The following is a 72089-nucleotide window of genomic DNA, read 5'->3' on the forward strand; positions in this document are numbered from 1 at the left end:
AATGAAAATCAGGAACGAAAGAAAATTCCAAGCAAATGACGGTTTGGTGGTCAGAGGTGCCATGTAGTCAGCAAACATCCAGAGTCTTGGGGAGTCACTCTCTTTGAGATATCATCTGATTAAGGGCCTGCTTGAAGTGGACCGTGAGGCCCTCACCAGGTTTGGTAGTCCACTGGGGGGACTGGAGTCTTCTTCAGATAATCCAAGAGTCCGCTCCCTTAAATTTGGCGGCTGTGGGAGTAGCCACAAGGATCTGGCAGGGACCCCTAGATTGAGGGGATAATGAACATCTACAATTCCCTGAACTCAGAAAAGGTTATATCCCATGCCCCAAATATCTGTAAAAAAAATATGGAAACAATAGCTGATTGATCACTACAGGGCCAGTTTTCAGATAAGATATATAGGTTGCTTGACATGTACAATTGTGAGAAAACTCCTTGCATTAGCTTTGGGTCTGAGTTTCTGGTCAGCATAATCTAGGTCCTTCGTTAGGAATCTCTGAACACTTAGAGATGGTTCAGTTTCCCAGCTACACAGGGCTAGGTTCAAACAATGCAATACGGTTCTCCTCCAATTCCCACAACTGAATAAAGTTTTATCATAAGACAAAAGTTGGACTAGACCCATAATTGAATAAAGGAAACTGAGCTAGTTCCAGAATTGAGCCCCAAGATAGACTCAGTATGGTTCACCCAATTCTCACAATTAACCACTTGCTATCCTAATCTCCCAATTCACTCAGTTTTCCCTTTCTGCTTTATAGTGTGGGGTGGGGGTGGGCAACCCATTCCTCCCATGGATCCCTTATAAGACAAAGCCATAAGGATTTTCATAAATTCATAATCATAATTACATGTCTGGTTACAGATCAAACTACTTAGAGGGCTCACAGTGGACTAATTTTGAGAACGGAGATTCACATGTCACCAAGGTAGCCGAGAAAACTTGAACATAAACATCATGAAACAAAAGACCAAAACAATACAATAATTATGATCAATGTTAACTAATGTCAGGTCTCCTTGTGTCCTAGTAATCCAATCCCACTGTCCATTTAATCAACACATTTTGAGTCCCAGATGTCTCATGTAATCATCTAGTCCCTGGATATCTTCTCTTACACATTCTGAAATAGGCCTCATTCTCAGGACAGCTATAAAGGGGCTCTGTTTTTCTGGTTCCATTGCCAGTACATAATGAAACAGGAATATTTTAAAGAAACAGTTTAGTATATTGATCAAATATTTAAGGAAGTAACTGACTATTCCCACATGAGGAGTGAGGGATAGGATATTTGTTAAGAACTTCTGGAACCAAGACAAAGAAAAAATAAAACCAGAGATACATATATCTCAGGATATGTATATTAGAAAAGCAAGACAGGAGAGAGGGAGAAATAAAGGCCACTGGATCTATAGAACCATATTTAGTTCTTCCTCTAGAGCCCAGAACTTAGAAATAGTATTCAGTGCTTCACTGGACAAAACAGGTTCGCAAGGACACTACTCAGCATGTCCCTCTCTAGTTTTCAGATTCTTGGAGAGGACCAAATCCAACAACAAAGAACTTTAAGTGGTTCAGTGAGGGGTACGGTTCTCTAGCTCATGAGATGAGGATTTTCACATAACTATCCCCTTACAGCTTGCTCTTAAGACTACTTACTATGTTACCATTCTAAAAATTTGTTATACTGGTAACAACTATAACTATCCCAATAAAGGTCAATTCAGTCTCTTTTTCTCAAGTAATCAAGCAAATTTTGTGTTTGAGCATTCATCTCTGTTTGACACAAATACTTATATACTCGTATGATTTCTTTAACAACAACCCAGAGCATCAAAGATCTCCTCCAAAAAGTTCCTGTAGGTTACTCAGACTACATGGCTCTAGTTTAGCTTTGACAATGCTCCCCCATGGGGACATCTCTGATAAAGTTGCTAAAATAGAGGATTATAGTCTATAAGATTATAGTCTACACTTACAAACTTTCCATGGAAAATTGTAACCATTTCTGCCCAGCGAAATAGCCATCTAGAGCAACAGCTCTCACCCTTCCTGGCCTGCAGCATGTGTGGTCTCAGTGGTCAGTGTCAGCCACAGAGTGGTCCCTCTTCATAGTTTCAGGCCACTCTAGCAAGCAGCAAGCATCTAGGAAAAAGTAGATACTACCAAAAGCCCCACCTGTGGACCACAGATTAAAAAAAAAAAAAAAGAAAACAAAGCCATCCCCATAGAATGATGCATAAAAAGCAGAAGGCTCTACACTCCCCCTGGTGCTGGTTGACTAACAGCTCTAGTTTCCTAGTTTGTAGGAAACTAACTCATATCATGAGCATTTCCTTCACATCTAGGGATATCATTGCCTAAATCATGGGAATGAAAGAGCCTGTGAAAGTGTTGGGTGTTGGACTAAGTGATGACAACTGACAATCTAAATGAAATTGACTTTCCAATGATATTTTCAATCCCTATACCCCATTAGTTTTTCTTGGGAAAGAATGATTAGGTATATACAAATATATAGAAGTATGCTAGAGAATAAGGTGAGACTTTTCCCCCAGTCTACTGAATGTCATGCCTATCCTTACTGTTTGCTATGAAAATAAAAGACATGACCCCTTACAGGCAGTGCATGACCCATATTCCTATAATCTTTCGTAGGCTCATATACCAACCAACCACAATTGGGGGCACCTTTATCTGAATAGTAATAATTGTAGTAACATCTAAGAAAAGTTAGTCAGAAAAAATATTGTGTGTGGGAGTGAAGGGGTGAAGAACAGTAATTAGACATCCCAGGAAGCACTTCAATAAACCCAAATGACTAATATGGGATGGAGATATATTGGTAAGAACTCTCTTAATAACAATGCCAGGCTTAATTGGAATCAAGCTGCTAACTTCAGGAAGAAATGACAACACAGAAGCTATAAAGGTATGTAGAGCTATCCCCAAAGAAAGTGAAATCACAATTTCTCCACTTGGTAGCAGCATTGGTTGCTGTGTGGGACCAGGATTGTTCATAAGAACTCAGTAGGTCCATGTTCCAGTGCTGCAGGTTCTGGATGGAAAAAAGCCAACAAGGCCCTTGAAGAGGCCAGGGGGGGTAGGAATACCAACTTAGGAGTCAGAGGTTCTTTTACTCTATCTCTCCACAACTTGCTCCTCAGCTGAGTTTCCCTCCTTTAGCCCGTAATAGTGATTGTAAGATACAAATTGAACTTATGTTTCCACAGAAAATACGTAATATGTAATACTTGTATTTGCTGCCAAATGCAGGAAAATAGGTTAGAGGAGGAATGTTGAGTGAGGAATGTTGATTTACCCTTTACTCCACAGGATGTGGGGCCTGCTCATCAACATATCTGAGCGTGAGCTCCTTTGAACAATTTGAATGAAAATCCAGGAATTGTCTCATCTATGTCCACCCCAAACCCCAAAGACCAGAGGAAAACTTCATTCCACAACCTTATCTTGTATATTCTCTTATTATATCCTCTTGTATATTCTCTGTGTAGACTCTTCTTAGATTAATGATGAAGGAAACTTTGACAGCCTGGGTACATCAATTGAGGAAATTCCTTTAAAAGGGTTATGACTTATCAAAATAGAAAGGAGATGAGAATGGGAGGGTGCCTGAAATGTGAAATGAAATCAGAGGTGGAGACCCACGTGGGTGGGTTTCAGGAGTCTTTGGATAGACTGTGAACCCTACAACTCTTGACCAATGGGAGCAGGGGAGGGAAATGCGAATCGGGACAGGGTATAAAGGATTGTGTATTTGCCTTGAACAAGAGTGCCTTTGTAATTTAGGTTACCCACTCTTGCAAGAATGTGCATAAATGCCTTCCTGGATTTATTAGTTAATGTCCTATTCTTTCGCAAGCACATTTCTCACAGTGATAGATATAATCAAACCTATGATGACAAATTTAGCCCCTCCTGGCCCTACAAATCTGCATTGCAGCATCAGAAACAAGCAGATGCTACATCCAACTAGCCAAGCCATAAGAGCACATGTACTTGTCAGTGTTACTGACTGTTAGACATGTAAGACACAGGTAACACCGACTATGCCAATGTAAGACGGGTGGCGATACTAGCAGATTCATTTTAAACTGGGCAGGCAAGAAGACAGGATTGGAGACATAAGGGGTTAAATAAGCTTGCTTTATTCTAGACTAGTCTTCTCAATGGGTTCCTGATAATGGGGAGCACCAAATCTTACAGGATCCCCTGATCACCCTTCTTGCAGGGGTGGGCAAGAAGGGGACAAGAAAGGACCAATAACCCCTACATCTCGATGGGGGTTAGTTGAGACAGGCTCAGCATTCTAGTTTGTGCACTCCTTTAAATCCTCCCAAGCCTCAGCAGGGGCTGGTTCAGGCAGGTACATGCATTCCTCTACGCATTACCCAAATCCCAAATCCCTATGGGTTCCCCACTTACTGACCCAAGCCCACTTAATTTATAGGGCAACAGACAAAGAAGGCATATTGCCAGCAACAGCGTCAGATTAACTTTAGCAATATCATCATTCAGTGTAAGCATAGTAAAAATCACATTATGTCACCCCCATATCTCACTGTGCAGTCACAGTAGAGATGTTTACAAGTCATGAGGCTGGGAAATATCATCTCTAACTTCTGGGAACTGGAGATTGTTATGGCCATGGATCCTGAGAACTAAACTCTAAGAATAACAAAAATTCACCCTACATAAACTGACTGCAACTCAAACCAGGGCAAAGACTTTCCCTAAATATTACCTGAATAGTGACTCGGAGACGTCTTCTACCACTGACGTCCTCAATTGAGCAAGGCTGTTATCTGAGGACACAGTGACACCTTAAAGGTCACCAGAATGCTGGAAACTACCCTGGGTCACGTAAATTTGATTGTCCCAGGTTTGGAAGAGGTACTTCAACTGTATTTAATTCCTAACCAAAAGCGTCATGCTACCACTGATGCTAGTATATCTTTTGAAAATAGATATTCTGCTTTCCAATTGGACAGTGGGCAAAATGGAAGAATATCAAATAGTGTATAAGCACATGGCTCAGGAAGGGTTAGGGGTGGGGGGACTCAGAGCCCGGGATCTGCCTAAAGACTCAGTACTAACAAAACTAGCTGGGCAGCTAGGTCACACAGCAGATTGAACACAGATCTTCCTGACCTCAAGGTCACCACTCAATCTGGCCTCAGACACTACCTATTGGACCCTGGGCAAGTCACTTAGCCCTGTTTGCCATTTCCTTCTCCAGCTCATTTTACATTAAACCACTCCAGTATCTTTGTCAAGAAAACCCCAGATGAAGTCCCTGAGAGTCAGACAGACTGATTTTCAGTTTTGACACAGTAGTAGTTGTTCAGTTATGAGGTATACAAATATCATTGTTGAGGGAAAAATGAACCCAGGGATGTAGAAATCCCAAACCAAAGTTCCCAAGGCAAGGCTGCCTGGAATGAATTTGTGGATCCAAGCATTCTTTAAGTCAAGGAGGCAAAGATTTATTATGCGTTTTCAGTGGGCAAGAGTTCTTAGGGAACCTGCAACCATACAGGGCTACAGGGAAAGTTTAAGTACAAGATTTAAGAATGAAAACTGTCAATTAGGTGTTCTGGGGTGGGATTAGGGAGTGGTTCAGGCATGAACAAGGGGTGGTCAGTTCTTAAAGGAACATGTACTATTTGTATCTACTGTGCAGGTATCTTACCCAGAGTTCATTGGGAAATAGCCCAAGGGGGGCGGGGCTACCTGTTGGTGTGTTTTTTATTGTGAAATATCACTAAATCACCAAAAGTTCATGGCTGACTGGGAATATCCAGGTGGACCCCATCACGTGTCTTGTTAGACAAGATTAATGTAAGGGAGTATACATTTGACTATGTCTAGGATGTGTGTTAGACTCAGTGTATAGTCAGTTATCAGCATCCTGAATCAATCTATAATTGGGCATAGCTGCTTATTGAGGAAGAAACAGAGATAATTAGTTGGGGCACTCTGCCCTTTAGCTAGAAAGAGAGACTCTAGGGCCAATACTTTGAAGCTAGAGAGAGATATGATTTTAGAACTGGAGTTCAGGCACAGGCACCCAAGCAGAGGCTAAGGGGAAATGTGATGTTAGAATTAGAGTCCAAGCACAAGCACCCCATCATCATGAGGAAATTGATGATGTAGAATTTAATTAGATGGATATACGCACATATATCTAAATATTTGTATATATAATTTTTCTCAACTATACCCAAGATGAGACAGTTTGTAGTTTAATAGTATAAATAAATATCTATCATTTTAGCAAGGCATAAATTTTTACCTTCCACTAATTCAAAGAATAGCTTGCCCTAAATAGAATTGCTGCCTAAATTATTTCTTTTCTTGTTTTCATTTTTATTTATTATTTACATGTGCATATGTATGGGTTTTATACTTGTGCTGCTATTTTATTGCCACCAGATACGGAAGAATTCAGAAGGACAACTCAAATGAGCTATATTTGTATGATTATAATACCTGTATTTTATATATTTTAAAACATTAATTGAATAAAAGAAAAATATTTGCCTGGTCCTTGTCTGGTTTCCATTGGTCAACACTATATACCCAGAGGGAAATTCATGATAAAAAGTAATGGAATAGATTCTAGATCTACATATGAGTCTTAAAGTTTTCTTCAGTATTGCCCAGAACTCTTTAAGAGCTACTACTCGGGGAGATGCCCACTGGGTATGATCTCTTACCATTGCTTGGGGTGCAATATTTGTGCTCTCATAGAATGGATACGCCCCCACCAGATTCAGAGCACTATGGCAGGCAACCAAACATTCAGATGTAAAGCAGACACTTACAACTTACAAAGCTTTGACTACAGATCTCAGGCTAAGATCCATGTCAATTATCTAAGCATCATTTTGCAGAAAGTGAAGAAAAGGGATACAAAAGGTCCATTGTTGCTCACTGGGATGGGATGGGGAGGGATTACCTACCCAGAAAATTTGGGTCCCTTTTAAGGGAAACTGACTCATTATCACCAACCATATCTAGTTCCTACCCAATCATTTCCAAGCCATGCTGCCTTCTCCCCTACCTCCTACAAGACCTCAAGCTCCAGCAAGTATTCACCTTATCTTGTCTGAATGCTTCACACAGTATCTGTAACATAATAGGTGCTTAATAAATCTATATTGACTGACAAGTTGACTACAACACTTCCTAGCCATTACCAGGCCATACCAATGGGCAGGGAATCCATTTGCCTGAAGGAAAGTCATTTGTGATGCAAATTAATGTCATGGCGCTAGCTCCATGTCCCCCAACCTCTGCAGACCTCCATGAGCAAGTGCTAGGACAGTCCTGACATTCCCATCTGGGAACATGCTGATCCCAACCCCTAAAACATGTAATTCTATTAAACTCTAATGGTGTTCTACTATGGCCCTAAACAGTTACATTTTAGAACACAACGGCTCCAAATTCTATGTGTATATTTGTCTCTGCTCATCCCTGCCCCAGGCAGACTTCACTTCAGAGGTCAGTATGGGGTTGAGAGATGACAAGGGTTGTTTTGTTTTCATTGGAGGTGAGAGGATGTTGTTACTTTGAAATCAAAGAAGGGAGGCATGTGTGTGTGTGTGTGTGTGTGTGTGTGTGTGTGTGTGTATAATAAGGTTGAATAGGACAAACCAAAAGTTAGGAGATATGACCTCTCTCTCAAATCAGAAATGTGCTAGAAAATTGAAGGATTTAGAAGGGAGTGTCCCATGGTTAGAGACAGCCTTGGTAATAGTTACCTTCTGCCAATAGCTCCTGCTCAGGGACATGCTTCTTTAGTGAGTCAATAAGCGTTTATTATTAGACACCTACTATTATTAAGCATAATAACTCTCACCATTTCCTAAGGTGCAGGATTTTTGTTCTAAGTGGTCAGTTTCCACCGCAACATATTATCAGTTTCAGGACACTATAGCAGTCAACTATACACTCCTAGAAATAAAGCAAACATTGCCAAAATCTTCCCCTAAAGACCTCTTCCACATAGGGAATCTGTCTGCCCAGAGACCTTCAGGGGCTTATTTTGGATAATTTGCTGCAGACCTGATAGCACTTTCCAGAGAAAAGTAGCATTCACCATAGACTTTGGGACTACAAGTGGGGTCTTCACACACTCTTTTGGGGGGGGGGTACAAATTTGAGTCCATCCTGTTTAGAGGGCAATGTGCCCGGAGTGGTCAAGAATCTCTGGAGTTTCTAGGGAATGAAGGATGGCATCATGGGGCATAGCCTTCTGGGATTGTTATTTACGGACTTTGGTTGTATATGTACAATGTGTGGTGAATACACACACTTGTGAGAGCCAGATAGAATGTCAATTCAGAGGAAACATCAGTTCAGAGCTCAACACTCAGGTAGCTGGGATCCCGGGATCTGTCGTGGAGTTCTGCCTGTCCCCAGACAAGTGGCCATAGATCCTGGGTTCCTAAGAGATGGATTTTGCTATTATTTTTACTAGACAGCTGGTGTGACCATGTTGTCACATGTGGAGACACTACTTGTTTCTTCTTTATAGCCTTCAGGGCTTTGCACAATACCTGGCACAAAGGAAACACTTAATAAATGCTTGTTGATTGACTACTATGAGGGGAAAAAGAAAAATACAAGCCCTCAGCCCTTGAGGGCTGAAGAAAACACATTGAGAAATGTGAGAAAAATTCTCTCATATGAGAATGTATTCCACTTAACAATTGCCAATGAAATCAGTTATTTCAATTATACCAGCACCCATTAATGGGCCTTTCCAGTGAAAAGGCTTCACATTCCTCCTTCTGTGTTAATAAGGTAAGCCCTATCTTCCCATTCTAGAGAATTTACAGATAGTCATAAAGATCCAATAGTCAGGAGTCAGTGATTGTAGTACAATCTATTGAGAAGATAGAAAATATTATAGATAAGCAACTTCTCAATAGAAACATTGATACCTATAGAAAAGAATGAAAAGTAAGTACCCCAGAACAAATTGAGAAGAGAGAAGAGAGGAGGAAAAAGAAAGATACAGTGATATTGATGACAAAACTACCATAACTGATGTTTAGCTACTGCTGAAATGACAGAAACAATAAAGGGGAAACCAGTAGTAACATACTAAATCATAGAGCACCACCTAATAACATTACCAATTCATGTTTGTCTCAATCTCAAAGGGAATGGATGGCAAAATTTTACACTAAAGTGAACCAAATTTTCTAAACTCTATCAGACTTCATTAGAACATGGCAGAAGGATTATAAATGCAACTCTGTCTGGTGTTGAACACCACTTAACAAATGTTAAACCTAAAGTAATGAATCCTGTGGAAGAAGCAGTCTAGTTGCAAAGACTACTATAGAACTGCCTTCATTCATGCTTTAGAGAAAGGACTTAAGAGACCTCACCAGTATGTCAGATATGGCAACTTTATGTAAATTTTTAGAGGGCGGGGGCTGAAGATTTAGACCCAGGTCTCTACCTTCCTACAAGATTATATAAACTAATGCATTGCTGATACAGGAAATCCATTCTTAGACCCATGTAACCTTCCTAAAATATAGGGCCATCTAAAATGTTGTCCTTTCCCATCTAATTGAATGGCTCTATGAAGTAAGAGTTTGGAAGTGAGGGTACAGAAACATTAGACCTTGGGTTCTGATTGTACATAGTCTCCCAGTTGTCTGCAAAAATTTCACCTTAATAGAAAAAATAATTGTGTGCCATTCCTTTCACCAAATGATAGGTCTTTGGCTTCAGAAGAGTAGAGAGGAGTTTAAAATAAGCGCCTAGCTGCAGTTTTTAAACAAGTAATTTGCAAATCTGACCAGGGTAAAGTATATTCCATTACCACCATGGCCTCTGCCTCTAACTTTTTTACAAGAAAGGGATCTGGTTTACAGATTGGCATTTTATCATAAAGCCAGACTGGCCTGTGTCCCAAGTAGTCCAGGAGATTTGGCTCTGGAGATAAGTGCTATCATTGGTGTGGGACAACAAATGAAAAACTCCCATACATTCTCTCCCACTGCACTTTACAACAGAGTGGGGCCAACCTTGCTGGCAGTTTAGAGTGCTGGAAACAACCCAAGGTATGGATCAATTTGATGGTTCCATGACTTGGTGAGGTACTACTACCAGACATAATTTGGGATAACAATAACTAAACTGCCATCTTCCATGGACATTACTGCAGAATAAATACTTTTTCTGCCTTCCCCTCATCCAAAGAAAACAAAATTGAGAAATGTCAGCAAGTTTGTCAGCATTTCACCAGTTCAGTCAGTATTTTTGGTTTTGCCACCACTGCCGCTGGCCCCACCCCTAACTGTCAATACTCCCTTTCCTTCTTCTTGCTCCCTCCAGACTTCTGATGTCTATGGGTTTTGTTTACAACCCTCTCACAGAGAGGTAGGCTTATTTTTACTTGTGCAGAAAACATTTTCCACATTCAATCACCTGGACTAATGTCTCCCTCCCTCCCTTAATGTGGTTTTTAAGGTAATTTAAATATCTAACACATTTTCTTTTAATAGACACTATTTTGCCAATGTTGCCCACTTTAGTGATACTTCATCTAGTTTTAAGAGAAATAAAAACACTTTAAGCGGAAACAAAAATATGTTGTGGTACACTAATAGCTGGGGTTTGGGGAGGATGGGACCCAGTCAATGACATGTTATCTAAATTTAAAGTTAGCCATAGAATGTGTGTGTATGTACATACTCCATCTAGGGGAGGTCCTGATCATCAGTTTCTTTGAGTCTGGGGCTATCTATCCATATTTATTTATAGAGAAGTAGATATCTATTTAGATATACAAAATACATAATCAGGATAATACCCAATGAATCAGAGAAGAGTATTTTTTTAAATCTTAACATAGATGAACTTGTCCTTATGATCCAAAAAGAAGCGATTTTATTTTTTATTATACATAGGATGTTGTACAATCTTTTTTCCCTTTGTCTTTTATTTGCAAATATTAATGTTAATATATATTTTTTATTTCATGTTTGTTTTACTATTCAAAGTAATTTTTTGAAAAATTCTGTACAGAATCATCGTATGACCAAAATACCTATAGGTTTGTGACCCCAAAGTTTGAGTAAAAGTAAAAATATCTAATGTATAGACATGATATCCACTTAACCCTCTAGTTTCCAAATGGTAATACTGAGATACGCCAGTTGCAACATCTCACATTCCCAGTATGTGAAGCATTACATTTCAGTTGGAACTCTCTAGGATACCATATTGCAATGTCACTACAGAACTATTGTACTTAGGTAACAGTCTTACAAAAAGACACTTAAAAGATATGCTCTGGAAAGTAAAAAGGATGTGGAAGACAGAGCCCCGATGATGCTCATGGCCCTCAGGCTTGACCTGGAGATCCTCTAGAGGAAATAACTTTATGTCTTCATCAACCATCCAGCAACATATGGGGGCAACATTACCTGAAGCATAATGACCCAAAAAAGAAACTCCAAAAAAGTTTAATGGCAGAAAAGGAAGGTGGGGGAGGATTCTGTGCATTAAACAATAAGCACTTGAGTCTTTCCTCACAAGTAGAGACTTGCAATAATAGTAACTAACATTCTTCTTGCTCATATAGGTCATTACTATGAAACAAGGGAAGAAGCTCCTTTTAAAATTCTATTCCATACATGGATATATATTTATCAATAGGATCATTTTCATATATCCACAAACAGAAACCTCTGGCGGTTCCTGTTTTTGGATGACGTGTTGATTACATCATTTCTTAAGATATCATAGGGCCTTCTAATAGACATGCAGTCACCCCAAGTATGTCTAGTCCACATAAATAGGAAACACCAAACTAATGAAGAATGTCTATTCATCAGATTTTAATTTGCATCTGAATGGATACCCTATAGAGCTTGTTCAACAGTATGCATATTTGAGACAGACAGCAGAAATGTACAGTGAGCTAGGACCAGAGCTACACTAGAGGAAGAGAGCAGGCTATATTGTTTTTGGGAAATGACAGCATTTTTACTGATCCTAAGATTCCTGTGAAAACCAAAGCCCATATCTTGAAAATAAACATTTTACTTTTATTTCTGCATGCCAGTGAGACTTGAAACACCACTGCCTCTAACGAAATAAAGATGAGCATCATAGGCCTCCCTAGGGCTGGCTGACTGATTCCTTCAGGCCAGTCCACCCCTGTCCCCACCTGACATGTGAAGGAAAGCTTGGAGGGGGGGAGCAAGCAAGAGAGTGCAAACAACAGGAAGGAGGCAACCCAGGCTGGCAGTGTGCATCCCACAGCCAGTTTTCAGAGAAACACTTTGCTATTGTTGGACATCCTGGTCAAAGGTCAGATGATGAAAGTCAAAGTAAAAGCAGTGGTAGTTTAGAAGATCAGAGGGATTCAGCAGCACCAGAGCCTGAAGAACAAGAAGAAAGAAAACCATCTGCCACGCAGCAGAAGAAAACACCCAACTATAGCAAAACCACTGCTAAGTTACCCACTAACACTAAAAGAATTCAGAAAGAGGTAGCTGAAATGACCCTTGAGCCACCTCCAAACTGCAAAGTTCTGGGACTAAAAGAGAAAATGAATGGAGATTAACTACACTTGGACCACCAAGTTCTGTATATGAAAGTGGTGTACTTTTTCTGGATATCACATTTTCATCAGATTATACATTTAAGCCACCAAAGGTTACTTTCCATACCAGAATTTCACTGCAACATCAACAGTCAGGGAGTCATCGGTCTGGATAGCCTTAAAGACTACTGGAGCCCTGCTCTGTTTATTTGCTCTTTATTCCTTCTTGACAGATTGCAATCCTGCTGATCCTCTGATTAACTGTTGGTCAAATACTGACCAACAGAGCAGAATATGACAGGATAGCCAGAGAGTGGAACAAGAGAGGCAACATAAATGGCATCTTTTTGTGCAGCATGAGGAAGCAGGAGGCCTCTTTATACTTTGCAGCACATCTTTATAGCCTTTACAATACAGACTTTTGTGTGTATGTTATACTGACTCTACTTTGCTTTTATCCTTTGAAGACTGGGAGACTTCCCAAAAAGGTAAATACTATGATAAGTAGCATTTTGTTCAATTAGTTATGTTTAAAAAATACCTACTTGTGAGTCTTGCTTCTTTGGGATATCAAAATGCATTTTGTCATATACTAAGTCTACCATATATTATAGTGCATTCTAGCCAAATCCATAATGTGTATGAAGTTATTAAAGTAACCTGTAGATGACTAGAAATCATGTCGTTTGTGTTAAACCCAGATCTGTTTCTAATTATGTGGTACATGCTGTTGTGGGAAATGTTTTACCTTTTACCTTTGTCAGTTTGTAATGAAAGGATTTTTTACCCTTTGTAACTCAGAGAGCAAGTGTCTAATGTATCATCTTGAACACAGTGAACATGTTCCGGGGGAGGGGGAGTATAACCAGAATGGCCTTTGTTTTCTTTGAGTGACTCAATTTACCTCAGTGAGCTTTACTAGTTGCTAAGCCCGGGCCCAAACTCCATTAGGTGTTAACGTAATCCATGTGGATGTGAACCTCCCAGGGACCTAAGGGGAGGAGCTAACTCAAGAGCCAATCATAGCAGCCTAAGTTCTGGTCATTCAGATGACGTTTGATGATGTCTGAAGCCCTATATGAAGAGAGGACAGAGCCATTTGCTCAAGGCTCTCACTTGTGGTGGTGCTGAGGCGGAGACTCCTGGCTAGGAGCCCTCCGGCTTGGAAACCGGATGCTGAGACTTTGTTAAACTCTGGTAACTATGTGGTAACTATGTGTTGGGATTGAATCAGACAAAGTCTGTTGATGTTTGAAATTTGTTTGCATTTTTGTTTTGAAGTTCAGGGTGCTGGCTTTTTCCCCTGAACTGAATGATATTTGAATGCTGAATTAAAAGTAAGTTTGTCAACCCCTTCACCTTGCTTCCCTTAATTAAGCAGATCAGAAGAACCTGTGCTGTTGGCAGCTTTCTGGGTGCTGGCTGTGGGTGAATCTTATACCCCCACAGAAGCTCCTAGCCAGATTGTTGAAACAAATGGTATAGTTGGCAGGATCTGGCTTTAACAAGGAAGCATGGCATGTTGGGGTACTGGGTTGGTTGAATGTTTCCTGGTTTTTGGATTGCTCTTTGTTGCTCCTGAGGCTGCACAGAACCATAGCCACTCCAAGTACAAAGTCCTGAAGGAAAACAGGCTGGTGGAAGTGCTGGGCATGGTTTCCCAGGGGCCCAGAGCAGGAGATAATCCCTTCTTCCCAGGGCTTAAGCTGATAAGCCTGGCCCCAGAGGACTGTGCTGAAAGTCCTTGAGATTATATTATATATGGAGTTTTGAAACAGGCGTGGAGAATGGCCTTCCTACAGATTTGGCAGGAGGGGCTGGTGAGGAGAAAGAAGCAGACAGCGGCTGCCAAAATATTGATCCAAGAGACTGCCTGCATGAGAATTTTGGAAAGGAGAGAGCAGTGAGCTGCTTTCCAGCTGACTTTGGTGAGGTGAGCACAAAGATGGGGAACCACCTACATTGGGATTCCAGAAGAAGCCAGGTGAGGCCAGCTGGAGTTGGAACCCAGGAGCCTGAAGTCCAGCCCTGGGGCAAGATAGAAACTTTACAGCAAGGCACTGAGTCTGCCTTTTTGGTCCCTTCAGCTTGGGCTGCTTGGGATCCAGGAGGGAGGCATGGATTTGTTTTTGCTGGTGTGGGGGAAGTGCCTTGGACCCCCAGGGACCCCACCCTGTTGGCTTTATTGCCCAGCGGACCCTCAGGACTTGGAACCGGGGACTGGAACTTAATGGGGAGAACAGACCCTAAAAGAACTTTGGACTCTTTGAAATTGGGACTTTGGGTGCCACGTGGAAGCCTGCATTGGCAGTTTGGGAGGAGACATCCCCAAGAGAACTCTGTTTGTCTGTTTGCTTTAGGACTTTCTAACTAAAGCATGCCTGTGCCTCAGGGTACTGGGAAAAAGCCTGCAATGGCAGTGTGCTGCTGAAGAAGCACTTTATTTGAACACTTTATGAGCTTAAGAGATTAACTTGCTTTGACCTAGGGGTGGACATTTGAATAGTTAACAATTATTTTGGGAATGATTGATTGAAGAAATTATCTTGCTGGGACCTAGCGGTGGGTCACATTTGAATTGTAAATCAATATTTGGGGAATGTCACTGAATGATATGTTTTGCTTTATTATGAATGATATGTTTTAGTTTTCTTTGTAATTGGATCACAATGTATGTTCTAGGATACATGGCTGATTAGATTATGTATCCTAGAACAAGGGGTGGAGTGTAACCAGAATGGCCTTTGTTTTCTTTGAGTGACTCAATTATTCTCAGTGAGCTTTACTAGGTACTAAGCCCCGGGCCCAAACCCCATTAGGTGTTAACATAATCCATGTGGATGTGAACCTCCCAGGGTCCTAAGGGGAGGGGCTAACTCAAGAGCCAATCATAGCAGCCTAAGTTCTGGTCATTCAGATGACATTTGATGATGTCTGAAGCCCTATATGAAGAGAGGACAGAGCCATTTGCTCAAGACTCTCACTTGTGGTGGTGCTGAGGTGGAGACTCCTGGCAGCTGTAGCTAGGAGCCTTCCAGCTTGGAAACCGGATGCTGAGACTTTGTTAAACTCTGGTAACTATGTGGTAACTATGTGTTGGGATTGAATCAGACAAAGTCTGTTGATGTTTGAAATTTGTTTGCATTTTTATTTTGAAGTTCAGGATGCTGGCTTTTCCCCCTGAACTGAATGATATTTGAATACTGAATTAAAAGTAAGTTTGTCAACCCCTTCACCTTGCTTCCCTTAATTAAGCAGATCAGAAGAACCTGTGCTGTTGGTAGCTTTCTGGGTGCTGGCTGTGGGTAAATCTTATACCCCCACAGAAGCTGCTAGCCATATTGTTGAAACAGGGAGAAGATGTGCATTACACAAAGGGCAATGACTAGATCATGGTGGGAGTAAGGAGGCTACAACATTTGACCAATGAAGAATTCTGAAGAACAGGAGTAATGAATATCATCAAAGAATTACATAATAGAAAGAAGTGGGCTGGTCATGTAGTGAGATCTAAGGATGATAGATATGACCAGAGTACTCTACAGGTACCCTAGTGATGAGAGAGAGAGGAAAAAAGAGAGAGCAAGGACTTCCTGAACATTGGATGGATGCCATATGGTGAGATTTTGAAGGGACATGGCTGAATCACGCAGGATGGGCAGGCAAGGATGGGTTTCAATATGCATTTCTAGAGGAAGCTGCCTTATTAGTGAGATAAGGATAAGGGATGCATTGAGTCATAGGATCCCCAAATTCTAGATCTAAATCTGGAAGGGACCTCAGAGACAATCTAGTCCAACTGCCTAGTTTTACACAGAACCAAACTCGGGGTACAGGGAGTTTGTGACTTTCTCCAGGTCACATAGCTAGTAAAAGCAGAGAAGGAATTTGAACCCAGGTCCTGACTCAAAATACCTGAGGCATCATCTACATGAATTGGAATAAAGTTATTAGAAAGACACTTCTTTCTAAGGAAAGTGATATCTAAAGGAAAGAGGAAGAGAGCTGACGTGAAAACAAAGGCAAGTTGTAGCATCTGCATCTTTCACTCAGCCTCATCCACCAGAACGTTTGCATTGAAAAGCTAGATGTTGGAAAATTTATCTGCCTAAAAACACTTTTGAATGGGATCAACCAATGGGAGGCTGGAGACGATCAGAAAAATAGGAGATACATCTGTCAGTTATAAATAAATCTCAAGATACGTATTGAAGGCAGACCAGACTGTTACACTTTGGGCTACAAATGCTGGAATTACTGCATTTCTTCCCACTCACCTCATCTGGAAAAACCAGAACTCTTAGGGTACTTGTAAAAATATAAAGGTTATATTAAAAAATTTTCAGGGAGAGAAGGTTGCTCAAAGAAGTACTTTTCAAAACAACTTTACCTAAGGAGGAGGAAGAGGGAAAGAAAGAAACTGAAACTATTAACAACTGATGATTTGGGGAGAGCCAGAGTCCCCCCACCCCTTTTTTGAAGTCCTGATTTTTAAAAGTTCATTCTCTTGAAGGACATTGATGATAATGAGACTGGACTAACTTTCTTGTTCCAGACTCTATCCAAGTGGAATAACCATTGTCTTCTGCTTGGGTGGGGCATACATTTTTTTTTTCATAGTTTGCCCATGGATGGGGGTTGTCTAGGTACAGAAATAGTCTCTGTCTATGAGTGATATGATGTAACTCCCAATCTCCCACTGTAATATTCTCTCTCCTTGTCTACCAGAGTTGATTGCTACTCCTCTTCCAAAAGAAGATATAATCCTGTGACCATGATTGCCTTTGGTCTAAGAAAGGCAGCCAAATGACTATCTTTTTATTTTAAGTGTGCTGGCCTTATTAATAAAATTATTAAATTACTCAGAAACTGTGTGTCTCAAACACTTTTACTCACCACAAGTTATCAAAGCAATTGAAGAAGAGAATGTCTCTCACCAGCAGGGAGACATAAGAACATACAAGAGAAGCCATGCTATTATGTAAACTATTCTAATATCTTTCTCAAATTAAGAAACTGCTGTTATCCTTTTCTACATAAACTCAAAACCTCAGAAGCTCAAAATATTTATATATCCTTCATGTGAATAGCCTATAAAGGCTAGAAGCCTAATAACCTTAATTTCCTTTTTGACACTGGAAAACATGTTTCATAAAAGAAATCTTATCTGTAGCTTTTCTGTAAGATGTGAATTATTGATAATGTGTATTATGTTTTTTTTTTTACATCTGTCAAATTTTCCTGCCATTTTTATTGCTGGATTTTTCCTGGTCTTTATTTTTCCTCACAAAAGCTTTCAAAAATAAACTACTATGTGTCTGGGGGTTATTTGGAGATTTCTCTGTCTAGACTATCATTGTGCTATTATTAGTAATTCTCTATTCTGTATAATGTTACTGAGAGGGAGGGGGAAAGATTTTCAATATTTGTCATTTTTGTGCTTTTTTTGATAATCAGGTTTACAGATTTAATAGAAAAAAGATGAAATTTTGCAAGAAAGTAATATTTCTGAGAGCCAAAATGGCAAAAAAGGCAGGAACTCACCTGAGTTCTCCCCCAGGCTCCTCCAAACACCTTTAAATAATGCCCCCAAACTAATTATAAAGTGGCAGAACCCACAAAAGGATAGGGTGAAACAGTTTTCCAGTCCAAGACAACTTAAAAGGTCAGCAAGAAAGGTCTGTTGCACCTGAGTGAGAGTGGAGCAAAGTGGAGTACAGGCTGGGCCCTAGAAAACCAGGAGCAGGCCTTGGGAATGACTAAATCAGCAGTAGTAGCAGTGGCAGCTGCTTCTGGAGCCCACAGATGTAAGGAGTACAACAATGGTCAGAAGGAGATTAGAGGATTTCCTTTGCTGGCACTGGGGGCAGGACTCTGTTGAATTCCTTATCATTCCTTAGTGGAGTCCCAGGAGGAGGAGGAGCACACAATTCCAGGGCAGAAAAAGAGTGCTTGTGGCTGCTCACAGACCAGAGCACAAGCCAGGAGAGTAGTAAACACACCTTCTCCTTAGATCATATCACCTTGGAAGAACTGAAAACTTACAGGTCCCTAGAGGAATCTCTGAAAACAGCAGCACAAAACCCCTGAAACTTGGGACAGTGCACCATCCACCCTGGAAGCAGAGCCTTGCTTTGGCAAAGAGTTAAAAGTCAAGAAATAGTCTGGAAAAATGAGCAAACAGAAAAGAATTCTGACATAGGTCCAACACAGAACCGAGGAGAGTAAGACTTAGATTCGTTGTCTCACTGTCTGTGCTTCTTATGGGAGATTGACTTATAGTTTTCTTCCCAAAGAACCAATTCCTTCTGCTCATGAGACAAAGCTTATGAGCTGCTGTCCAACAAAGCATACTTTGTAGGATCACCCCCACCCCCCAAAAAAACTTACAATGGTAAAACACAAGAAAAAAGGATCAGTGTCTTGGGAATGAAAAAGATATCCTTCTTAGGAATAGGACCAAATATCATGACAACGATGAAATTCTTAAAGATGACAATGAGACTGGGCCTGTAACTACATTGGCCTGTAGAATGAAGGGCCAAGTGAGGAAAATACTTCCATCAATGTCTAGCAACTACTTCTCTGAAACTTGTAGTACTGGAGAGTTGCCTGGAACATAAGGGTAAAGACCTTGCCCAGAATAACACAGCCACAGTGCGTTATAAGACATGAAGTTGGGTCCTTTCTTTGAACTTGACCTTCTATTACACCGCATTGCTTCCTGGAGATGAGGATAACCTAACAAATGGAAAGAATTGAGTTGTTTTTGTTTTGTAAAGAGGGTGGGTGGCACAGTGTTTCATGATCGTGCTGAATGAAATCTGACTTTAGAGCTTGCCGAGATGAAGATACTCAAAGATGAAGATTCTATTTCCTGACAGAAAGAACTATGAATTCACCTTCTTGCATCTCCTGCAGAAAGAAGCACCTAAGTCACCCAGACCTACCAAGTCTAAGTTATCTGGACCCAAATTACTTGGACTCTTAAAGTCAACCAAATCTCTATATTTCCATACCCCCAGCCACTGGGAGAAGCACCCCTCTGCCACCTTGGCCTGAGCCCTCAGTGCCATCTTGCCTCCCAAGCCTTCAGAAAAAAATATGAAACCGATTGAGAGCAAGGAAAACTTTGAATCAGAATTGAAAGATGCTGGAGAAAAAATCAGTAGTAGTTACTTCTCAGCCCCATCATTTGGACTGTGCAAAATGATCAAGGCTTTCTTTCATTGACTTGGTGAAAAGTGTCCAGATGTGATCCTCATAGAAGTGGATGTTCATGACTGTCAGGGTGTTGCTACAGAGCGTGAAGTGAAATGCATGCCAACATTTTAGTTCTATAAAAATGGAAAAAGGTGGGTGAATTTTCTGGAGCCAATATGGAAAAGCTCAAATCAACCATTAATTGTGGATCCTGTGAACAGTGTGAACAACTGTCGACTGTCTAAATTATATGGTTTATAATTTTTCTATTTCCAAAAAATATAAAGTGTAGCAAGAATATGTATCCAAATAATATTTGACTGTAAATGACAATAAAATGTAAATCCTACCCTTTTGACAAAAAAAAAAAAAAAACTATGAATTCTCTGACCGAATGTAAATACATAGTAAGAATAATGCATGGGGCAGCTAGGTGGTGCAGTGAGTAGAGCACCGGCCCTGGAGTCAGGAGGACCTGAGTTCAAATCCGGCCTCAGACACTTGACCCATGAACTAGCTGCGTGACCTTGGGCAAGCCACTTAACCCCAATTGCGCTGCCAAAAAAAAACCCTGAAAAAAAGAAAAGAATAATGCTGAGGAAAGAGTGAAGACTTGAAATCAGTCTTCTCTGAGCACAGTGTCAGGGCAAAGGAGGAGAAGAATTGAAGAAAAATAAACCAGCCATCAGGACAATTAAGCATTCTCAGTCTAAGATATTGTGATGATCTCTCCAAAGTATAACCAGAGATGACTGATCTGCTTTTGTCTTTAGACATGGAGGGTTGAATAGAAAACCATCAAACTAAAGCAGGTGATAAGAAAGGTGACAAAATTTAGAATTGATTTTTAGGGTTACTCTGGGTACCAAACCCAATGAAAAGGTAAATACAAAACCTCAAAATGGCTTCATTGCTAATATCAGGAATAACATCCCTATCAACAATGGTTAAACATTTATGTTCTGTGATTAGTGTTGGCTAGAAGTATAGGACTGATCTAGATTTCTAGCTTATGTATCACCTGGCCAACTTTCTAGACATCAATTTGGTCCTTTTAAGAGATCCAGCTACAGTCTTCAGACTTAGGCAAAAGTAGAAAAAAGGGGTGCTGAAGCTTCCAACTATGACTAGGAAAAAAAGGAAAGGACTAGGAATTCATACCAGATGCCACAGCATCAAAGGGTTCACCGACCAGCTCTTGAAATCTTAAAAATTTGCCTCAAGAGATAGAGATTAGAGAGTTCAGGGCCTGAACTTCAATGACGTTCTCAGAATTTTCTCAGGCACTAAACAGACATTTTCCTTTAACATATTTTTTAGATACCTATGGATTCCTCTGTGTCATTTTTTTCTGGTTGGATGAATGATTGATGTCTTTCAAGGCTTTAGTAGCTTCAGAGGAGAACAAAGTAAAAAGGGATGAAGTTTTTTAGAGCTTGCCATTGTAACCTGTTATTAGAATATCATTCCAATAATGAAGTGCCATGTTTACATTTATACTCTTATGGCAGAGAGGTAGATTAGTGAGCTGAGTTCACACTGAACCCATTCAAGTAACCTATGTGCCAAAGGACGTTTTCCCCTTAATTAATGTAAGCTAGATGGCATGAACTCTACAATCAGCAGAAAAAAAGGATAAAAATTATAGAAAGGGTGAGAAGTCAAGGAGGGACTCAGTCATGGTTTGAAATGCTGACATCTCCAAAAGCATTTTGGGTAAAGCTTTGGCAAAACATTGGAGTGTTGGTAAATCACAGAAAAAAGGGTAACTCACTATTAACACAAGAAAAATTAAATATTACATATTTCCTCCTTTCCTACCTCTGGTTGACAAGTTAAAAGGAGAAAAATGGAAGCTACCAGCCTTTGTGCATCAGGACATGAACTCTTGTCTTTGGCATATCCTGGGGTCAGTGCAAAACTTAGAACTATATTATAGAAGAGAGAAGATAGTCATCGGCTTGCTTCAGAGATACTTCCCAATTAGAAAGAGCACCTAGAAGAAGAAAAAAAGATAGGAATTTCCCTAGCCACTAAGCCAGAAATTATTCAGGGACCCATACAGTTAGTCCCTGCCATGTTGGATTTTTATCTCAGCAAGTTTGTTTGGGGATGTTGATAGTGAGACTTTCATAGGTTTTTATTTTTAAACTGCCACTTGCATTTCCAAGTTCAGAGAACTAATGACAACCACCTGGAGAATTAAAGAGCAATCCTACCACTAAAGGGATAGAGATAGGAAAGAAGACAGCCTAGACCTTCTGGGTGGTTTATAAAATGATTATTCAAGCAGATTGTGCAGTGTTCATATTCCTACTCCAAACATGCTCCATCATTCTTTTCTCTTTAGTCTGACCTTGTCTTATCCCAGTACAAATAAGAAAGATGTGCTTGCAGACATGAAAATTAATCATAGTACATCTCACAGAACTATGTGGTGCTGGGTTCTCCTGTAGTCCTAAGCCAACAATGGTGATGAGGTACAGGCCGTCACTTCTAACCAGCCACCATTATTAGTCTGCCTCTCCTAGCTGTAGGATGAGGCAAACCACTTCTGTGAGGACAGGTTTCTATGCAGGGACCCAATAAGGTAAAGCTTTGGGGGGACAACTATTGCCTCCTTGCTCAGTGAGATGTGACCTGTGAAATCTCTTTCAGGGTTGTCTCAAGACAACCATTGTCTTGAGAACATATATATTCCCTGCCCAGAATTTCATTTTGGAGCACGACAACTGGTAAGCCCTAGGTTCACACCTTTTAAAGTACATGCATTCAGGCTTTAGGACAAACTCCTCAGTCTCCATAGTAGTGACAGAGGTAAGATGTCTATTGCTCATCCTGCTCCCTCCTGCCATGTTTTCCTTCATCCTAAAGAATGAAGAAGAGGCCACAAATGAGAAGCTTTCAAAGCTGTCTAATGTCCTTGAGGATGAAAGAGAAGATTATGCCTTCCTTTTTTAAACTGGGACAAACTAAACTATACTCAACTCAGTGTTTTGTCCACCAAGTCATTGGTACTCTAGTCTTTACCTACAGTTTGAAAGTTATATTTACTAAAAGTATCATCTTTTTGCTTTAAGAGTATAAGGAAGATGATGGTGAAATTGTCTTAATTTATGACAGAGACAGAGACTTGGATTGGGAGAAAGGCTGAGGGATAAAGAAATGAAAAAGCACAGAAGACACTAAAACTGTCCTTAGTCCTGTTTGGAGTCTACAGAGGAATGATACTTTCACTACTTACTCCTTAGGCAAGCCCCAGAACTCCCTATGGTTTTTAGACAGACTCTCTCTCCTTGCTGATTGCCTCTCAAAGATTCCCTCTGAAAAATGGGGGGCGGGGCAGGGGGCACATTAGAATAAGCAAAGGAAACAAGTGATATCCTCTATTAAACTATAGACTTTTCCCCAGTGGCTTGCTCCCTGCTAAGATTTCACATCATTAACAAGAAATAAAGCTTTCCAGTTATTTAGAGGAATGCCAAACAAATTGGAGCAAAGCAACAACTCCCTGAAAGTATTCCCAACATTGAGATATTCAAGGCTGATATAAAAAAGATTAAGACTAGGCAAATGCTTGTGTGGTTCATTAAAATTAGTGATTGCAATTATGAATGCCTTTAGTAAGAAGACATATGTCTTGTATTAAGATAAATTAATTCTCATCCCCAAGCTTACAAAGGAAAACCATTCAAGACCAATACAACTTCCTAAGCACTTTCCTTGTCTGTCAAATGGGGTTAGTATTTGTAATACTTAGGTATTTGAATTCATATCTTCTAAGTATCTGTCCTAATCTCTGACCACAAAGCAGAATGCATCTCAATTCAAGGGGATGATCATTTCTCAGAATTGTGCAACATAGAAGAAAAGGGGAAATTTGTCTAGAATAGTTCACATTGGAGATAAACAAAGGCCTTGAGTTTCATGTGAGATCCAGAAAGCATAGAACTGATCCAGCCTGTCTAAAATATAATCATGTGCTACATTTTCCTTCCTGCTGGAGGCATTAAAGTGCTAAATTTATAAATGATCGCTGAGCTCTGCATTTACAAAGACTAAGAAACCACCTCTGAAACGGAGAGATGCTAGTGAAGATGCTTTGGATCGTATCAAGGACCAAAGGAAAGATAGATGTTGATGAAATATGAGACAGGGGTGAAAGCAGACCAAAGTAACTATGTCAGGGCTACTGGCGCTGGACTTCAATGACTCAGAGTTGTGGAGAATCAGCAGCCTTACTCTCTCTCCCTGTTTTCTACGAGGACTAATGATATCAAGGGGTGATAACTCCAATTCACAATCAAGTCAAGTGAAACAAACAACCACCACCATGTCAAGATATGGACTCAGGAAATTATTATTAATAGTAGTTAGTATTTATATAGAACTTTAAAGGTTTGCAACATACCTTTACAAATATCTCATCTTATCCTCACAAAAGCCCAGAGGCTGATACTCTTGTATCCATTTTGCAGATGGAGAAACTAAGCCTGAGGGAAGATAAGCAACGTACTCAGGGTGACCCAACTAGAAAATTTCTGAAGCTGGATTTTAACTGAGGATGTCTTGAATCCAAATCCAGTACTTTATCCATTTTGCCACCTAGCTGCCCTGAGGCCAGAGAGAAGAGGAAGACAAAAAAAAAAGAAAAGACAAACTGAGCCAGTGGAATTATCAACCCATATAGTTTTCTATAGAAGGTAGGCCCAGTCTGAACTTAACAGAAGTATGAAATGATGAATCGAACAAGGGAGATGCATAGCAACAAAAGGGTAATAATGAAAAAGTAGGAACAAAGGAGTCCCTCAACTCCTGCTCTCATGATAGAGGAATTCAACATAGGCATAGACTCCTTCAAACAACGTAACCACCCAGTTCCTCAACCTACTCACTTCTCATAAGCTACTCTTCTACCTCACCATACACAAAGATAGTCAAATCATTGACCTTGCCAACACACGCAAACATACCACCTCTAGATTCAAAAACTTCAAAATTCTCAGGTCTAAACATAACCTATTGGGTTTTCACCTCTCCCTCTGCTTTCCCTTACAAAACCCTACCCTACTCTTTATCCACACCATGACCTACAATCCCTTGACCCATCAGTTCTCTCCCAAATCATCTTCCCTGAACTAATCACTCTCTCCCTGCTTTTCCCTATCTTGACCCTTTGATGAGCCAATTCAACTCTATACTGAATCCCTAGTTCCCTTATCATATTGCCAATTATGTGCCCAGCCAAGCCTCAGCCTTGGATCACTTCTATCATCTGCCCCACTTACTTCTACACGCATGCCATTATTGAAATGAGATATTTGTTAAAGCCCTTAACACAATGCCTGGCACATAGTAGGTGCCAATCACTATTAACTCACGCCCCACTGCTTACACACATACCCATGTCTCCCACATCTTCCCCCCAAAAAAACCTTACATAATCTTCTCATCCCTATCATCCTACAGCTCTTTTGCCTTTTGTAGCTAGCCTCCTCAAAAAAAGGCCTTCTACAATAGATGTCTTCATTTTCTTTTCTCTCATTCTCTTCTTCAGCTCTGACAATTTGGCTTCCAACCTCATTCCACCAAAACTGCTTTCTGTAGTTGCCAAATCCAGTGACTTTTTGTCAATCCTCATTCTCCCTGACCTCTCTGTAGCCCTTAACAGTCTTGATCACTCTCTCCCCTTTGATGCTCTTATCTCTAGGTTTTGAAGACCACCACCCTCTCCTGGTCCTCATCCTGACTCCTCCTTCTATCTCCTTTCCTGGATCCTCATCCAGATCTCTAACCCCATAGGTGTCCTCAGAGTTCAGTCCTGGTCCTTCTTCTACCTCTATACTATTTCACTTGGTGATTTCATCTGCTCCTGTGGATTTAATTACTATCTCTATGCTGATGATTCTCAAATCTACCTATCCTGCCCCAAACACTTTGCTGAACACCACTCATCTCTAACTGCCTTTCAGACATCTCAAACTGGAAGTCCAGAAGTCATCTAAACTCAATATGTCCAAAATGGAACTTATCTTTCCCCCTAAACTCTCCCCCCCCCACTTTCTTATAACTGTAGAAGGTAAAACTCTTCTCCTAGTCCCTCAGGCTCATAACCTAAGAGTCATCCTTGACTCCTTATGCTTTATCACCCCACCTCATATAAAATCTATTGCTGAGGCTTATCGACTTTGCCTTTGCAATATTGCTTGAACACACCCTCTTCTTTCCTCTGACCCTGCTACCATTCTGGTGCAGGCCCTTATCACTTCATTCCTGGACTATTGTAATTGCCTGTCAAATCTACCCACCCCAAGTTTCTCTGTATTCCAGTCTAATCCTCCATTCATCCAACAAATTGGTTTTTCCTAAATCATAGGTCCAGTCATATTACCCTTCCTATTCAAATTCCAGTGACTCCCAATTGTCTCCAGGATCAAATGCAAAATGTTTTCTCTGGCATTCAAAGCCTTTTGTAACCCAGCCCCCCCCACTACCTTTCCAGTCTTCTTACATTTCACTCCCCATCAAGTAGCACTGGCTTCCTGGTGGTTCCACGAGCAAAACACTCAATCTCAACTACAGGTACTTTCTTTGGCTGTCTTCCATTCCCATGATGCTCTCTCTCTTCAATTCTTCCTACTGACTTCTCTGGTTTCTCTCAAGTCTCAACTAAAAGCTCATGTTTTACAGGAAGCCTTTCCCAAACTTTTATATGTTTGTATGTTATTTCCCCCACTAGATTGTAAGATTCTTGAGGGCAGTGACTGTCTTTTGCCCTTTTTGTTTCCAGCACTTAGCACAGTGTTTGACACATAGCAAGCAGTTAATGTTTACTGATTGACACCATGTAATGGCTGCTTCCCCTTTACATTCCCAGAACATCATTGTTTGTGGGAATAGACAATCCATTGTGGGTACTTACTGCATACACATCACCTTCTTTCCACCTTCACTGATAGATGCTTCTTATGCACAGCTTTCAAGGATAAGTCAACTGATGAAAGTTAGTCTAAGAAGAATGAACCCATATATTGGTAATTAAGGTGGGACTTTTTTTTTTTTAACCGTTTTCCCTTTTGGAGCACTCAAGTAATGAAGTATCTTTGTTTCTTTGATTAAATCCAGGAGTCTTTGATGACCTACTTAAACTAGAAAGCCTAGTTTACATAGGTTTGACTGGCATGGTTGTGACGCCCTTTGGTCCTGAACAGGGTATATAAACTCAGAGGCTGGTGTTTTGTTTGGGGCTCTCATTCACTGGAAAAGTGCTATGTGATTTGACTGGGTTGCCATTGTTAAGAGCCCCCTGGCTTTGGAAAACTCATATGTCGGCGCTTCTCTGGTAACTATGTATATTGTGATTTGGTTAGACAGACATGTTCATCTGTTTATATTGTCTCTGTTTGTAATTTCTGTTTGTATTTTCTCTGAAGTTCAGAGTGCTGGCTTTTCCCCTGAACTAAGCGAATGATATGCGTATGTTTGAGGAGCTTACAATCTCACTTTAATCAAAGTTTCTTTCCTCAAAGAATCTGTGCGAGCAGCCCTCCTGTGTGCTGGTCTTGTTGGGTCTTTCACCCCAACAGCAGCTGCTAGCAACATTGTTGTTACAACCCAATTCTTTGCTGTCCTCATAAAGCTAATCAAAATCACAATTGATAATGAAGCAATAAGAAGCCTAAGACCACCAGTTGGTTCATTATCTGTCACTAGTAGCCTTCTCATTTCATAACTCCCTGAAAGTATTCCCATCATCGAGATATTGAAGACTGATATAAAAAAGATTAAGACTAGGCAAATGCTTGTGTGGTTCATTAAAACTAGTGATTGCAATTATGAATGCCTTTAGTAAGAAGACATATGTCTTCTTAAATGCAGCATAACTTATATCAAGGTAAATTAATTCTCGTCCCCAAGCTTGCAAAGGAAAACCATTCAAGACCAATACAACTTCCTAAGCACTTTCCTTGTCTGTCAAATGGGGTTAGTATTTGTAATACTTAGGGATTTGAATTCATATCTTCTAATTATCTGTCCTAATCTCTGACCACAAAGCAGAACACATCTCAATTCAAGGGGCTGATAATTTCTTAGAATTGTGCAACATAGAAGAAATCCTAGCAATCGTGATAAGAAAAAGAAATAGGAGGAATGAGAATAGGAAATGAGGTAACAAAACTTTTTTTGCAGATAATGTGATTATATACTTGGAGAATCCTAAAGACTCAACTAAAAAAGTTAATTGAAATAATCAAAAATTTCAGTAAAGTAGCAGGATATGAAGGAAAACTACATAAAATCATCAGCATTCCTATATATATAACCAATAGGATCCTACAGATTGTAGGACCTGTTCCCATCACAGAACTCTGGTCCTGTGCATATAGATAACAGTTCTCTTTCTGGTGGCAAAGAACTGGAAATTGTGGCGATGCCCGTCAATTGGAGAATGGCTAATTGTGGTATATGTTCATGATGGAATATTACTGTGCTGTAAGAAATGATGAGCTCAATGATTTTAGAAAAGCATGGAGAGACCTCCATGAAATAATGAAGAGTGAAATGAGCAGAACCAAGAGACCACTGTATACAGCAATAACAGCATTAAGAACTTTGAGCAACCAAGTCATTCTGACTATTATAAATACCCAAATTAACTGCAAAGATCCTAAGAAGAAAGATGCTGTTTGGATCCAGAAAAAGAACACACAGATTTGTGTCTAATGATACCCATCTCAAAGTTGGGGAGGGGGGAGAAAGTTAAGTGATAACTTTGTTGTACATTTGAAAGGAATAGCAAGTTGTACATAATTAATCTGCAATTTCAGGTACAGTCCTGTTTGTCTGCTCCGCTTTATTTCTTAAGTTCAGAATACTTTTTTGAAAATGACAAAGAAAAATATGGAAAGATGTATATGAACTAATGCAAAATGAAATGAGAAGAACCAGGAGAAAAATTTATATAACAACAATATTTTAAAGACAAACATCTTTTAAAGACTAACTCTGTAGTAGAACTAATTACTGTGCTTAATGACTCATGAAAACTGGCTGCATATTAAAAATACTGTGTCCAGTAAAGCCAGTCTCAAGGCCAGGAAATCCCATGTCTGATAGATAGACAGATACTGGTTCTGCAACTCTGAGAAGGTCAGACTCTCAGTGCTCTAGGCAACTAAGAGAAGGTGCCAGCCTATATTAGCAGGATAAATTTCCTCACTTGGAATTTCCTGTTTCAGTAAACTTACTTTCCCATAAGGGCAGAGTCATGTGGGTACTAAAGAAACCTTGCTCTCTTCCAACCCAAGAACTCCAAATTGTAGGCAGGCAGTGCCCATCACTGTAGCCGCTACCAGAGGGTTGCAAAGGTTCCAGGTGACTGTACAGGTAAAAGGGGTTGAAGCTCCTTCCTCCTTGTCAGGGAAATGAGTCCTATCTCATGATGCTGGTTTAGTCTGGCGGGCTTTTAATTTTTTGGTCCTCAAGGTTACATGCAAGCTCCCACCATCCTTCCTCTGCACTAATATAATATTCAGCCCTGAAAAGTGTAGAAAGGCTGATCTAAAAAATAGAAAGATCACTGGCAAAATAACTCCTCCCCCACACTATCTATCTATCTATCTATATATATATATATATGTATACACACACATATGCATATATTATATATAATATACATACTATATATGGATGTGTGTTCAAGGGAAACACACGGAAGTGCTATATTAGAAGGCAAACAGAGCTTTCAGAATTGTTGGCCACTTTGCAATTAAATTAAGAAAGGTCCCTATTAGCACTGAAGATTCTGTGATACACACCTATACTCAGAGCCTAAGAACATAACATAGCTTGCTGGTGTTTTTGCTATAAGAGAAAAAAGCCAAGAAACAGTATCAAGAGAAAAAAAAAATCAAGACAACCTCCTCAGGTCTGAAAATAGATGAGACACACTTAGAGGACTAAAAAAAAAAAAAAATGTCATGCATTTTACAAGACTACTTCCTGGTGGTACCTGCACTTCTTTGATCTATTTCTTGGTGTCCAAGTCCTGGCTGGATCTCCAGAGAAGAGGCTACTTTATCTTCCCCCCCCCCCGAACCCCGTTAGAATGTGAGACTCTTTAAGGGTAGGAAATGGTGTTGTCATTCTTTGCATATCCCCAAGGTGTTTGACACACAGTAGGGGCTTAATAAAAGCTAATAGACTGATCTTTCAGATAACAATTATACAAAATAGAAAGAGGCTTCCATGAAAATGAATCAAAGCACTGCCTGCTAGAAAAGAAATATCAGCAATCAGTCCCATCACCAGCCTATTTAGAATGTGTACAAGAACCTGTGCAACCATACAGTTGGGACCAGTTTCCAAAGTTTACAAGGCAGAGTTCATTCCAAGAATTGATTGGTTTGAATGAAAATTCTTCCCTCTCTAAATGAAGGGTACTCTGTACTGCTCAAAGCATTGACTTCCCAGGCCCGGTCGGGGAAGCTTTCACAGACTATTTATATCTGCACAGTCACAAAGTTGACAAATGGTGAATTAGAGAGCAATTGCACCCTGCTGAAGGGATAGACTTGGTAAAGATTATCTTGAATTTCATTTTCCCCCCAACAATCATTAAGAAAAGCTGTCAGTGTTAGACTCTTAAACCGAAGAGCATATTCAGGACAGCATTTTCACAAGGAAGAAGGATGGTCTAATGATCTTAGGTGAATATGTTAAAGCTCAGGACCAGGACAGAGGCGTCAAATCATGGAATTCTGTGGGATGTCTTCCAAGACATGGCCTCAAACTATCAAGTCAGTTGTCACCTTTCCTAGTTGCAAAGCTCACCTAAAACAAAACAATTAGAGATAGACCTCTTCTAAGAATCTTCATTATGCATCCCCTTACATTCACATGTTTCTATGTGGATATAACGCACTCCAAGATGCTAAAACTTTCGGGGATTGAACCCAACGTAACAACGAGAAGCATCTTCTTCAGGCATTTGTGCATTTTCTGCTCAGACTGTCACTAAGGTCACATCCATTGTGCTTTATGTGTGGAGAGGCAAACTCAAAATGAAATTATGCAAAAGAAGAGTACGAAACTGAATTTTACAGAAAGGGAAACTGAAACCAAGGAGAATCAAATGACTTGCCCAGGTCACATAGCTAAATGACAGAGACAGGATTTTAAGCAGATGCTTTGGCTCCAAAGCTAGTACTTCTCCCATTCGAGTACATTGCCTCAGCAGTTTCAAGTAAAGTGTGCTCTCAGAAGTAATCTTACAGTCAAACGATGGATACAGGCAGGCCTTTAGTCCTAGAGCAAGGTCTGACAGAATTGGTACTGGAGCAAGGCATTATGAAGACAAAATAGAAGGAATATTGTGGCAACTGGGAAGGTAACATTTTCTCTAGACTCATCAATTATAATTAATCTAATGTTGTGGGAAGGAGGTGCCCAGGGTACTTGACAAGTAAGCAAGTGTTTCAACAGCTGCCTCAGGAAAGTAGACAAAGGCATGCTTCAGATATACCAAGTATTCTTAACCTGGGGTCCATGAACTTTATTTTTGCAACATTTTGATAATTATATTTCTACACAATTGGTACCCTTTGTAATCCTATTTTATTTTACTCATTTAATTTTAATGTTATGCAATATTCTGAGAAAGTTCACAGGCTAAAGACAAGAGTACTGAAGGAGTCCATGACAAACTAGGCGAAAAAAGGTTAAGAACCCTGATCTAGAAGGTTTTTCTTGAGTTTGAAATCTGCATCAAAGATCACAGCTTGGAATGAATTCCTTCTTGTGTTCATGACCTCTGTGAGGCTTCTCTTCCAAATGAATTATTAGAGAAAAATGAAGTTCTTTTGCATGTGATGTGTCAACTCATCAGCCAACACACAGGTTTCACTCCATTTTGAATATTGAGGGAGACATATGTTCTGGAAGAAGTCCTTCCTCCTCAGTCATGACATTCATGAAGTTTCACTCCAGTATGAATTCTGTGACTTTGAGTAACCTGTGCATTCATGCAGAATGCTCTCATCTGTTCATTATATTCATAAGGTATCTTAAAGTCCCCCTCCAAAGACATAAAAATTCAGTGCTTGAGGTAAAACTTCTAAATGTCCTACCCTCTAATGATCCATTATTCTTTCTTCTCTTTAACAATAAGCTTTTCTCTCATGCCCTTCTAGAAGGGGGTTAGAAAATAGACATCTGTAGACCTTGTTCCAATCCATGTTATACCTAAGTTTCTACCCTAGAGAGGCTTGTTCTGCTAACCCTATGGCTTTGGCTTCCACATGCTTGCCTCTCCTTCACAAGCGCATTGTCATGCTTACTGACCCTCCAGTATGGATTGCATACCTCACATTCTGGTCCTGTTCTTCATTCTCCCCTACGAGTCCCAAGAATCTCTGATAAAAGAAAAATCCAAATATCTTTTGGCAATTCTCTGATCAGAGACATAGCTCCTTGCTAAATCATAGGAAATGACCAACAAATTCCAAATCCTCTAACCCACAGTCCTCAGGTAAATGTGAAAGGAAAAGTTTAGTCTCCAGAAAGAAAAGGAGAATACTTGAGTATGTCTTTTCCACTCCCAGGTTCAAAGTGCTATAAGTACATATATGCTTGGAAAAGAAACCCTTCATGAACAACACCACTACAATTAACTCTAATGATTAATGGCAGAATAGATGATGGGCAGCACTTCTCCCCAAAGGTACCCATTTAAATTCTGATCTAGTATCAGAAAAAAATAAAACCCAAGATTCTTAGTGTTATGGGGATGCATAAATGAAGTAGACTAGGTTACGGGGGGCAGTAAACAAAGATGATGGTTTTCTATTTTTTGAGTGCTTTGAGTTCCAGTCCGTTAAGCCAAATGAGGCAAGATCCAATCTTTTTATTCTTTTCCCCTCTCCCAAGCTAATCTAGTTATGAACTTCCCTGTCATTCTAGTGAGCAGTTATCCGCTTTGTAGCCTATTAACAGATGAAGGTTTGACAAAAGACTAAGATTATAGGACACCTCTAACATCCGTGAATCTTTTATCCGAATATTCAGTAAGTTCAAAAAGGATCTCTTTTATCCAAATATTAAGTTCAAAAGGGGGCTTAGTTGTTCTAGAAACTTCCCCAATGTGATTGTCATTTTTCAGATGCCAAGCCACTGAAAGGTGGCCCGAGTAGAACTCAACCTCTATGCATCAGATTGGGTAACAACTCTGGCATAGAAAAAGCAAAACTTTCAATACAGGCTTTTCTGAGATATGACCAATCTAAGACATCCCAAATGGCTTCTCACAAGTCATTGTCAAAATTGGCTTCAAGTACATTTAGGAATGAATGTTTAAGGATTCCCACTTCTGAGATACTGGAGAAAGTTAGAAATTCTCAGGCCCTAAAGATTGGATTCCATCAATGATAGAACAACCAAGAGGATGACTGGAAGATATGAGCAGGTTGGACAACACAGCTAATACAGAAAGATAAGGATAAGGAAAAACCAAAATCTTTGAGAGGATACCTAAAGGTTTCCCTTTGTAAGTATCTTCAAATGTTCTGAGGAAAATGAAAGAATGACATCTTCCACGTGTAAAATGAACCCTATGTAGAAGGGATTTTCTGATCTCTACCTTTATAACAAAAATACAATGGGCAAATCTTTCCCCCCCTCAGAGAAATGGTTGATAGTTTATGACTAATAGAATTGAAGATAAGAAAAATGAAGCAAACAATGCTAAAAACAAATGCGAGGAGCTATCATCTCTGAAAACTGAGTGGTAAATGCTAGCCCATGAAAATAGCAGTTATTTCTCCTTTATTCTATTGATCAACAAAACTATCATGAGTAAACATTCATCTATCTCACTGCCCACCTTTCAATTCACCATGAACACTCCATGTGACTTCATCCTGTCAGACTAGGCCTTTTCCCATAAGTTAACTTCTTCACACAGAGAGGGAAGCCTTTTCTCCCCCACTTCTAGCCCCAAGTATACTCCTTGGAGATATTTGTGATACATTGATCTGGTCCATTCATTAATGGATATTGTCGAGAGCAGCTAATTTGCTCTGGTAACACCTTTTCTAGTTCTCCATTCATTGGCCTTTGAGATAGTCCTCATTTTACGTGAGGCTCACATATAACTGCCTCTCTACAAAATTTGGAAAAGGCTGTCCTAGCGCTGGTATAGCAGGGTTTCTCCTGAAAGCTTCTTGCTGTTCAGTCTGTTGGACTAGCACACTATGCATTCCTAATTCCATACAAACTTTAGGCCTGGTAGTAACAGACAGACATCTTTTCTAGGAAACCTCAAGTTACATGCTTAAACTGACAGTGAAGTCCCAAGCAAGAAAATATTTTGTTCATTGTTCTGGTGAGGCATAGCACATCTAGCCATTCACAAGCAGTCATGTGCACTTAGCACATGTACAGAATCATGCAAGTACAAAAGGTCCCAGTGGCACTAAAAAAAGAACCCAAAGAAGGGTCTCAAGCCCAGAAGGCTATATGTATATGTCCCTCCTTCTGCAACACCTTAACCTATTATAGAATCATGGGCTTCTAAAAGGGATCCCAGAGGTCATCTAGAATATCCCTCATCTTTTAACGAGGAACCTGAAACCCAAGGAGGTTAAGTAACCCGCACAAGGTCATGTAGGCAGTAAGTGGTAGAGGCATGACTTAAACCCAGGTGCTGTAACTCCAAAACTAGTTTCCATTCTCCCTCTTCCCCCATTACTATACCATGCTGTCTTCCCCAATGCCTCCTCAAAGAGGTGAAGAGCAAAGAATTTTCCCAGACCTCCAAATGCTATCTTAAACTGTCTTAAACAGCTTAAAGGTTATTTCATTACTTGGTTGCCCTTTGTTCTCAAGGAGGACACTATGCTAGAGTCAAGTTGCATTGTGTCTGACTGTGGTTGATCAGACCAATATGAGCTCGGAATGTTCTACCATAGGTTGGACACAAATAGTTTGTGAACATTTGGGGTAGATTCTCTAAATGTGCACATCTCACATTTCTTTTGCACTAGTTCAATTCTGCTTTATTCATAGAGCACAGCATCCTCTCTGATGAGGGCATGCCTATGCTGAGTGGTCCTGTACCATTGTCTCCCATGTTCTTAAAAGAGACCTTGAGTGTCCTTGTATCACTTTTTCTGATCATGTGAACTCTTGTCTTGTGTGAGTTCTCCATAAAATAGGCTTTCTGGCAGGAGTACATTTTGCATTAAAACATGGCCAGCCCATCAGAGTTGCACTCTGCAGTAAAGTTTGAATGCTTGGCAGTTTAGTTCAAGAATGGCCCTCAGTGTCTGGTGTCTTATCCTGCCAGGTGAGCTTCACAATCTTCCTAAGATAATTCAAATAGAAGTGATTCAGTTACCTGGCATGGCACTGGTATACTGTCTGGGTTTCACAGGCATACAACAATGAGGTTAGCACCATGGCTCTGTAGATCTTCAGTTTGGTAGTCAGTCTGATACCTCTTTCTCTACCATGTTTTTCTTTGGAGCCTCCCAAGCATTGAGCTAGCTCTGGCAATGTGAGCATCAATCTCATTATCAGCATGTACATCCCTGGAAAGTACATTACCAAGTTAAGTGAACTTATCCACAGCATTCAAAACTTCTCCATTTGCTGTAAGTGATAGTACCATGTATAGGTGGTGTGGTGGTGGCTGATGGAACACCTGTGTTTTCTTGGTATTAATTTTTAGGCCAAAATTAGCACAAGCAGCAGAGAGATGATCCGTACTTTGTTGTATTTCAGCTTCAGAGGCTGCATTGAGTGCACAGTCATGGGCAAACAGAAAATGATGCACTCCCTCTACTTTGGTCTTGGCTTGTAGCCCTTTCAAGTTGAAGAATTTACCATCAGTGCAGTAGCTAACCCTGATGCAGTGTATGTCCTCATTTAAGGCATTTGACAACATGGCTGAAAACATCCTGATAAAAAGCATGGGAACAAGCACACAACCCTGTTTCACTCAGAGAAGAGAATTTATAATTTTCATGTTAATCGATGTATGTGTAATGAATATACTAATAATTTAGTTCTCAAGAGCTGCCTCTCTGGCTTAGGGATCAGAGCTCACAATGCACCTTAAAATGATCAAACTGACAATGCTCACAATCACTGGACCTTAAGTGAAGCAAATCAAAGAGTGTAGAACCTGTTCCCATCACAGAACTCCAGTTCTGTACTTTAGCGGAGGTGGTCGCAACCCTCAAAGACTTGACTTCAGAATTGTTGTATTGTGGGACTTGTAGGTTTCTTATGGGAAACCACTCAATGATTGTTTATATAATCCACCTTCTCTGCCCCTTCCTTCCCCAGTTCTGATTTAAATATATAAACCTGTACATTTACTCCAGCTAAGAGGACATTCCGCACTCTGAAATTGATTGAACTACTTCATTACTGGCACTCCCATCTCTAGGCCTGCTTTGTGTGGCCCTGAGCATTTTCAGGTGGACTGGTGCGGTGAAAATCCTATTAACAATTCCATTGGTGACTGGGAGAGCACAAGAGCATTGTCCATTATCTAGAACCCGCGCAAGGATGCCGTCATGAAATTGACGTACAATGCTCGTGAATTTCTCCAGGCAACCAAATTTTAATAATCACAAATTAAATGTCAACGTTTGCTTCAAGGTGCATCCTTGAAGTTTTATTATGTTTAGGTAAAAAGATAACAGCGTTGGTGATGAGAAGGTCATGAGATGCACAAGTCTTCAGTAATAAGTGACCATTGCTGTTTCTGTTTCTAACTCCACTCTTTCCTAGGACTCTCTGCCAAGTCCGGTAGCCTGAGCCTACTCTAGCATTAGTCACTTAGAATCATAAGCTTGTCCTCTTTTGGCATATTGAGGATGAGTTTCCAGGTCTTCATAATTTTTTTTTAACTCATCAGGGTTTGTCATGGTGGGAGCATAGGCACTAATGCTGGTGGCATGGCATTTTCCTGCAACTGGCAATCACATTGTCATGGGCCTGTCATTCCTTCCTTTTGGTAGGCATACAAGCTTGTTGACTAGATTAATTTTGATTACAAAACCTACACCAGCTTCATGGCACTCCCCTTCACTGCAGCCACTCCAGGGGGAAAAAAAAAAAACATGTGTATCTAGTTCCAACTTCAGTAAGCTGCCTTTCATTTACCAGCTTTGTTTCACTCAAGGCTGCTATTTGAATACAGAGTTCTCTTGTAGCAAAAGCTGTTCATCTTTCAGGTCTACTGGATTTTGTGTTGTCTATGTGCACATGAATTCTTTGTGCCAATGGTGAGTCTACGTAGATGCTTTTGTACATTTTAACCACAGGGTAGGATCCCCACTCGCCTTGGTAAATCAGAGCAGAATTGGGTAAGCAGACAATTTTAGGGCACTTTTTCTAGCCCCTTCCTCACACTAGGAGATGAGCAGTGTAACCCTTAAAAGGATGCTCAGACACCTAGGGGGATGCCAAATCCCGCTGCTGCTTCCAGTGAGAAGATAGCCCTATGGCATGGGCTGCCTATGTGCAAGGTTGTGACTACAGCTCCCAGCGTATCTGCACCTGCTGCTTCGTCACTTGGTATGGTATGGGTGATATCTTTTGATTTGTGCGAAAATTGGATTCAAGTGAGGCAGAGGTACATGAAGTTGTTGGCCTCACTCTGTCCTCTGGACAGTCAGCCAAAGTCATCACAGCCTAGTGGAAAGAAAGAGTCAAGATGACTAGTGATGCTCAAGATACAGTGGATGACCTTGATGTCTTCAAGACCTAACCAAGCTCTAAGCACTCCTCAGCACCTGCTTCAGCTGCCCTCATGGCCATTGGAACAAAGTATTCTCATCCACCCATTCCACAAGGGGAAGTCTCCACATGCTTGGGGTAGACACCCCTCTAACTCACCAGTGGGTTTGAGCCCACCTGCCCAAATGGTTTCCTAGGGTGTGGCCATTATGCGTGCTAAAGCTTCTTGGAGCCACAGGTAAGAGTTAAGTGGAACAGGTGGACACCAAAGGTGGAAAGCAGTCCTAAAAAGGCCATGGCAGCCATCACACCAGATGGTGTTGGTCTTCTCTGAACACACCCTATACTCTAGATACTTCATTAGGAGGAAAAGTGACAGAAGTTGAATTGATAGTTTAGAGGATGAACTATCCCAGGAAGATGGAAAAGTTATACAGGATGTGAGAGACACAGAAGGAAGCATATGATCAATAAAGCTTCCCTGAATAGTGACCTCATAAACTGGCCAAAACAGTACCCTTAAGTATCACTATTCTGAGATGGTGAGGGATGATTGTTATCTAAGCACTGTTAAGAGATGCTAAATTAGATTCATCCGTGTCATCTCTCGGAACATGAGCTAAGTGCTTTTCTATTCATTCTTCTCTTCCTGAGCAGATCAGGAAAAAAAGAAAATAAGTAGAGTGACAGCATGCTCCTGAAGGACCCTGTTTGGTAGGTTTGGAAGGACCAAAGCTGAGAATAGAATTCACAGGATACTTGAAGGTGGGGATGCTAAATGGTACATTTTCATCTTATAGTTAGGAAAGTACATCTCCAACTCTTTGTGGATCCAGAATCTCTGGCTGCGTGGGCCAAAGCTACCTTCCCTGTGCTGGTCTCCATTCATCTATATGGATTATGTCCCCCTAATAGAATGAACTTTTGCGGGATAGGGACTCATTTTTAAATTTTCATCTCTAATGTATGGCATAGCATCATGCACATTGTTAAAATAGTCGTGGTGGTGGTAGTTCAGTTTTGACTCTTCACAATCCTGTGGACCATAGCACACCAGTGTTTGCCTATGAGGTTTTCTTGTCAAAGATACTGGCGTGGTTTGCCATTTCCTTCTCTGGTAGATTAAGGCAAACCAAGGTTAAGTGACTTGCCCAGGATCACACAGCTGATAAGTGTCTGAGGCTGGATTTGACTTCAGGCACAGAGGTTAATAAGTGCTTTTACACTCAGGCACTTGAGTGATAAGAGTAATGGGGTCTAGAGCTTTAATGCCTTATTTTTCCAGAGGTAGAAGTTCACCTTGTGGACTTTAGTATTTTGACATTTGATTTGATATACTTAGCTTATAGCTTATCCTTTCCACTGAATAACAGGAGATTACATCCTCTTTGAGTTCCAGCCTCCAGCACTGGGAAGGATGTTGGAAGCCATCTAATAGTGTGACCTTGTTTTACAGATGAGGAAACTGAAGCACAGAGATGTCAACTGTATTTTCAATTACTGACAAGGCTGTCTTCCCTCTGAGTGTAAACAAAATTGCAGATGTGGTTGAATTGCTTGACTTCTTAGGGAGGGTGGGTGGGAAGGGAAAAGGGAAGAGAATTTGGAACTCAAAGTTTTAAAAACAGATGTTCAAAAACAAAAAAAAAAGTTTTTGCATGCAACTAGAAAATAAGATACACAGGCAATGGGGCATAGAAATTTATCTTGCCCTACAAGAAAGGAAAGGAAAAGGGGATGGGAAAGGAGTGGGGTGACAGAAGGGAGGGCTGACTGGGGAGCAGGGCATCCAGAATATATGCCACCTTGGAGTGGGGGGGAGGGTAGAAATGGGGAGAAAATTTGTAATTCAAACTCTTGTGAAAAATCAATGCTGAAAACTAAATATATTAAATAAACTAAATAAAATTTTAAAAAAAATGTAAAAAAAATAATAATTGAGTATTGGTACAACTGACTGAGGGACCTAGCTGTTATTCTATTAATTACTGAAATTAAAATCAGAAACGTCTTCAGTTTGATTTGCAGAAGAGAATTTTAGTGCAGTTGTCTTAGAGGGATGTAACTTATGGAATATTTTGTGTTACATCAATGAAAAAGTCAATTTCATTCAAATTTATTACTAATGTGGAAATAACACCTATTTGTACTATGTGCCCTGTGGTACAAACATATTTTATTATAAACTTATTTGACATACACTATTTTGGGATTAAGTATTCCTCACAAGTATATTGTAATTGGAGTAAAGTCAGCCTCTTCTATAAATTTATTTGTGTAACCATCGAACCTAGAGGTGGAAAGCATCTACCTGCAAGAGTGTTGATACTTCATGTATAGGATTATGCCTTCAATAGCATCTGATCTTCCTAAAGGAATTGGAATCAGTGGAAAATTTTGAGAAAGCAAGATCAGACAATCCTGGATGTCAAATGCAAATTATTCTAATGTAAATTTTCTGAATCTTCCAGCAAACTCTGGGTTCCTACTTTGATGTTTCCTTTTATGATTCTATTGTTAAGATCAGAATTTTAAGGTTTGAGCTGGTTTTCATAATATGAACAAGTAAATGGAGAGGTAAAATTTGAGAGGCTATGCCAACTTGTATTGAGATCTGTTTCATAAAAGATTTTAGCAAGAACATCTAAGAAATCTTTACAAGTAACTTGGAAACAGGAAAACAATTCTACTAAAGAGTTGCCCCTGAGAACAAGACATTTTCCAGATTGTCCCCAGAAAAGATGTTCCAGACACCAAACAAATGGGATGTCTGAATTCCAAGATGAAATTTGCTAATTAAATGGACACCGGATTGATGGCCATTATTGTACAAGCCTTTCATTGACAAAAAGGGGGAAAATTGAGAAAGTCAAATTGTTCTGACCTTATTTTGTAATTGATTCCGTTCTCTATCACCCCCAATACATTGTAAAACTGCCCAAACCATATTGTCTCTGAAGAAACTCAGCTGGCCTGTACTGAACTGAGTTCAGAAATTCATCCTTCCCACTAGTCACCAAATGCTATTGGTTCTTCTTTCAGTTCTCTAGGGGAAGGAAGGAAGAAAATTTTAACAATTGTGGTGACACTCATTGGTCTTGTTGTTTCCCTACCTATGCTTAGTGGTTTTGTGACTCATGCTTACAAATGAGACCATTCTGGCTGTAGCCAAAAAAGGCTCCAAATACCATGATGTAGAGCTGCCCTGGGTACCTTGCAGAAAATATTTGGAAAGGATGTATGGGTGACTTTTCAGGGGTGGGTTGTGGGGTTTCCATTGGGGAAAAGCCATAATACACAGCAAGAAGTGAAAGCCATTAACTTAAATTCTGTGGAAGATGGAAGCCTGGACATGGTTACCTGTTAAAAAAAAATCATAACTTAGATACTGAATCACAACTCAGATACTGTGACTAGTACCCAATCTTGAGTACCTTGGCATTTACCCAACAGCACTGGGTAAATACCTGGATTTCTGTGAACCAGCTTCAATGCTAAGTATAAACTAAAATATTAGCCAAAACATTAACTAAGCAGAGAAACCCAAAATATCCACCAATCCACAGTGAAGCACCCTATGGTTCCTCCTCTCTTTGTCTGATTTCTATAATTACTATGGGGATTTGGGGGTGGGGGAGGATCTTAGTGGGGATCCACTGAATCATCTGGCAGTTGTCCCAGGTTGCCCATTTCTAAGTATAAAGTTTGCTTAAATTCTTATAAATCAATCTAGAGGCTTTTGGCCTCTTCCTTTGGTATCAAACTCCACCCCCCTCCATGGTTATGGTGGAGGTACAGGGTTCCCCAGCCAGGAGAATTCTAGATCTTACAGTTTGTTATGAATTTTCCAAATGAAACTTTTCAAAGCTGTTCTACATGCTATTATAAGTTATAAATAGCCCAAAGGACTTGTCTTGGTGCAGAAACAAAAACTGGGAAACTGTACAGTAGAGGGAAGAGGAGTTTTGGAGGAAGAGACCACAATTGGCTATCATAGGGATAGGTAGCTTACATTTGATCTTTCTACCCTCTGATTTGTTGAGTGTACCCTTCTCTTGGCATGGGGCTGCAGGCCTAACAAAAAGACTGGTAGGTTAGCTAATGCAATCAGCTTCAGAACTGGGTAAATGGGTAAACTCAATGAGTCATCTTTAACTGTTTGATGTCATTGTGGCAAGAAGTCTTCAATGGGCTTACTCCAGGGATCTGTGCTTAGCTCTATAAGGTTGAGCATTTATTAGTTACTTGAAGTATAGATGGGATGCTCATCACATTGTATAGCTAACACAATGGACCACAAAGTCAAGATTCAGAAGATCTTGACAGGTTAGAGAATTGTTCTAAATAGAATAAGATGAATTGGATAGATGTCAAGTTTTGACCTTGGGTAGGGAAAAAAAAAAACCCTGCCAGCGTAGGATCTGAAGATTTGGTACTTTGAATGGGCTGCATGCTCAATATAAATTAACAGTGTGATATAACAGCTACTACTACCATCAACTGCTTAACAGTCATATAGCACTTTAAGGTTTGCAAATACTTGCCAGACATATCTCATTTGATCTTCACAATAACCCTGAGAAGTAGGTGCTATTATCCCCATTTTTCAGATGAGGAAACTGATCTGCTCAGGGTAACATAGCTAGTGAGTAATTCAGCATATGAACTCAAGTCTTCCTGATTCTAAATCCAATTCCATCTACCATGTAACCATGCCACATTTTCAGCAGATAATGCCATCCTCATGGGGAATTTGAGAATCATACCTTCTAAGAATATGGAAGGGATACTTTACCCTTATCAAACCTTATCTAGAGTATTGTGCTCAAGTCTAGGAGCAATGTTGTAGCAACAATCTTGCCAGCAGTTTCTGTGGGGGTGTAAGATCCCCCAACAACCAGCACCCAGAAAGCTGCCAAACACAGGTTCTTTGATCTGCTTTACTAAGGATTAAGGCGTCAACAATCTCAGTCGAATCAAACATACAAATATCATTCACAGTTCAGGGGGAAAAGATCAGCCTCCTGAACTTCAAGGCAAATACAAACATCAACGGACAGGCCTTGTCTGACTCAAATCACAATACATAGTTACCAGTATCAACATCTGGGTTGCAAAACTGGGGGGCAGTTTGCAGCTTACCCAGAGTCTCAACACTCCTTCCATGAGTGTGTGCCAAAAGTCAAAGGATAGCTGTCCTCAACTATATCCTGTTCAGAGCCCTGAAGGCTCTGACCTCACCCAGGCTGGGTGTGGAATAGTTCCCCATCCCCAGCATCACATCATATACAAATGACTCCCAATTGTCTCTGTGCTAAGAGATAAGACAAAAAGACCCCACTTTATCTGCCCCATTCAAACGAAGGGCAGAATCATTAAAGGCACTTGAGAAGAAAAGCAAAAAGTCCCACCTTAATTACTACTACAAATGTTGATAAGCCAAAGGGTGTGCAAAAGAAGGTGACCTTTTGCCTTCTTTGAGTTCATGTCACATGAGGAACAGATGAAGGAACTGGCTGTACGTAATCTGTAGAAGAGAAGATTCAAAAAGAACATAATATCCATCTTCCAATATTTGAAAGATCGTGATGAAGAGAACTTAGGCAGAATAAAAGAGCCTATCATGGAAACTTCCAAGAAGCCGTATCAGGACACTTTCCAATATCAAGCCAGAGCTGCTCAGAAGTAGCATGCCTACCTCAAGAGATAGTGGCTTTTATCCTTACTGGAAGTTTTTATTCAAGAAGAGACAGGGCAGATGTTATGGTGGGGGATTTCTTTTGCGTACGTATTGGACTAGAGGGCTATTAGAATCCTTTCCAACTGCAAAATTTGTGAAAATGTGATCTTGGAACAAAAAATTGACAGTTCCCTATCGGCACCCAATTACACAGTGCTCAGTAGGATCAGGAATGTGACTGTTCACAATTCCAAATTGATTACCCAAATTAAGCATCAATGATGAGGGTCTCTGGGAACGCCCTTGAACCTGGAGTACAGTCTCTGGAAATCCCCTTGAACTCTCCTTGAATCTTCCCACTTGATCTAGCTAGTTTCCACCTTGATCTTGTCAAAGTGTCTGCCCAAATCTGTTACCTTAAGCTAGCCTAGCCCTTCATTGTCTTGTTATCTCCTGGTAGCCTTCAGCTATTTCCCACCCTTAATCCATCCCATTCTCTTGGTTCCTGGAGTCTGACCTCATCCCAGTCCCACCAAGCTCCTCCTTAGACTCCTCCTGAAGACCCTCCCTAAACCCCTCCTCCCATCACACCAGGACCACCCTAGATCTCTCCTATAATCTTTGTGTATATAAATCTCATCCTGTCTCCATGAAGGTGCTCAGATTCAATCTAGCTCAGTTCGGATTGAATCTGGCCTGCTTGTGAAAACAAGCATCACAAAGGGTGTGATTTCTTAAGACAACCCAATATGACTAATCCTTAATAAACTTTGTCTTTTTCCTTGGCTGAGAAGGCTTGAGTTGAATTCTTTTGGCAGGACCCAGCATGTCAGTATTTTGGGGTCTTGAGCACCCCTCAACCCCAAACCTCATCATTTGGTTCCCACACCTTCCAAAGCATAGAGGACAAGGATGGACACCCTATCTGGAAGTGCATGCTCAAATTCTCAATTCTCTCAGCACTAAGCAATTGGGAGAACCTGCTCTCTTAAGTACCTTGGAGGGGTTTTTTGGGCCTCACCTCAGCAGGTACCAGTAGATCAGACAGCTAGGAGGTTGTCTTGTACTCAGCCTTATGCTCTCAGGTGGTTCTTGGTCCAGTGGTTATATTGACAGCCATGGACACTGTGCCTAGGCATGGCTTCTGAAGCATGAAGGATATGGACAGATGTCCCATCCAGAAGTGTATGCCAGATTCTTTCAATTCTCTTCAGCTAGAGAACTGCGAAACTCTAGCAGGTACATTCTTGTTGGTTTGTTTTGTTTTATTCTGTTTGGCTCTCTACACTTACTCCTAACTTCTCCTTTACTACGGAGGAAGGGACTTCCAGCCTAAATGCCCGAAGTGGGTCAAATCCTTTTCAATTCCTACAAATTCACCCTTGAGCTGTCTTTTGCAAAATTGGGAAAAATCTAGTTTCTCTAAAGAACTTAAAAAGAACCCCATCCTCAGAAAAAGTTGTCTTGTAGCTAGAGCTGCCCCACAAAGGGACAATAGGGGTGAACAGGATGTTTTGGATGACCCCCTTCTTACAGCCCCCAGGGCTTTGGCCCCTCCCCCCTTGGTGACCCCTGCTCAGGTCCCAGCCAAGGGTCTTGTTGAGGTACCTCTCTCTGTGGCCCCTTCCCCTGAAGGGACCCTTACTCAGGTTCTGGCCTTGAGGTCTGCCCCTACTGCAGGCCCTTCAGTGTCTACCACCATGAGTCTTGCCCCCATAGCAGTCTCTGGGGTATCTCCCCCACTGACCTCTTCCTCTCCTCAGGTGCCAGCTGACCCTTTCCCTTGCCAGTTGGATCCCCTGGCCTTGCAGTCCAATCTAGTTCAGCCGGCAACCCCCAGCCCCTCCCTCACAAGAAATGGGACTTCCTGTATCCCTCCGGAAGCCTCAGTCTCCACAGAAACTTCAAGGCTTTTTCCCCTGAGGGAAGTGCCTACCTCATCCTGTGGGATAATCAGAGGGCATGTTCCATTCTCCATTTCAGATCTCATTAGGGTTAAAGAGAAACTGGGGAGATACTCGGAAGATCCCACTAAAGTTTACTGAGGGTTTTAGGGACCTGTCCCTACAATTTGAGTTTTCTTGGGGTGAATTGCATATCCACTTTTCTATCTGTTGTACCACTGAGGAGAAAAGGAGGATCTGGGAACAAGCCCAAGAATTTGGGGATCATTTGGCTAGCAATAACTCCATAAAATATCCCCCAGGAACAGCTGCTGTTCCCACTAGTGACCCAGGATGGTATTATCAAAAGAGTGAAGATAGGGAAAAGAGAGATCATACAGTAATTTGCCTGTAGAAGGCCTAAGAATGGCATTCCAAAAGCAAATAAATTTTCAAAAGATTAGGGAAATTACTTAGGGAGAAAAGGAAAACCCTGCCTTTTTCCAAAACTGGCTAGTAGAAGCTATTAAAAACTATACAAATTTGGATCCTGATTCTATAGAAGGGGTGACCATCCTTAGCATGTATTTCATTAATCAGTCTGCCCCAGATATTAGGAGGAAACTGCAGAAATTGGCAATGGGACCTCAAACACCTCAGGTCCAATTACTGGAGATGGCCTTTAGAGTCTTTAACAATAGAGCCCTGGTTGCAACAGAGGAAAGAAAATGCGGGGAAAGAGCTACAGACAGAGAACATGCTCAATTCTTGGCTGCTGCCACGGCCGAGAAGAGACCCAGGGAGAACCCCTCCAGGGAGCCCCCTTGGAGGGAGCCCAGCAGTTTGAACCATGGAGAAACCTGCTTTCAATGCCACAAGGAGGGTCACTGGTCCAAGGAGGCCCCAAAGGAAGCCCCCAGGACTATGACAAGCATGTGACCAGGAGGGACATTGGAGGAAGGATTGTCCCCAAGGTTGGAAAAATGGTAAAGCCTCCTCCCAGTACCCTGTCCTCCAGTCTTCAAGACTCAGGAGGGGAAAGCCTGGGGCTTGGCAGTGCTCTCACTTTCTCTACCTGTCTCGGAGCTCTGAGCAAAATCAAGGCTGAAGGTATAACCACTTTATCATAGCTATGTTCTCTTGTTTTAACTAATTGCTCTGGCCCTACATGCCCCTCAACCCATCAGGTCATGGACATCAAGGATCTGTTGCTTGAATACTCCTTCCTCATGCTGTCATCTGGCCCTGCCCCCTTGTTGGGAAGGGACTGATAGTGAAATTGAGGAGCCAATTTTCTCTAGTTAAACCTTCCAGCTCCCTTTTCCCTGTTTACCAGACCTCCCCACAATCCCCCAGAAGTGTGGGAGACAGTTAAGCCAATTGTTTGGGATCAGGGAATTCCTGGGAAAAACTACTCATGCCACCCCAGCCCTTATTTGCCTCAGAGATTCTAATGTGTTCCCCAATCACCTTCAATATCTGATTAAGCCTCAGGCTTGGGAAGGACTGAAACCATTAATTGAAAAATTCCTTAAGCATAAAATCCTAGTCCCTTGTCAATCTCCATGCAACACTCCAATTCTTCGTGTAAGGAAGCCTAATGGAGAATGCCAAATGGTCCAAGATCTCAGGGCTGTTAATAAGGCTGTCATTCCTATACACTCCATAGGCCCCAACCCACATTGGGGTAACCCAACGGTTTTCCACCCTGGACCTCAAAGATGCCTTTTTCTGTATACCTCTGCACACAGACTCAAAATATGTATCAAGCCCATGTTAGCTAACATGGACAGTCTTACCCCAAGTGTTTCAAGATAACCTTCATTTATTTGGCCACACTTTGGGAAAAGTTTTATGGGATCTGAAACTAGCTGACGGTAGCTTAATTCAGTATGGGGATAATATTCTTATTTGTAGCCCCATCTGGGAGGCTTCTTTGGCTGGTGCTGCAGAAGCCCTTAACTTATTGCATACTCTAGGCTATAGGGTCTCTTTGAACAAAGTCCAGATAGCATGCCAATCCGTAAAGTACCTGGACCACAAACTAATGCCTACCTCTTGATCATTAACCTCAGAGAGGGAGAGAACAATACTGTCTATTCCTATTCTAGCCACTAAGAAACAACCTCGAACCTTTCTAGGCATGGCCGGATTTTGTAGATTCTGGATCCCTCATTTTGGTCTCATTGCTAAACCTCTTTATGACTCCACTCAAGGCCCTTACTCACTCCTTCTACAGTGGGGCCCTGACAAGACTAAAGTTTGAGACTTTGAAAACTAAATTGACCATCACTCCAGCATTAGCTCTATGTAATCTAGAAAAACCTTTCACTCAGTATGTTGATGAAAGAAGAGGGGACAGGCTTTGGGAATCCTAACCAGCCCTTAGGACCTGACCCCAAGCCAGTTGCCTATTTTTCAAAACAATTGGACTCCATGACTGCTACAGCCGTTCCAATTGAGGAAGCTTCTAAAGACTGGTCTACCAGAGGTTTAGAAGTTCTGAATCCCCATCGAGTTCAGAGCATACTAGAAGCAGAAAGCCACCAGTGGCTGGCTAGCCACAGGCTCACCAAATATCAAGCATTCTGGAGATTATAATCCAAGTATTTCATGGATTCTACCTGTGTGCCTATTAGGTATGCATAAAACAGCACATGCTAGCCTTCCTGAAGTGTGTAAAAGATTATAGAAGGTAATTTAGGCCATCAGCAGATATTAATGGGGGCTTAGAAACAGAGAAAGGACAGGAAGACAAAACTAAGTTTCTCTACCAGCCTCCAACTGCCAGGGTAGAAATCTTTCTAGCAACTATGTGGTCAAAGGTGTTGAAAATTAATCATAATCTTATGAAACCCAATATTTGGGGCTAAGAGGAAACTTTTCATGTTTTTGTTTATATTCATCTAAAATTTACTCATTATCTCCGAGGTTAGAAAAGTTGCTCACATCTTCTTCAAGGTTAGCAGTTAGAATGAAAACACCCAAGTGGTTGACCTACCTTCTTTGGGGGGCACAAATGAGCCACAGGGAGATGTATTATTAGAAACTAAATGGAAGTTTAGACACAGGCTATTCTCAGCTATACAAGGCATCACTGAAACATGGTACTCTGTAACACCATTGGGCTGGTTCAAGTCTGGTATGGGACAAGGGGCTTATGATAGAGGGGAGCCAGTTGTCCCCATCAATAGCATAAATCTAACACATATAGCCCTCACCCACCTTCTAAGCCTCTAAAAATGATGTTGGCTCCTTGAAGCCATATCTTCATTCTAGATTCTACCAGTTTCACTCCAGAAGTCTAACCAGCCCTGTCCTCAAAAATGGAGGCCCAGATCCCAGGAAGACCTTCAGTTCCTGGTAGAGGCAAGGCTCATGAGGGCCTGTATTGGTATTTAAAAAGTGGGGATTCAAACAATGGAGACATATTCAGGCACTTAAGATGAAAACAGACCTATTTGGTGAAGACAAAGATCATGAAAATCCCCCCAAAATAGGTGGTAATTTTTGAAAACATCCACTATGGCATAAGAACAAAAGAGGTGGTTTGAGTAAGTGTCATTGAATGACACCATCAACTTTCCTCAGTCCTTCAGATGAGGCACAGAAGATAGTTACCCCAAATGTTCATTTAGAAAAAGTAAACTACAGGCAGAATAATTTTTTGTTAATTTTATACAAATTGTATTTTAAAAAGTAGGTTTTACTCTTCTGTTTAAAAAGGTGGTCTTGGAAAAAAAAAGACTCCAACCAAGGCAAGCTTCTAGGAAATAAGGAAGACTAGAACTGTTATCAGAAGCCTCAGATGTCTTATCTCATGGGCTGAGTTATACCCGTATATCTGTGCCAAAATGTAAGCCCCTGGGAAAGGCAGTGAGAGACTCCTGTGTTTGTAGTTCTCCTCTACTCAGAGTTAGAGGCTGTGTATAAGTTTCACATCTTTCATTGTTTGTGTTGGGAACAAATGGCAGAGTAGCAGCATGCAGTATAGCCCAGCTCTTCTAACACCTCATCTACAAAGGTCTAGAAAGTATACCAGACCAAGTCCAGATGAGGAAATTCAAGAAAAATATCACAGTGCATTTTTTTTTTTAGCAGAGGTTGGCTTAGGATGATAGCAAGGTCTGTAGAAATTGGGGAAAAGGATCTGGCCAGGAACATGATACATGAGTAGAATTCTAGCACTCAGTGATGAAAAGACAAGGATATGCACTGGGGTACAAACAAGGTCCAAGACCCACACAGGGGCACTATGACCTTATACAGGTTATGGAAACAGGCACTAACTGGCATCTGTCACTCGTTATACATCTGTGGGTCACAGATTCAAGGTGGAAAAAGGAATAGATCTGCACCTAGAGGTGGTATAAAGGACAGGCCACAGACCAAAGGTCAGTCATCTGATCTGGCCTAAAATCATCTAGGACTTTCCCCACCATGTCACATGCCTATACTTGTGTCCTTTCGATCTTAGGGCAGATTTGAGACCCTCAGGTCCCAAACTTCTGAATAGGCCTGATCACACTTGCCTCACAGAAAGGCTCCAAAGCTTTACAGAGAGGACCCTTCATGGCCTCCTAATTCCAATCTCATTTGGACATGTACGAAACTCCCAGAGAGGGAAAATGACTTTCCTTAGGCCACACAACTAGAAAAATAAATAAATAGATGCAGACTCTGTATCTATTGCCAACTTCATCGAGCTGTTTTTCTACTTTTTAATATTTCCCAAGAACCAATTTTTGGGTGGAGTGGAAGGCAGAGCCACCCGAAGACAAGAGGCACATTCTGGGTGTGAAGAGGCTCGGTTCAATCTTATCACCTGCTCGGACTGTCTTGCTTCCTGTCTTCTCATTTCTTAGCCTGGAAATTATTTAAGGAGCCAAGTCAAAAAAGCATATGGCCCAAGAAACTCAACATATTAAGTTTAGAAGAAAAACTGCCAGCTTTCTAACTAGCAAGAGAAGAGGAAGGGTCAAGCCATTTGTTTAGTTCTCCATGAAATTCTAATTGGAGACTGCTTGACTGACGAAGGGAGAGTACCCTGAAGTTTTCCTTGGCAGGCAGGGCTATACCCACTTCTGAGTGTTATTAGATAACTGGCAACAAGGACATCCTGGTGTTTTTCAGTCCAATGGTAAAACTTCCCCCTTTTTCCACGTCACCTTCTTTGGAAGCTAACCTTGGAATCAAGAGGACTGGATATACGAGGTTGACACAATTCTCTATATATGGTCGTAATCATTTTTATAACTGGAAAGTATTCAGTTGCAGCACCTCCAATATGTTATATCACAATAAGTTACAAAGGATGGAAACCAACTGTGTTTGTAAATCCTAAGTCCGAATTCTGAGGCCTAAGAACTACATTTTTCTTTTAACCCCTAGTTCTTAGCAGTGCCTTGGACATAGTAAACACTTAAAGCATTGAATTGTCAAATGGAAAAAAAGAACGATTAACCAAGACTATTATACAGATATATCCTCTCCAAATTTATCATTAAGCCGTGTGGGGTTTTTTGTCAGTAGTGATGAGTGGAATGCTGAAATAGTGAAGCCCCCTCAGTATAGGATAAGACCTCACCTCTCCAACCATCCACCCCTACCCTGCACCCCTTCTATATTTTTAGAAACTGCTCTGCTGAGAAAGTAGAGATAAGAAATTACATCAGGGGACAGATACCTGAAAGGTCCTGTTTATCTAGCTTTTACTCCCTTTTGGCTGAATACCAGTCTCTGGTCTCATGCCTGTCTTTTTGTTCTTTGTTCTCTGTTGCTGGGAAAACATTTGGCATTTTAGAATGTGAGCTCCAAACCCAGTCAATGGGAAGAGGAGCCAGTAGGGGGTGGGGGAAACCCTGCATTAGGGTCTATGTAGTAACTTGCTTTGAGCTGTGTGCAACACACACACACACACACACACACACACACACTTGCTGGCATCATCTTGGGCCATGCTAGAGTGTGTCCTTTCTCATGAGAAAGTAATAAACTCCTTTTTGCTTTTTTTCAAGAACAGTCTCTATTTTTAATGTGAGTAGTGGTCTCAGGCCCATGCAGTGAGAAGTGTTGGAAAGCATAGCTCAGAATTATAAATTCAAGAAAAAAGGTTTTTGGAAGATATAGAAGTCTCAGTTATAGATCACTACTGATGTTGAGTACGTTGGAAAAACCCCTGACGTTGGGGGAGATCAAAGGTGAAAAGGGCATGGCAAAGGATGAGATAGAGAGGCTGATTATGGCATTACCACCACCACAGAAGTGGTTGAAGCTTCATCACTATCTGATTGCCCATTTGGCACAAACTGAACTGGAGGCAGTAGCCAGGGCTTGTGAGTTAGGAAGGGGGAAAAGGATTAATATCTATTCCAATATGCATTTGGGTTGGCATATGACTTTGTGATGTTATGGAAATATCAGGGCTTCCTCACCTCCTCAGGACAGCCCATCAAGAATCAGAAACAGGTTTCTCATCTATTAGATTGTTTACTATTGTAGCAACAATTAAAATTCCAGGGTACAGCCAAGAAAACAGCACCCATGATGGTGGAAATGACTTAGCTGACCAAGCAGCTAAAACAAAAGCTTTAACTCCCCTGATACCTGAGGGGCCAAGCTCCCGTAGCACTGGTCCCTGTGGAACTTATACTTTGCCCCATTAAGTATAGACTTATGAGCATTTTCATCTCACCCTGAAGGCCTGTCTAAGCATCTAAGCCTAACAAAGAAATGGCTACAGTCCAGAAAAGGATGCTCCTTACAAAGCAGGAGAAACTACAAAAGAAGGATGTAGACTTGATAAGACTACAAGGACCATAGATTAGCCCAAACAATTTATCCCTTCCTATGATGGAACAACCTTCATTCATTCAGCCATGGGGACCCAACAAACTAGTAGAATTTGTCCTAAAATATTGGTGGGGGAGTTTTCACCTGGGCTGCCATCACTGCCTGCCAGATATGCTCCATCTGCCTCAAGCACAATGCATCCTAGCCTCTGAAGCCAGCTTGTGAGCAGTTTCCTCTCACCGAGGCACCCTTTGAAACCTGACAGATCAACTTCATTCAGTTTCCACCTGCCCATAGTTACAAATATGCTTTATGCTGCTACTGTGCTTCCTGTGCTCCTATTGTGCTTCCAGTAGGAACGGAAACTTTGACAGCAGGTGATCAGTAGAAAAGAGAATTCTTCAGATACTTCAGTTGACATGAGCAGTCAGGTTAGTGCAACATTAACCACTGGCTCTGAACCCCCCCCAGAAGGATGAATTAGATGCAAATGTCAATATAGAAACTGCCATCTCTGAAGAGGACTTCAGATCTTCACAAGTTTTAGGTACAGGTGTTGAAATTGACTATTTGGAACAATTTGGTACTTCTTCATTTAAGGATTCTGCCTTGAGAAAACCAGTCCTTATCTTAAATTTGACCCATTCCTGAAAGAGAGCCTCAATAAACAGACTCCTGTAACTATTTAAATAACAAACAGCCTTGTAGACATAAACAAGCAATCAGGAAAACCAACATGATGCAAAACTTGATGAATTTGACTTCTTAGGAACACTTATTATTCCTGCAATAGCACCTCCTCCTCCTGATGGACTGGAATGTATGGGTGTTCCTGTGACAGCCACAGATTTGTCTGTTTTGGTAGCCATTACAGATGTATTGAAGTATAGCCAGAAAGACAGGCATGTGGCTATAGAAAAAGTCAAATGAGAAGTTAAAGAACAAATGAAAATTCAAGAATTAGATGACAAATATGAAAAACTCCATATGGAATATTTAGCAATGGGGAAAATTGTGGAAGAATATAAAGGGATAATAACTCAGCTGATGGCGGATGCTCAGAAGCAGAAGGCAGCTGCAGGGGATGAAATCCAGTCTATCATCAAAAAAACAAAAACAAAAACAGACAATCTCAGCAGACCTGAACTCCACAGAAAAATCTTTGTCTGACCTCTTCAAATGACTAGAAAAACAGAAGGAGGTTTTAGAAGGATATGGAAAGAATGAAGAAGCATTGAAGAAATGTGTTGAAGATTATCTAGTAAGAATTGAAAAGGATGGAAACAGCATCTTACCAGAGCTCTCACAAGGTCTGTCAGATTCCTATAAAAAAGTGAATTTGAGCAGATTTGAGAGAGTTAGAAACCGCGAGCAGTCTGAGTGGGGCAAATTTCCCAGCTGGGAGAGTCTGAAAGGCCGAAGGCACGAATCTGTAGGCTTGGAGAGTGCTGGGCATGTGGAGCTGCTCCAGACCAAAGTGGAAGCAGCCAGCCAGGAAACCCACATGGGAGACAGGCTGGGAGAAAGCTGGGCGCCCGAAACCGGTGGAGATCCCCAGGCCTCCCAACACAGGATGGCAGTCTGTGGAAGTGACTGGTCGTGAAACATCAACTTCTGAGGCTTGCAGCCCAAAGGTATGAAACGCAGCTTCTTGAACTTGTGGGAGACATAATGGCCAGATAAACGGCTCTAATCCCTCCCCCTCCTCACGCAGAGAATTCCTCGGAGAAAAAAAAGAACGCTGGAACAGAGGAGATAGAAGTGGAACTTCAGTGGCCAAATAGTAGAAGTTCATTAGTCCCAGAGGGGCAGAGCCGGTAGGGGTCAACACCAGGAGCCCAGACGTAATCTTGCTCCCCTAGGGGAAGTATCCACACCAGCTCAAACAATAAAGAGCTGAGACCATTGCTGAAGAGCAGTGCTGGAGAGCACCCCTAGGGAAAGAGACATCAGGGAGCCAGACCCCTCCCCCACACCTCAGGAAACTGAAGGCTATAATTCACAAACACAACAACTAGACTCACAATCCCCAGAGTAAGAAAGCTGGGACAGAGAGCCCTGAGCCCCAAAGGAAGATATTTGTTGTAAAGTCAGGAAAAGGCTAACCAACATGAACACAAAAAAACTGAGGACCATTGATTCTTTTTATGGAGACAGGCATGATCAAAATACCAATTTGGAAGAGAACAGCAATGACACTATAGATACCTCTGATACCTCAAAAGGTAATGTCAACTGGTCTCCAGCCCAAAAAGCATTGCTGGAAGAGCTAAAGGAGGATTTTAAAAACCAAATTAGGGAGCTAAAATATGGAAAAAAATCCACTGATGAAATCAAGTCCCTAAAGAATAAGATTGGTGAAATGGCTACAGAGATTCAGAATCTAAATAGAGAAAATGATACCCTGAGAGGTAAAATCAACCAATTGGAAAAGGAGACTCAAAAGCAAAATGAAGACACTAATTCATTAAAAATTAGAGTTGAGCAAGCAGAAGCTAATGAATCTATGAGGCACCAAGAAGTAGTAAAACAAAATGTAAAGAATGAAAAAAATAGAAAAAAATGTGAAATATCTGATTGGGAAAACAACTGACCTGAAAATAGATTCAGGAGAGACAATTTAAGAATTTAAGAGACAATTTAAGAATTTCCGGTCTACTGGAAATCCACAATAGAAAAAAAGAGCCTTGACAGTATCGAAGAAATTGTCAAAGACAAGTGCCCAGAGGTCCTAGAACCAGAGGGCAAAATAGTCATTGAAAGAATTCACCGATAACCCCCTGAAAGAGATCTCAGACTGAAAACACCAAGAAACATTATAGCCAAATTTCAGAACTACAGAGTCAAGGAGAAAATACTGCCAGCAGCCAAAAAGAAACAATTCAAATATTGTGGAACTACAGTCAGGATCATGCAGGATCTCTCAGCTTCCACATTAAAAGACAGGAGAAATTGGAATATGATATTCCAAAGGGCAAAGGAGCTGGGACTACAACCAAGGATCAACTACCCAGCAAAACTAAGCATAATTTTTCAGGCAAGGAGATGGACATTCAACGAAATAAGGGAATTCCAGACCTTCCTGATGAAAAGGCCAGAACTCAATGGAAAATTTGATCACCAAATACAAAACTCAAGAGAGACATAAAAAAGGTAAACGGGGAAAACCCCCACAAACCTTATTAATTAATAAGAGCAAAATTATATGCATCTTTATATAGGATTATATCATCTTATGTATGTCTTATACATATATGTCCATCTTGAGAATAGTACAGCTATTATGACAATTGAAAGGGATACACATAGATTGTGAATGCCTGTATAAAATAACTGATATAAGGATAAAAAACATAAGTAAGAGATGTAAAGGGAGGGCTATGAGAGGAGAGGTAAGGAGATAGTAGAAAAGGGTACATTACACCAAATGAAGTGACACAAAAACATATTATAGTAGAGGGAAAGAAGGGAGGGGAGAAGAGCAGTATTTGAGCTTTACTGTCATCTGATCTGGTTCAAGAAGGGAATAACATACCCTGATAAGTATAGAATTCTAACTTGTCTTACAGGAAGTAGGAAGGGAAGGGGGGAATAAAGGGAGGGGGGTAGTCAGAGGGGAGGGGAGATGTAGCAAGTGGGAAATGGTAAGATAAAGGAGGGGAATAAAGAGGGAGGGTAAACCGAGGAAGGCGGCGGTCAAAAGCAAAACTTTGTTGAGAGGGGAAGGGGAAAGGGAGAAATAAAAGCATAAACAGGGGGAAATAGGATGGAGAAAAAGACACAGATAGAAATCATAACTGTGAAAGTGAATGGGATGAACTCTCCCATAAAACCAAAGCAGATAGCAGAATGGATTAAAAACCATAATCCTACAGTAAGAATTGAAAAGGAAGAGCGGAGGTACCAAGCCCTGAAGCCTCATGCAGAAGGGAAGTTAAACCTAGCAAATGAAGAAATTGCCCAGGTTCACAGCAAAGCAAAAGCTGAGACTCTGCTTTACAAGCAAATTTACGAAAGGAACAAATGAGTCCAGTCACTAGAGCAAAGTCTGGAACAAAAAACTAAAGAAAACGATGAACAAAAATCTGTTATAACTTGATTTCAAAGATGGAAAAGATCTGACCTAGGAATTTTGAATTGTGGTAAATTGTGGAAGCATAGCAGCCAAAAGCTCCCTCCTGCAAGACTGTACTGGGTTGGCTCAGAAAATATCAGAGACTCACCAATTTGTCTCACAGTCTCGATTCTTTAAAAATTCCAACTGAGACTGGGGTTCCTGATCCAACCCAGTGACTGAGTTTACTGGAAACACCACCTCCAAAAATACTTCTTGGAGCGGTGGTGGAAAGGTCCCCTTGAAGTCTTGTTCAATACCAACTGCTGCCAAACTCTGGGGAGTAGAGGCCTAGATCCACCTATCACATCTCAAAAGGCAGTACTGCCCACCTGGACTGTGGAACCTACTGGTGACCTGACCTTGAAAATAAGACAGTCTGAATCAGCCAACATCTGAGGCAGAAAGGTGTTCCCAAGACCCCCAAGCCAAGGAGCAAACAGTAGATGCAGACCATTGACCCAAGAAACCAGATGTGGGCTGAGGTTTGCAATTACTCACTTTATAAACTAAGTCTTTTCTTTTTCCTTGCTACCACCCTCAGAGTGCTGTGGAAATAGTAATTTCTAGCTTCTTATTTTTATGGGTTTCTTCCTTTCATATTTTCGCTGTTATCTTAAACTTGCATGGTTTATGATATTTATTCTAGTTCTAGTCCCCTCATTCTGGGCGACAGGTATGGGTACCTTACTCCTGCTGGACTAGCCCAACATAATACTTCTCTAAAACATTTAACTGGGAGTGCTATTCATGGTCACACCCCCTTGAAGCTTTGGCCCCTGCCCCTGCCCCAGCCCCTATTAGCATCCTGGATCATGACCCTGATGGGAGGATTCTACCTTACTGCCCCTTCTGAGACAGCACAGTCCAAAAACCCCTGCACCTCCCCAGGTTGAGAAGCCAACCAACTCCAGTCTGCTCCACAGAGCAGCAGCTTTTGTAAAGGGAGCAGCTCATATCCCTTACTTTCACCTCAATCCCTATTCTTGTGACACTACCAGAGTCACAAAATCACTAAAATAACCTGGAAACACATCTGCCCATGGGGGAAAAGGAGAACTTTAACCGACAAATAGACAACTTAAGCACAGATTTTAGAGCCCCTAACAACACATCAGACCCTTACCTGCAGGGTCCATTACACTCAGGGGTCTCTCTCTAGAAATAGGCTGCACTCTGCATTTTGGGCACAAGTGGCAATACAGGCCCCCACTTGGGATAATTAAACACTGTGCAATGTAATTCTACCTTTATCTTGAACTCCTCATGGTTTGCTTCCCTAAATGCCTCACTTGATTCTTCTGACTGGCTGCCGCCACAGATGGACTGCGGCATCTTATAAACACTACAAATGCACCCTGTAACAAGTGGAGGGTGGGAGCCTGCCCTGACAAGTTAGGCATTAGACCCCTGACCTTAGTCCCAGATAAAGGCAACTGTAAAGCTATCCATTCTTTCTCCAGGATAGCGTGAGAATCCCAGAATGGCCTCTTGTTCTACATACTCGTGCCTGGAGGCACTCTATTCCAAGAGTTTTACTAACTCAGTTTGGGATTCACCTTCTAATATTTGTACCTTTGTGTTGAGCTGCCCCCTTCCACGGGGATATTCTTTTCACGTGGCTCTGTTCTAGAACAGTCTTCCTCTTGTAAGAAAAGATAATATGATATCTGGTTTTAGCTCCCACAGAAGCTATCCACATAGCTGAGTTAAAGTTTACTTACCAAGACAACGGCCATCTGGGGGTTGGGGAGGCTAGAGAGGCTAAACCAGTTGAACCAGTTCAAGTTCAGGTCCTGGTGAAGTGTCCAGGTCTATTAATATGCACATGTTAAAGAGGAAAGGTAGGGAAATAAAGAATGAAGACTAATCCTAACTCAGACAAGGAAGATAGAACTAATTAACTTCACTTTTTTTTTCCTGTATCCTTACTATCCTACCTATGTAAACTGTATAACTTAAGAAAAAATGTGTAAAAAAGTAAAGAATGTAAACTAACCATAACTCAAAACAGGGGTGGAAGAGCCGGTTACCCTCACTCTTGCTTCTATGTCAGTGTGAGTGTTTCTAGTGAGCACTGCACCTGCTCTCTCAGAGTGTAATAAATGCCGTTCTCTGCCCACTCTGGTCGTGAATTCTTTGTGTGAGAATAGGCAAATCACATGGATCTTCCTAAGGTTATACTACCAGGAAAACAATGAGCCGCAGAAGCACATATGGTACTTACTTCCTGACCCTGCCTTGGGGAGTCCAGTGATCCCCACAGTGGTGTTAAGGGGACTACCACTTGGGACTTCCTCAGGGAACCCTGTGGTCTGAACAGCCTTCTTAAGGGGCCATCACTTCGGCCTTCCTCAGGGTATAATTCCTAGGAAGCCCTGTCATCCCCCTAGTTAGAAGGGGGGCTACCACTTGGTCTTCCTGAGAGTCCTGCAGTCTGCATGGCCTTCCTTAGGGGTTATCACTGAGGTCTTTCTCAGGGTCCAACCCTAGGAAGTCCTGTGATCCCCACAACCATTCTAGGGGGCCATCACATGGTTCTTCCTCAGGGTCTGACCCTGTCTAGGGAGGTCCTGTGATCCCCACAGTTAGAAGGGGTGCTACCACCTGGTCTTCAGAGCCCTGTGGCTCTTCCTTAGGTTCTTTCTCAGTGATTTGGCCCTGCCCAGGAAGTCCAGTGATCCCCAAAACCACGTTTCTCACACTCTTCTGGGAAGGCCTCCGTACCTTGGTCTATACTATGCCCAAATTGTCCCAATTTCCAGGGAACCACTCTATTGAATTTCCTCTCCCAGTTAAAATTGTCCCTTCACCAGCAGCAGAGGCTTGCTTTCCTACCCATTGCAACCCCATTGGCAGCCACTGGATCCCTGACTGACACCACAACTACTTTTGGCACTCTGTACCCATCTTCTGGGAACCTCTCAGCAAAGTTAGCTACAGGCCTGGAGCACACTGGAAAGCTTGTCACCAGCTTCCAAGTGCAGGCTGATTCACTTGCCCTCATAGCCTTGCAAAATTGCCAGATTCCGGACACCTTAATTGCCTAGCAGGGAGGGGTCTATGCTGCTATTGGAGAAGAATGTTTCTATGTCAGTCATCTCAAATAGAGGAGGACCTTAATGCTCTAAACAGACAAGCAGAAGATTAATGGAACAGGGGCCAAAACATTCTGAAGCAAGTCTCCCTCTCACTTTCCTTTTAACCTATTCTCCTGGTTGCCCAAAAACCTTGGCAGCACTTTCCATTCTGCCCTCTCTGGTCTGATGTTTCTCTTCCTTATCTGCCTTGACATCTCTCAGCATTTGTCTTGTACCTCACCAATTCATTTTGGCCTTATAAACTATGTTTCAGGTGGATGTTTCCCCCTGTCTACCGGGCCAGCCCAGCCTTTGACAGAAACTTAGGTATGTAGGGATTTATGATCCTCATGTTAATCGATATATGTATAATGATTATACTATCTAGATATTTTAGAACTCCCATTTTCCCCAGAAGATTCTGACTTGGGAGTCAGAGACACACTGCAGCTTGAAATGATCAATCAAGAACTAGACACACTCATAATTCCTGCATTCCACTCCTTTTAAACATTAAGTGAACCATTGGGGGGGGGGGGGGTGGAACCAAGATGGTGGAGTGAAAGCAGGGACTCACCTGAGCTCTCCCACAAATTCCTTCAGATATCCCTAAAAAGTGAATCTGAACAAATTTTAGAGTGGCAGAATCCACTGGGAGAGAGAGAATGTAGCAATTCCTAGCCCACGATAACGCAGAAGGATCTGTTGCACCCGGCTGGGAGAGCTCAAAGCACACAAGACATAGAGTGGGAGTGGGCCGTGGTGGACTGAATCACCATTGGCAGTGACAATTCCCAAACCTCTCAGCACAGGATGGGGGTCTCTTGGAGGTGAATGAGAGAGAAGCACGGGCCCGTGTCAACAGCTACTCCTGGGGCTATCAGCCCACAGACTAAATATTTGAAAGTGACCCACTTGAACTTTTGGGAGTCACGATGGCAGAGTAAACTGTAAGTGCTCTCATCCCCCCCTTGTTGACCTTGAAAAACAGAATTTTGTCCCAGGAAAAATCATGGAATAGTGGAGCCAGCAGAAGGGGTACAGCAGTCTTTTAGATCAGGAAGCTAGGGAGATTGACAGGAAGGGTCCCTATTGCTGTGGTTGAAGGGCACCAGTGCAGGATGGAGGTGTCCCAGAAAGCCCCTCAGACCAGCAGGAGATCTTGAGCTCCAGTGGGGTAGAGCCAGCAATTGCCAACACCAGGACCCCAGGCATGCCTTCGCACAGATGGGAATTCCACACACACCAGCATGGATAGGCATCCACCAGAGTCTGAGCCTACCTGTGCTCTAGAACAGCTATAGGGGAGTAGGAGACGTCCAGTGGCCAGACCAACTCTCTTCCACATCATGCCACTAGCTTCAGTGTAACCCCAGGGAAACACAGAAAGACCTCACCTGGCCTTGGCACACACCAGCTAGCTCCAGATAAGCTGCAGCATTATATAGTTTCTAGCTGACAGAACCAGAAGCTGCAGCACACAAAGCCAGTAACCAGGCCCCTACCTTTCAGCACAAGAAGTATGGGACAGAGTCCTCTGTGCCCCAGAAGCAGATCTATTTCAAAAAACCAGGAAAAAGGCACTCAAAATGAACAAGAAGCAAATTAGAAAAGCAAAAACCATAGATTCTTACTATGGGGACAGGGAAGATCAAAATACAAATTCAGAAGGATAGCATTGATACTACACCCATATCTGAAACTTCAAAATGGAGTATGAACTGGTCTCAAGCCCAAAAAGCATTCTTGGAAGAGCTCAAGAAGGATTTAAAAAGCCAAATTAGAGGTAGAAGAAATATTGACCAGTGATTTTAAAAATACAGATGACAAAATTAAAAAAATTCACTGAAGAGAATAGTTTCTTAAAAAGTAATATTGACTAAATGGATAAGGAGAGACAGAGTCTATTCTGGAGAAAATAACTCCTTAAAAGGAAAAAAAAGTGACCAAATGGAAAAGGAGGTAGAAAAGCTAATTGAAGAGAATAATTTATTAAAAATTAGAATTGGACAAGTAGAAGCTAATGACTATGAGGCATCAAGAATCAAAACAAAAATTTGAAGAATGGAAAAAAAAAGTGTAAAGTATCTCATTGGATAAACAGCTGACCCAGGAGAGAAAATCTAAGAATTATTGCTCTTCCAGAAAGCCAATGTGGAAAAAAAAGAGCCTAGACAGTATCTTCCAAGAAATCCAGGAAAATTGCTCTGAGATCCTAGAACCAGAGAGCAAAATAGTCATCAAAAGAATCCACCACTCACCTCCTGAAAGGAGGTCCAAAATTGAAGATTTCAAGGAATATTGTAGGCAAATTCCAGAACTATCAGATGTGGCCAGAGTGGCCTTTGTTTTCTTTGAGTGACTCAGTTTATCTCATTAAGCCTTGCTGGGCCATGCCTGGGAGCAGAGAACTTCTTGTGTGACCTCTTCTGAGGCAGGAAACCCAGGGCAGAGAACTTCCTGTGTGATGAGTCATGGGGCTGGGTGAGGGGAGGTGTTGACTCCAGAGTCATGCCCTATTGGGTGTTAACCTAGGGGAAGGGGACAACTCAAGAATCAATCGGCCCAGTCATTCAGGCAGCCTTTGATGATGTCAAAAACTCTATAAGAGGGGAGAAGACGGCTTGAAGCTTCCTTTTTCCTTTTCCGGTTGGAGCCAGAGACGTCTACAGCTGAAGCTGACGCAGGAGCTGCCAGTAGCAAAGCTGACCCACGTGTGGACCGAGGAGTGCTGAGCAAGGACTTGTGGCCAGCGGGTAATCTTCTTACCATAGAGGGGAAGCATGTACATGATTTTGCTTTATACCATCATGCTTCTCTGTGGCCTCCTGGTTACTCTTGTGAGGCGGACTTATTGGGCCTGGAAGCTTTTGATCAAAATGGGGATGCTGGTTTGTGCATCTGTTACTGTGGAGTTTAAATACATGCTTTAGTTCTTCTGCCTTCTACCTAGAGAATTCCTTATATCCTGCAGTTCTAAAACCTTTCAGACATATGAGATTCTCTTTGAAGTCATAAATTCTGCCTTTGTAATATATCAGATTAAGGAGAGAATACTACCAGCAGCCAGACCAAAAACAATTCAAATATCATGGAACTACAGTCAGGATCACAGAAGACCTTGCAGCTTCTACATTCAAAGATCAGAGGGATTGGAATATGATGTTCTGTAAGGCAAAGGAACTTGGACTACAGGCAAGGATCAACTACCTAGCAAAATTGAGCATGATCTTTCAAGCAAGGAGATGGACAATCAATGAAATAAGGGACCTTCCAGACCTTCCTGATGAAAAGACCAGAGGCTCAATGGAAAATTTGATCTTCAAATAAAAAGTCTCAAGAGTCATAAAAAGGTAAACAGGAAAAAAGAAATAAACTCTTGGTATTCAATAAGGGCAAACTGTTTACATCCCCATATGGGAGGGGGATACTTGTTAGTCTTAGAATCCTATATTTATTATGACATTTAAAAGCAATATACATAGAGAGCGAGTATAAATTAGCTGATGTGACAATAAAAAAACTAATTAAAGGGTGTAAAAGGATTGTAATGGGAGAAGGAGGAGGCAGAAAAGGGTAAATTACATCACATAAGGAGGCACAAAAAATATATAGTAGAGGGAAAGAGAGGGAGATGAACATTGTTTGATTGTTACTCATCAGATTTGGTTGCAGGAGGGAATAACATACTCAGTTAAGTATAGAAATCTAACTTGCCCTACAGGAAGTAGGAGGGAAAAGAGGAAAGAAAAGGGAGGGGGTGGTCAGAAGGGAAAGAAGTAGTTAGAGAAAAGAGTAAGATAAAGGAGAGGTCTGACAGCCGGGAGGGAAGACTGAGGGAGAAAGTGGTCAAAAGCAAAACTCTTGAGGAGGGGAAGGGAGAAGGGAAAAATATAAGCATAAAGAGGGAGTGGGGGGGAATAGGATGGAGAAGAAGAAACAAATAGTAATATCATAACTGTGAATGAGATGAACTCTCCCATAAAATGGAGGTAGATAGCAGAATAATTAAACACCAAAATCCTGCAATACGTTGTTTACAAGAAATACATGTGAAACAGGGGTTTATACACACATGGTAAAGGTAAAAGGCTGGAGTAGAATATATTATGCTTCAGCTGAAGAAAAAAAGAAAAAGAAAAGCAAGGGTAGCAATCCTGATCTCAGACAAAGCAAAAGCAAATATAGATCTAATAAAGAGATAAGCAAGGAAACTATATCCTGCTAAAAGGCACCATAGACAATGAAGCAATATCATTATTAAACATGTATGCACCAAGTAGAATAGCATCCAAATTCTTAGAGTAGAAGTTAAGAGTTACAGGAAGAAATAGCAAAACTATACTAGTGGGGGGGGGGGCGCGGGGGAAGCACTTCAACCGCCCCCTCTCTGAACTTGATAAATCTAATCTCAACATAAATAATGAAGTAGTTAAGGAGGTGAATAGAATTTTAGAAAGGTAGATATGATAAGATCTCTGGAAAAAAAATTGAATGGGGATGGAAGGGAATGTACTTTTTTCCCTCAGTGGTAGATGGCACAGACAAAAATTGACTATGTACTAGGGCATACAATTTCTTACAATCCAGTGAAAAAAGGCAGAAGTATTAAATGCACCCTTTCCGGATCATGATGCAACAAAAATTATTTGTAATAAAAGCCCATGGAAAGATAGACTGAAAATTAATTGAAAATTAAATAATCTAATTGTAAAGAATGAGTGGGTCAAACAACAAATCATAGAAACAACCAATAACTTTGTCATTCTTTTGAATGGTTAAACATATCAAAACTTATGGGATGCAGCAAAATGGTTCTTAGGGAAGTTTTATATCTCTGAATGCTTACATGAATAAAATAGAGAAAGATCAATGAATTGGGCATGCAACTGAAAAAGCTAGGAAAAAAAACAAATTGAAAATCCCCAGTTAAATACCAAATTAGAAATACCAAAAACCAAAGGAGAGATTAAGATGAAATTAAGAAAACTATTGAACTAATAAATAAAACTAAGAGCTGGTTTTATGAAAAACACCAATACAATTGATAAATCTTTGGCTAATTTGATTTAAAAAAGGAAACCAAATTACTAGTATCAAAAATGAAAAACATGAACTCACCCTCCAATGAAGAGGAAATTAAAATAATTAGGAATTATTTTGCCCAGTTGTATGCCCATAAGTTTGAGAATTTTAGAGAAAAGGATGAAATATTAAAAAAATATTTACAAAAATATTAATTACTCAAATTAGCAGAAGAGAAAGTAAAATATTTAAATAACCCCATCTCAGAAAAAGAAATTGAACAAGCCATCAATGAACTTCTTAGGAAAAAAATCTCCAGGGCCAGATGGATTTACGAGTGAATTCTATCAAACATTTAAAGAACAATTAATCCAATACTATATATAGGCTATTTGGGAAAATTGGTGAATAAGTCCTACCAAGTTCTCTTTATGATACAAATATGGTACTGATACCTAAAACAGGAAGAGCCCAAACAGGAAAAAAATTATAGACCAATTTCCCTAATATAGATGCAAAAATTTTAAATAAAATATTAGCAAGATTATATCAACTTATCATGAAAACGATACACTTTGATCAGATAGGATTCATACCAGGAATGCAGGGCTGGTTCTGTATTAGGCAAACTATCAGCATAATTGATAACAACAAAACTAACAGAAACCATATGATTATCTCAATAGTTGCAGAAAAAGCTTTTGACAAAATATAACACCCATTCCTATTGAAAACACTGGAGAGCATAGGAATAAGTAAAGCCTTCCTCAAAATAAGTAGCATCTACCTAAAACCATCAGCAAGCATTATATGCAATGGGAACAAGCTAGGTGCATTTCCAATAAGACTAGGGGCGAAACAAGGATGTCGGTTAGCACCACTATTATTCAATTTGGCACTAGAAATGTTAGCTTTAACAATAGAAGAAAAAAGAAATTGAAGGAATTAGAATAGGCAAAGAAGAAACTAAGTTATCACTCTTTGCAGATGATATACTTAGAGAATCAAGTAAAAAACTACTTGAAATAGACAACTTTACTGAAGTTTCAGGATATAAAATAAACCCACATAAACCTTCAGCATTTCTATATATTACTAACAAAGCACAACAGCAAGAGATAGAAAGAAATTCCATTTAAAGTTACTATAGACATTATATTTGGGAGTCTACCTGCAAAAACAAACCATGAACATAATTATGAAACACTTTTCACACAAATAAAGTCAGATCTAAATAATTGGAAAAACATCAGTTGCTCATGGTTAGGTCGAGCTAATGTAATAAAAATGACAATTCTACCTAAATTAATTTACTTATTCAGTGTCATACCAATCAAACTACCAAAAATTATTTTATAAAGCTAGAAAAAAATAACAAGACTCATCTGGAAGAACAAGAGGTCCAGAATATCAAGGGAATTAATGAAAAGAAATGCTAGGGAAGGTGGCCTAGCCATACCATATATTAAACTGTATTATAAAGCAGAAGTGATCAAAACTGCTTAGTGCTGGCCAAGAAACAGTAGTAAATCAGTGCAATAGTTTAGGTACACAAGACACATAGTCAATGACTATAGTAACTTACTATTTGATAAACCCAAAAGATCCCAGCTTCTGGGATAAGAACTCACTGTTTGACAAAAACTGCTAGGAAAACTGGAAAATAGTATGGCAGAAACTGGTCATAGACCAATGTCTGATGCCATACACCAGAAAAAGTCCAAATGGGTACATAATCTAGGGATAAAAGCTGATAGCATAAAAAAAAATTAGGGGACCAAGGAATAGTTTGTCAGATTTTTGGAGAATGGAGTAATTTACGACCAAATAAGAGACAGATTATGAAATGCAAATTGGATAATTTTGATTATATTAAAAAGTTTTTGCACAAACAAAGCCAATGCAATCAAGATTAGGAGCAAAGCAGAAAACTGGGAAAGAATTTTTACAACTAATGTTTCTGATAAAAGGCCTCATTTCTAAAATATAGAAAATTGAGTCAAATTTGTTAGAATACAAGTCGTTCCCCAATTGATAAATGGTCAAAGGATATATGAACAGGCAATTTTTAGAGGAAGAAATTAAAGCTCTCTGTAGTCATATGAAAAAAATGCTCTAAATCACTTTTGATTAGACAGATGCAAATCAAAACAACTGAGGCAGCACATCACACCTATCAGGTTGGCTAATGTGACAAAACAGGAAAGTGATAAATGTTGAAGATGTGGGAAAGTTGGAACACCAATTCATTATTGGTAGAGCTGTGAACTGATCCAAATGTTCTGGAGACCAATTTGGAACTATGCCCAAAGGGCTATAAAAATGTGCATGACCTTTGATCCATCAATACTGCTTCTAGGGCCATATCCCAAAGAGATCTTAAAAACAGGAAAAGGACCTAACATACAAAATTATTTATAGCAGCTTTTTGTGGTGGCCAAGAACTGGCCATCGAGGGGATACCCATCAATTTGGGGAAAGCTATTGTGAAATAACTGAAGAAATGATGAACAGGCAAACTTCAGAAAAACCTGGAAAGAGTTATACAAACTGATGCTGAGTGAAGTGAGCAGAACCAGAAGAACATTGTACACAGTAACGGCCAGTGTATAAGGACTTGATTTTGATAGACTTAGCCCTCTCAGCAACGCAAAGGCTTAAAACCACTCCAAAAGACTCATGATGAAAAATGCCATCCATATCCAGAGAAAGAACTATGCAGTTGGAATGCAGAATGAAGCAGACTATTTTCTCTTTTGTTTTGCTTTCTTTCTCATGGTTTCTCCCACTTGTTATAATTCTTCTATACAACATGACTAATGTGAAAATGTGTTTAGTAGGAATGTATGTATAGAGCCCACATCTGATTACATGCCATCTTGGGGAGGGAGGGGGAGAAAATTTAAAACTTATACAAGTGAATGTTGAAAACTGAAAATATTTTTTTTAAAAAAGGAAAAACAAATTAAGTGAACCAAATCAGAGACTGCAAAACCTGTTCTCTCCATGCTAACTCTGGTTCTGTACTCTGCCAAATAATCACAAGGCTTGACAACCCCTAAGACTTGACGCAGTCAACTCAAGAACTGTTCCCATAGGACCTGAGAACCTCTGTTGTCCCTAGAATGCCTACATGAATGGGACTGCCATGAGAACTGTTTCAAGGCTTGAGAATGTGTATATAAACTCTGCTGCTTTTGCCCCAGTGAGATTAGCCCTTCCCACTCTGAAATTAAAGTACTGCTTGACTCCTGGCATATCTTTCTCTAGCCTGCTTGGTTTGCCTGCAGCCATTCACACAAGTTAGAAATTGGTCCAGTCCAGGCTACATTTAAAATTCTTTTGACAGATAGTATTGTAGAAGCAATGAATATGAACTTGGACAGACTTCAGGAGATAGGAGGATAGAAGAGACAGATCTCCATGGGGTCACAAAGAGTCAGATGTGACTGAACAATAAAAATATTTAGTAATGATTGGAAGGCACGAGACATGAAAAGCACAAAATAAGAGAAAAATGTTGATTTAAAAAAAAAAACTGGCAGACAAACTTGTTCTCAGTGGAAGCAACATTCCTAAGTGGTCTCTATAGCTTCAGCCTAACTTCTGAAACTGAAGACTTTAAAATGTGAAAAGCTAGGAGAGATCAAAATGAGAAAGATATGCCATTAAAACAGCTCTTCCCCTGAAATAAGTAAGTTATGGATTCAGTGGCAATTTGATTCAGTCATTTAAGTGAGGACATAAATTGGTTACTATCAGTCTAGAAATCTAAGGAAAAGCCAAGTGGAGAGAGCATCATCATAGCTTGAAATATTGGAAGGGGAGGTGAAAGAATCATACAACAGCCACATCCTCTTTCATGCATTTACTCAACCCTGTTACAATTTGACTAGAGCAATAAAGGACTACCAAACTCAGAAAACACTGCTCTGAGTAAGAAACTCATGGAAACAATAGCAACCTCATGCTCAGGAAGCACAGCACCCCATCCTTGTTTCCAAGACCATATGGACCTAGAAGAGTAGCTTCAGGTGACCTGGAACACTTCAATTAATAGATCTGAGGGAAGGGCCTAGGTTGTGGAGTAGAAGCAAAAAGCATAGCCAAACACTTTATCTACCTAGATCTAGAAAATGTGCCAGAGCAAGTCCTGAACAGGCATCTAGGAAGAAATCACAGCGTACCATTTTTTTTTTTCCAGCTCAGGATGACAGAGGTCTGAAGAAACCAAGGAGAGGTTATGACCAAGAACACACCACACGAGGAACGTTCCAGCACTCGGTAACTGAAAGAAGACAAGGCTGGGCATAGGGGCAAGAACAATAGCTAAGACCCAAATGGGCACCATGACCTCATAGAGGGTATGGGAACAGCTGCCAACTACATCACTCACTACCCAACTCTGGGTCACAGATCCAGGGTGGAGAAAGGGTACCTGCTAGAGGTAGTGGAAAGGAATGGTCACAGGCCTTTGGTTGTGCAATGAGTGAAGAACAAAGTTCAGAAGCAAACAGTAGCTCTGATCCCAGGAGCAGAGTGAGGTCTTAAGGCCAAGACGAAACCTGGAATGGAATAACCAGGGCAGGAAACGCAGACCAAAGGGGGAGGGTGGCATGAGAGCCTATAGCTCTCACTTTGACCCAGGAGAGCTTCCCCCGGCTGGCTCATAGTGGCTGAGCCCAATAGCCTTCTACTGGAACTTCCAAGCAGGACCATGCAAACAAGAGTATTTCCTAGACCCAAACTCAAGTCAGGAACTTGCAGAGCTCAGACCAGGAGAATTGATCAGATTTTGTCCTAAATCACACAACTCAGAGCATGGAAAGCTTGTAGATCTCCAGACTGAGCAACCTTTGAGATCCTAGAATATTACAACCCTCAACATCCCTCCCCCAAAAGAAGAATCCAAGAAAATAAAAGCTTAACTCAGACATTTCTCCCAGAAGGATACAGAGCCCAGCTCTCTAATACAAGGTCCAAAGTCAGGAAGTAGATAAAAAAAAGTGAACAATCTTATCAAAAAGATATTATGGTGACAGGGATGCCCAAGACACAAACCTGGAAGAGAATGACTCCAAAATACCTAGACAAAACCTCAAGGAAAAAAAAAAAAAGACATACATGCATGCACGCACACACACACACACACACACACACACACACACACACACACCCCTTTGAGCACAATTAGAATTCCTGGAAGAGATAGAGCAAGAGTTTTCAAAAAGAGTGAAAAAAGTGATTTTTAAAATCAAATGAGAATGCTAAATAAACAATTCAGAAAAAAAAAATGATAGGTAAGAACCTAGCCCAAGCAACAAACCCATAAAAATTAGAATTCTCTGAATTTAAAGCTATGACTCTAAGAGATTTAAAACATAGTCAAAAGGGTAAAAAAAAAGTTAGGTATCATAGCACCTACTGACATGGAAAGCAAATTGAAGAGGAAAAAATAATCACTGTGCTACCCTAAAAGCCATGATCAAAAAAAAAAAAAAGGTGGGGTGGGGGAGCCTGGACATTAGGTTTCAAGAATAGATAATCGTCCAAAACTTTCAGAACCAGAAGATAAAGTAAAAATACAAAGAATCCACAAGTCTTTCTGAAAGTAATTGCAAAATGAAAACTCTAAGAGTTGTTATCAAAAACCAGGGCTCCTAGGTCAAAGAAAAATACTGCAAACAGAAGAAAAAAAAAGTACTAGGGAACCAATCAGATTCACAAAAGACAGCAGCTCCCGACTATGATTGAACTTAGAGTTTGGAATGCCATAAATTGACCTTTAATAAAACTGAGGACTTCAAATCATTCATTCTCAATGAAAAGACTAGAGCCAAGTAGAACTCTTGAAACATAAACCCATGAACCAAGAGGAAAAAAAAACCCATAAATAAAAAGGTAAACATGAGTAAGCAATCAATACTAAGCAAGGATAAACTGCCTATATTCTAATATGGGGAGATGATGAATAGGATTAATAGGGGACATGTATCAAGAGTTATACAGGGAGCCAATTAGAAAGACAGCATGGAAGCAGTTCCGTTATAAAGGAAAAGGAGGGATAAATATCAAGAGAAAAAAATGGAGAAAACTCACACATAATGGAAACATAAGAAGTCTATACAAACTAGGAGGAAAGGGGGAGTGGGCAATATCTCGATCTCTCATCTGAGGTGGTAAAAAGGAAAGAAGAATACATATAAAAATATACTTACAATTGGATACAGACATACATTTCACTCAGAAATTAAAGAGAAAAAGAGGAGTTGGGAAATGAGGGGAATAAGAGGGAAGGTAAATTGAGAGGAATATTAAGGAAAAACTCTTAGAGGGGACAAAAGAGAATGAGAAGAATAAGAATAAGATGGAAGAAATATACAATTAACGATCAGAAGTGTGAATGGGATGAACTCACCTATAAAACAGAAGGCATTAGAAGGGATAAAAAAAAAATAGTTCCATTGATCAATGTCTTAACTTTTTCTTTGGTTTCATACAAGCCTTGCCTGCAAATACACACATTAATGCAACCTTGGGAGGAGTCAGTGAGGTTTTGTGAGCAATATTCCATAACTAAGCTATTTTTACATACCGCACAGTTGACTCCAGAGTAGAGAACACAGTGGTTGGACAATTACAAAAAAAAAATCCCACAAAACCCAAACATTTCCTGCTACCTGCCTTCTGACTGAAGTGATGTGCTCAAGGGACAGAATGAGACTTTAAATTTGTTTTGTTGACTACACATCTATTACAAGGTTATTTTCATTTTTCCCCCTAGTTGGGGTTGGGAACAGGGAGGTGGGAAGGAAAAAAAAATAAATTTGTTAACTGAAAAATACACACAAAAAGTCAGTCTGTATAATTGAAGTCATTCTGCAACTATGTTTGAAGGATAAGTCCCTTTCTTGTCCTGGTAATGACAGGCTCTCATAAGATGCCCTTATAAATCAAGGAGCAGTCAGATCTCTTGAGAGTGAGGGAAACACCCAGGCTATCCATCAAGCACCCTAGTGTAGCTAGAGCTGCCTGCCCCAGTGGGTGCCCAACTATTTGGTAATATACCAATGTACCTCCTATTGCATTCCAAGGTTAGCATCTTCCAGTTCTTGGAGATACCATAAACAATGACACTACAGATTAACCAGAAGAAGATAAGCTTGGAAAATTCAGTTCATCATGTCTTTAAGATTTTTCTTCTTCCCTCCCACCCCCACATGCATTAACATTATTTTTTAGCATAAAAGTGACCTGGGTTAGATGACCCAGAGTCATTTTTAGCTCCAAGTACCACAGTTCAAGGACATTGGTGAAGTGCATCATCCAGACCACCAGGATGGAGGGCCCTTAGTTTATATAATTTGAGGATCACTTGAAGGAACTATGCATAGTTAGCTCTGAAAAGATTTGAATGGGTAGGGGACAAGAAAGCCTCCCATTCTAGGGGTCAGTTCCTTAGCCAGTATGCTGAGTTTGGTCAATGCTAGGTCCAGGGGTGGTGTCTCAGACAGAGAATGACGTCCAGCCTAAGATGTCAGTCATCTGCAAGTGGAAGGCACTTAAGTCTGGAGGAGACAATAACCAGAAGGAGGCCCAAAAGAATAGGGAGACAATAACCAGAAGCAGGGTAAATATAGGCTGGTATTTTTTCAGATAGGGCCATCTCAAATTTAATGGAGACTCCAACTATGCAATATCAATTTGGCCTCATAGCCAGACTCAGGAATAATCAGGTGGAAAATACCCCTTTTCAAAGGGGCATAATGGGGAAAATTAAGCTAGGAGGATCCCATCCTAGATAGAGACCAAGATTGTCCTCATAGCCTTCCCCCCCCCCCCCCCCAGATACAAACCTCCACCTGTTGACAGCACAGGATCACATTTCCTTTGAGTGGCTTGTGGCATTTTTTGGCATTCGCCGTGCTTCTGGAGGTCCATGAACTCACTTATC

The 72089-nt window shown here is 40.8% G+C and overlaps 1 pseudogene; it reads left to right on the top strand.

The window, feature by feature from the left end:
• The first annotated feature begins 6721 nt into the window (after window positions 1-6721).
• On the top strand, window positions 6722-59080 carry LOC118837484 (annotated as a pseudogene).
• Window positions 59081-72089: the final 13009 nt, after the last annotated feature.

Source organism: Trichosurus vulpecula, chromosome 1, assembly GCF_011100635.1.
Source record: "Trichosurus vulpecula isolate mTriVul1 chromosome 1, mTriVul1.pri, whole genome shotgun sequence".
In the NCBI taxonomy this organism is placed as follows: domain Eukaryota; kingdom Metazoa; phylum Chordata; class Mammalia; order Diprotodontia; family Phalangeridae; genus Trichosurus; species Trichosurus vulpecula.